Below are 72,089 nucleotides of genomic sequence, written 5' to 3' on the forward strand. Positions count from 1 at the left end.
ACCTTGGACCAATAAAGTGGAGTACGACATGATTTCCCATACAACGCTTCAAATGGTGCCATACCAATACTAGAATGGAAGCTGTTGTTGTACGCGAACTCTATCTACAGTAAACGCTTGTGCCAAGCATCTCCAAACTGTAGAACTGAGGATCTCAACATATCTTCCAAAGTCTAGATAGTTCTCTCTGACTGCCCATCAGTTTGAGGATGATAGGCGGTGCTGTAGAATAATCTCGATCCCAAAGTTTCCCAAAACGCTACCCAAAACTTTGAAGTAAATCAGGGATCCCGGTAAAAAATAATACTAATTGGAACCCCATGGTATTTAAACACTTCAGAGATGAACCGTTCCGCTAACTGACTTAACGAGTAATTTTCACGAACGATTATGAAGTGTGCTAATTTGGTAAGCCGATCAATTATCACCCAGATACCATCATAACCATTTCGAGTATGAGGTAATTTGTACACGAAATCCATTGTAATATCTTCCCATTTCCACTGAGGTATCAGGAGTGGTTGTAGCAATCCAAATGGCTTTTTCCTTTCTGTCTTAACCTGCTGGCAAACTACACAACGACTAACATACTCTGCAATTTCTCTTTTCATACCTAGCCAATAATAGAGGTGTCAAATGGTATGGTACATCTTGGTACTCCCTGGATGCATCGCATAAGCAGAAATTTGCGCTTCATCCAATATGTCTCTCTTTAGTTCCGCAACATTAGGGACTGATAAGCTCATATTTATATATATTTTACATAAAATTCACTTTTCTTTTCTTATTTAGTTCCTTATATTTTTGAGCTATTTACTATGTTTTTGTGTTTTGTGTGATTTATCAAGCAAAGAAAAGAAAAGTAGCACAAGTGAGTTACTAAGTAACAAATTCGTCAAAACTGCCTGTGCAGATTAGCTGACTTTGGAAGCATGTTACGAACAGCTCAGAATGAATGAGAGAATGAGACTTATATGCTTGGAAAGCTACGGATGTCTATTTGTTGGAGCAATTTACTGATTGTTAATATCATTTTTCTAGAAGAAGTTATGGGCATTGTAACACTGAAAGGTTCAGAAAAGGGCTAAGCAGATTTGGCTAATAAAGTGAGAAAGTAAAGGCACTTGTTTTGTGTTTTGCTTTGTCATCAACACTCAGCAGCAAATGGGGTTATGATTGCACTCATTTGGCTTTGGAGCAAGTGGAAATGCACAGCTAGAAGATGAACAAGGCACATGGAAGAAACATGGACATCACACACACAAAGAGAAAGGCATGGCATGGACAGTTTGACATGGGCAGAAAATGGGTGGATTGTTGGCTGAAATAATGAAGAATATGTGTGTGCAAATGCAAAGGAAAAACACACACACATGGGCAAAGGAAACACACACACATGGGTAGAAATGGGTTGATTTGTGGCTGAAATGATGGAGGTCATGTGTGTGCAAATGTAAAGGGAAACATGGACATCACACACCCATACAAACTGCACATGCAAGGAATTGAAGTGGTCATCTCCTTAGCCTATAAATACATCCACCATTCCCCTTCCTAAAGACAATCTTGATCCATCAAAAGAGCTTCATTAACAAACACAATTTCCTTGTAGTGACCTCCATCCATTCATCTAGCCATACTACATCTCACCAATCCATACACTTTCATCTCTTAGCCGTGCAAATCCATTCCATCCATTCATCTAGCCATACTACATCTCACCAATCCAACACTATCATCTCTTAGCCGTGCAAATCCATTCCATCCATATATCCATACACATCCTAGACACTTGTGCTACAACAAGGTGGTGAAAACAAAGGTCCTTGGCGTTTCAAGCTTGGAACTTTGGAGCATTTTAGGTGTACTTCGTTCTTGCTTTCAATGTCTACTTTGTTATTTTCTAATTTTGTTGCAATTATGAGTGGCTAAACCCCTATTTAGTTAGGGGGAAGTTTGAAGCCATGAACATGCTTGAGATTTGAATTGATTTCTTCCAATTGTGATTTGATAAGTTGTGATTGCAATTCAATTATCTATTTTATTCATAACTGATTCTTGTATGTTTATTAAGGATGCATACTTAGTTTTCATGCATGAATTAGATGCTAGAATATAAATGAGTTTCACCTAATCGTTACAAGTTTATATTCATGAGTAGTGAAGGTTGTTTATCACAATCGCGTTAATTGAATTCTTGGCAATTGTATCATGCATTCATAGTTATAATTGCCTCGTCAACACTTATGATTTTCATTGAACGTAATGATCTCTGATTGTATCTCTATTATGCATTCATATAGGGGACTTTTAGAGAATGATTTGGATTGTCGCATGCATTCATCCAATTCAATGAGTAAAGGAAAATTTGAGGGTTAATTTGTGCATCACGGTTAATCTGGGGTGTTGAGCATCATAGTTTATTGAAAAGCAATTGGAAATCGATTCATGTACAAGTGTGTCATGTGTGAAGAACAGACCTCTAACTAATCCATCCATCATTTTATTTCTCAAATTCATTTTATAATCTGCCTAGTTTTATAACTTGCTTGTTTATTTCAAATTCATCCAAATCAAAACCCCCATTTTACTTTCTTGTTCCAAAGTGTTTAAAATCTGTTTTGTTTTTGTTTTAGAGTGTTTTGATTTAAGTCAAAACACTAAATTCGTCCAAAGTTGTGTTAGAGTCAAAATCTGCCCATTTTGTGTTTTTAGGCAGTTTTGAGTGTTTTTAAGTTGTTTTGAGTCTAGTGAACTTGTTTTGAGTCTTTTGAGTCTATTCAAACGTCTTTAACTTTGTTTTTATGTTTTTGAGTTAGTTTAGAGGTTTTAGCAAGCCCTCATAATCCCCGGTTTAGAACGATCCCTACTTGCATTTATACTACAATTTGACAATAAGAGGATTTAATTTGAGTGCTTAACTTTCATCGCATCAGGTACATACATCCGATCACTTTGCATAAGCATGCCGTCAGGATCCTTAATCTAGAGGTCCTTCTTTTTCCCATCTAACACTCCCAGTATCAATTCCTGAGATTCTGTATCGTTCCTCTAGGCTTCGAGAACACGATCCAACAGAATCGGTCTGACCTGAAAATTGGCAATTTGGGCCCCTCGTCGACCCTCTTTCAATGCTACACCAGTGGATCTTAGGTCAGTCAAAAGAGGAATGCGACTAGCATAAAGAGCATTAAGTTGGCCATGAGACTTCTTACTAAGAGCATTAGCTACTGAATTTGCACAACCTGGGCGATACTCAATGGTGCAGTCATAATCACTGAGCAACTCTACCCATCTCCGTTGCCAGAGATTGAGATCTAGCTGAGTGAAGATATACTTAAGGCTCTTATGATCAGTGAAGATCTTACACTTTTCCCCATAAAGATAATGCCTTCAAATTTTCAAAGCAAAGATGATCGCTGCCAACTCGAGATCATGAGTAGGATAGTTCCTCTCATGGGGCTTTAACTGCCACGATGCATATGCAATCACCTTATCATGCTGCATTAACACACATCCAAGACCATTAAGAGATGCATCACTGTAGATCTCGAAGTTCCCACCATCATCAGGAAATGCTAAGACAGGTGCATGAGTGAGAAGGTACTTCAACTGCTGGAAATAGGATTAGTACCTGGAAGTAGATCGATGGTGAACTTCACTTCACGATCTGGGGGTAAGCCAGGTAATTCCTCAAGAAAAACATCGGGAAAGTGCCTAACTACTCCGACGTCCTCCACAGATGCAGTAGTCTATTCCGATAGCACAACATGAGCTAAGTAGCCTTGATAACCTTTACTCAACAGTCATCTCGCCCTCATGGCAGTGATAACTCCGTGCTTTAGACCACCACGTTCACCAATAAATGTGACAGTTGGCATTCCCTGTCGGTGAAAAGTAATAACCTTCTCATAACAATCCAACTTGGCATGATTGTAGTGTAACCAATCCATGCCTAAGATAACGTCAAAATCAACGATATCCAAAGGGACAAGATTAGCTGACATGACTACATCTTCAACAGGGATGGGACATCCTTGATATTCCCAACAAACATAACATATTTCACCCTTAGGCATCGAGAATTCCAACTCGGAGCCGAGTGAAGTAGGATGTGGTTGAGTCGTTTGAGCAAACTTATGGGAAGTAACTGAATGTGTAGTACCAGAATCAATTAAAACTTTAGCAAAATGGCCTTGAACATTCAATGTACCCATGATCAAGTCCGAATTTGCTTGAGCATCCTGAAGGGTGATGTTGTTGACTCTTCCCTGAACTTGCTGCCTGCCTCCACGACCCCTATTTGCTTGAGTCTGATTACCTCAACCCTGATTACCTCGGCCCTGCTGGGGTAGATTTTCCTGTCTTCCTGAACCTCCACTGTTAGACGCTACGTCTAGATTCTGATATTGTCCTCCAGTATACATCTGTGCTCCACCACCCTGATACGGTGTATAGTCTCCCTGAAACTGTGGATAACCTCCTTGAGTCTGCTGATAGCCTCCCTGATAGTAGGGAACCTCAGGTGTGTATTGGTATAGCGTATCTGCTGACGATTACCAGGTGCTGGAAACTGCTGTAAGGGGACTGCAGGTGGTAGATTAGCAGACTGATTCTTCTGATTCTGAGGACAATTATAGGTCATAGGCCTTGTTTGTCCGCAAGTGAAACATCCTCTGCTTCCTCTCTTACACTTACCATAATGACGGGTGTTACACCTGTGACAAAACTGAACACCTGAACTGCTGGAGTTTTCTTGATTCTGAAAACGAGAACCACTAGCAGACCTGCCTCATCTCTGAGGTGTACCAGAGTTAGAACCCCCGCTCAACGATCCAGAGCTGTTTCCACTCATTTTAAAATTATGAGCCCTTCTCTGGCCAAATGACGATAGTCCTCTGTTACTGTACCTCTGGCCATTCCTACCGACATCCTCATCCTCATTGTCAAGAGCATTCTCTGAATTTTCAACCCGAAGCAAGACCTCGAAGAAATCCTGATATGTAGCACAGAGAGTAGTGGTTGCCATAGAACGCCATTTCTTGCAAGTTCCTCTCTTAAACAGACGAAGCATCTCTCGGGGATTAGCAACAATCTCGAGGCAATAACGAGATAAGTTTGTGAACTTTCGATGATACCCAGTAGCTGACATCTTACCCTACCTCAGATCTGAGAACTCATCCTTCTTACGATCCAAATACTCCGGAAGAACAAATCTGGTCTGAAATTTCCGCTTGAAAACATCCCAATTCATAGCATCCTCATCGGATAATGATTTCTTCTCCTGATCCCACCAAGATTCTGCTCCCAAACGAAAGAACTAGGCTGTTGTCTCAATCCATCTCTCTAGGGGAAGATTACCATGCCTATGCATAACTCGAAAGGTCTTCTCAACATGATCGAACCATATCTCTAACTTCTTTGATCCATCATTACCAAAGAAATCATTAATCATCAGGCGAGGTACAATATCCAACGTATTCCTTGAGGTAGGGCGGAGTGAAGATTGAATAGCATTGGTAATAGCCTCACTAAACTGTCCAAAGTCTGTAAAGTTATTCTCAGCTAGAGAACATGGCTCTCTACGAGGTGGCATGGTTCTGACATAAGAAAATAAGGGTTAAAACATACTAGGAAATGCAGGACTGTCTAAACCTATGCTCCGATACCAAGCTGACACACCCCGACCTGGAAAGGTCGAAGCATACTGGCTGTCACCGTGAGGTGACTTAACCATAAGGGTAAGTGATGTAAAAAGTGAATAAATTTAAACTAATTAGAACTAATTATACTAAACGGTGAAAGAGTACGCAATCGTGGGAACAACCCACTATAATTATTCAGAGTGTAATAGACAGTGAGACTACAAAAGAGTAGTCAAAGAAACTAAAGTACACTTATTATATAACGGTGATAAGTTCGTACGTCTAAACAGAAGAGAATGTTAGAACTGCCAAGATTCCTCAAGTGCCACAAAGAGTACAGCTATCTAGGTCCTGGAGGGGCAAAAAACAAAGTTGAGTAGGTCAGCAAAACAATGCTTATACGAAATCCTTTACTTTCAAATATATTAACCCCTCGCTGTAAAACAAGTAGAGTTTCCTTAAAACACACTATATAGGTATGTAAACAATAAATCAATAGCATTATAACCACAATTATGCCAAGTCATGATGTGTTAAATGCCACAGTAATAATCATGTGATAATCAAGTATAGCTAAGTGCTCATCAATCTAGGCTGACACATGAGTTCGAACAAATAATTTCTGACACGAACATGACTGGGTGTAATCAATATGCTTTAGTACTACGATCACGTGAAAGTTGGTGCAGAAGCACAATCACATACAAGTCGGATTGCGTAATGCAATCTACCCGACAGGACTGGCACCTAACTTGGATCTAAGACAAGCGAACGGTACGATGTGAACATACATGTGAAGGACTGGCCTTGGCCCTAGGGCAAGTACTAACACCAAGGTGGAACAAGATGAGCATGTACAAATATGTATGACTGCCATGACAGTAATATCTTAACCATATAGCAGCATTTATCACAATTATATCGCAGTTATCAATTATTTGGCAATATATACGCAAAGTGATGTATTTATGCAATTTTGGAAACTATAAATACGTATAGATATAAAAATAAAATGCCCACTCACAAGTACGTCGCTTGATCGTAACCCTCGAGCCTAGCTTGGCCTTGAACGTCCTCGGGATATGTTTCCCCAATATGTGAAATAACTAAAATAGAATTAATTAAAGAACATATATGGAAACCTAAATAAAACCTCCATAGTTTGCTCAAACCTGGGGTTTATATATACCATCGTGACCTACTCGACGTCACGAACATCCCCAAATTTTTAAAATAATATTTGGACAACTCACGCACCACCACACGCCGTCAAGGGCACGGACCGACGCGCCCCCTCATGCAGGCCGGTGCCTGAAGTCCATCAAGAATATTCCACGGAATATTCCGTTAAATGCTAACATAAGTTAACGACGTTACCTGATGCCGTCAGGAATATTCCGTCAACTCTGATGGAATATTCCGTCTCCTCCTCCGGTTGTCCTTGCCTTCGCTGCCGTCCACTGCCGTCTGCAACTTGATTTTTCGTCGGATTTCTGGAAAAATTTCAAACTCACTATTCTCTTTCATTTCTCAACCATTTTTGACGTACTTTATATGGATTTGAAGCTCGTGAAGAGTATAATCATGTTATACCTGTTTGGAGTCCAAAAAGTGGATGGAGGTCGCTAGAAAAAGCCTCAAAAGTTCTAGCCAAAAGTGAACTCTTCGAAACTCGGTCGTTTCACTTCTAAATTTCTCCCAAATTGTAGTAGGAGCCTCTAGGAGTTGCGTAGAAGCTTCCCCAAGCTTCAAAACTTCCTAACTCGCTCGAAAACACATCGAACTCAGTTTGCCCGAGTTCGACGTTGAAAACTCATCCATTCCAGGTATCAAGAACATGGTTATGTTCGTGAGGATGAGATGAACACGAAAATGAGGTTCTTAGGTTCGATCTGTGAGCTTTGAAGCTCGTTTGAGGGTTTGCAGAGAAGAAGAGAGTTTCAAGAGGGAGAGAGAGAAAAGGAAGAGAGAGAGTCCATTTTTCTTTTTTTTCTGATTGGTGGACAGAAATGAGGGAATGGATGGGATTGGTGGAGTGCACGGGATGGGCTAAATAAAAGCTAGGGATAGGGTTTTGAATTTTGTACAGAAAAGAGTATCGAAAATCTATCCAAACTAGTGTTTTCACACTGATAAAATTTATGTATACTTGTAACAACGTGTACAATTTAAATGCGATTGCAAGAAATAAAATAAAAGCGATATGAATATGTCCACTTCACTTGCCAATAAGGGCATAACCGTCAATACACATACTCGAGGAGAAATTACATAGGAAAATTAGGGACGTGTCGTCACATATACTATATTGTCACATCCAAAACATAAAAAAAAACATTAGAACATTATAAAATATCAAATGTTCAAAAGATTTGCAAAATTAAGGACATTGGAACCTTGCACATTTTTCTTTAATAATTTTTTAATTAATGTACAAGTGTAAAAAATATATAAAAAAATATATAAACACTCGTAATGACAAACTTTACAACTTTTGTGAAAAGCTTAACTTCGAAATTCGACACTATAATCATATAAATCATAGATCAAAATTTAACCATGGATTGTTGTTTACATTTACACTTCATTTTTCTTATCAAATTTTGTTTTTTCGGATTTTCTTTTTTGAAAACATTATCTATTAGAGGATGCAGGAAGATGAACGGTTTGGATCGTTGATATTATGTTCAGAGTTTTACGGTTAGTGAAAATATTGCTTGATGTTTATAAAGTTTCTACAAACTATATGACATCGAATCATATTTCAGTCAATTGTAAATATCGAAACATGATATTAAAGATCTGAACCGTTCATCTTCTTACATCCGCCGGATGATCATATTTTCAAAAAACAAAATTTTAAAAATGAAATTTAGTTAGAAGAATAAAGCGTAAATAACAATTGATGGTTAAATATAAATTTAAGGTTTATGGATTTTTGTGTTGGATTTTGAAGCTGACCCCTTCATGAAAGTTGTAAAACTTGTCACTATGAGTGATTGTATATATATATTTTTTTTTTTGTTTACATTTTTTAGACTTCTACAATAATTATTATTAATTTTATTATTTTTGCCCTCAAATAAAAAACATTATTCATGAGGGTTTGGAGGATTTTAAAAATCTAAACGATAATGTAAGTGTAACCATTATCTACTCGTGGAGAAATATTGATGAATCACGAGTGTTTAAATATTCTTTCACATTTTTCATATTTGTATGTATGTATTCTTAGTTCTTGCCTATACAAATATTATACTAATTTATTTTAATTTTGGACAACATGTTAAGTACAATTTATCCTAGTAATGACAATAAGGAACTCTCATAATAAAAATAAATAATAACTAAAACTTTTTTTTCTATTTTATAACTTATATAGAATAATAATACAAAACTATATATTTAATATAGAATATATTGTATATATTAATATGACTATTGTATTTTATAATAAATCTTTTAGTAATTAAACTTTAAAATTATCAAAATAATTTTTTTCTTAACGGATCAGAACGGTTACCCACGTGTTACCCGCATGTATACCCATTAAGAACCTGATAATGACCCGATTAGTTATCTTGTTGACCCGAAACCTGTTATTTTCATGTCGTGTCATAAACTCCCGGGACTAATTCTAACTCATCAAGTGCAACAATTTGTAAACTACAAGACTAAAATTGTGAAATTTAAACACACTGACTACAATCAAAGTAGCGAAAACCGTGATCTGATCTGCCTTATCCTATAACGGAGACGTGAAAAAGGGACCATTTTTTGTTTCATATCATTCATCAAACAAATTGCAATTTCATATCATTCATTGGACACACTGCAATTACACAAACTCGATTTTGGCACCATTTCACCAGACATGAGAAGCTACAATAAAGTGACAGTCGAGCTGAGCGTTGCCCAGATCTAGCTGAATTAACTGGTCACTTGGATGTTTCAAAATTTTAACACCTCGTTACAAGATAGCTTTCTGTTCTTATTGTGCATCTGGAATTCCTTTGTGTTCCACTTTTCAGGCAATATGCTCTGCCAAACTAAGAATCTTGACATGCTTTTTCTTCCTCAACTCATGCGGGACAGGTCCAAATACTCTAGTCCCGATTGGCTGCCCTTGCTTGTCCACAAGTACCACAGCATTGTCATCAAACTTGACCTCACTCCCATCACAGCGGCCTCGCTGCATGGCAGCACGAACAACCACACCATACACAACCTTTCCCTTTTTCACTTTTCCATTCGGATGGGCCTCCTTTACTGATGCAACAATGGTGTCTCCCAATCTTGCCCCCTTCTTATTTGCCTTCAAAGCTTGTATACACATCACCTTCTTTGCCCCCGAGTTGTCCACGACTTTGAGAACAGTCCTCATCTGTATGAAGGTCCTTTGCTGCTGTAAAAGTGCGCCAAACAAAAACCGACAACTACGAATCAGTCTCATGTCAACACTAAGTAATAAACGAGTCCTCAATTTGAGGTATTTAGCAAAAAATGAAGATAAACACAAGAAACAGTTAGCAGAACTTGGAATTAACTAACAAATGCCTGTGTTCAACAATTGTCCTCAGCAATACCACCAAGACTCTCCATTTAAGCCTGTCAAAACTAGATTTTTTCCTATGAATCTTCCAAACAGCTCAATAAATGGTACCAATCCAACTCTACGAGAAACTCTTAATCCTCTACAACCTCAAATAGTCAAGATTTAAAACCTGTAAAATGTTAGTATTTTACAAGTATAGGTTATAATCTTCAAACAAATATCAGACGAACAAACTGACCTGAGATAAGAAAGTGCTGCTTGCCATCTCATGTGATGCGCTCAATAAGCCAGACAAGTTGTTGCCGAGGCCCCCCAACAATGAACGACCAACTGGATTTGTTTCCAGCAGATTGAATGGATTGCAGTGAGTAAATGGTACGCAAATAATTGCAGAACATAAACCAAAAACGCTTAAACTTAATCCAGGAAAATCAGAAAATTGTGCCACTGCAATATAGCAATATTCTAAGACACGAATTATACAACTCGCACAATGAAACACAAAGACGAAGAATGAAAGAACCACATCTTGAAAAGTGTGGCATCTTTTCAGATGCACGCTCAACTATTTTACATTTGTTATCATGCGAGGTGAAAGCAGCCAATGGATTTAGAATCTAACAGTTGAACAAGAAACAAATGACGTACCCCGTGAACACTTTGAAGCTAAACCTGCTGCCATTCCTCAACACTCAACTTTTACTCTCAACCAAATTGAAAATCTTCTTTTATGCGCTGTTCAGCTGTGTAGAAAATGTTGTTATACAAATCCCCAATATAACTGGAAGCTCAATCGGTTAAGGCCCGGAAAATAAACGCACCAAATTCAAATTGCTTGAAATTAACAAAAACCCATAACCCCAGAAGAAGACGCAACTCAACCATTTCACAAGGAGTGGGAAAGGGGAGTGAGCAGGGTAGTGGCTAATACAACCCCAAATCATGACAACAGATCTGCTAATTCAAAGAAGCCTTGGAGGAATTGGTGCCCCATTTTCTCTAACAAATCAGTCAAACTCAAACCCAATCTGCTATGGAGCCTACCAAGTTCATAGAACCCCAAATCTTCCAATTCTATCTTCCCATTATCCAGTTTAATATTTCAATCTTCCAACAAGAAAAAAATATTGTCGAAATAAGCAGAAATAGAGGTTGAGAGAGAAGCAAATTTACCTTTTGTTGGTGAAGAGTGTTCGAACCAGGTGCGAGGGAGACGAGAGAGCGGCGCCAGAAATTGGAGAGAGTTATGAACGACGCATTAGCTTTAGGAGAGAGAGGGCAGAATTGTCAATGAAAGTTTTGTTAATTGACACAGTTTATCCCGAAAAGCGCTCTTTCGTAAAAGCAAGTCCAGCGTATAAAGGTCCTCCAACTTCCTATTGAATAGCATTAAGTGGACAGTGACTACCTTTTATGAGCAGTAATTATATTTTGCATCTTCGTCCCTAAACTAAATAGTCATGGCAATAATTAATAAAATATTAGTATTTTTTATTTTATAAAATAATAAAAAATAATTTTATTTGTAATTTCATATAAGATTTTTAATTGGTCACGTTGTATTACGTGTCATTAAATAAGAAATTACAACTCAAAGTATTTGAGAAAATATAAAATTGTGATGTAAGTTGGAAGATAATGATAACATATTTATAGAAAAATTAAATCATTTTTTTATAATTTTTAATTTTTTTTTCAGATTTTTTATAAATTTTTTACATTTTTTTATATTTTTAATTAATTTTTTACATTTTTTATTAATTTTTTATATTTTTTAATTAATTTTATATCGTGGTTGACGTCACCCTAGCATCAGCTAGCCCTCAGGCTCTCGGGCCATCGATTCGAGCCGGGCCTCTCATTCGAGCTCCTCCTCAGCCCAATCGCCCACATGGGCTGGAGTAAGGAGCTAAGGCTATTGGGTATGAAATGTCACCGGTCCGTTGGGCTGGAGCTGCTCTATGCTGTCGTGGACTCATAATTTTAAAAGGAAAAAAAAAAACACTTTTTATTTTATTGGGTTAATCTTAGTTTATTATTTTGAAATATTTTGGTTTTCAACATTTGGTATATTAAGTTTTTTTCGTCCAGTCTAGTACATAAAGTCATAATTCTATACCACTTTCATACATCCATTAAGTTTTCCGTTAAATGATGACATGGCATCCACGTGGACAATGATTGTGTGCTACGTGTCAATATCGGCCCACTGGAATATTAAAAAATTAAATTAAAATAAAAAAATTTACCCACCCGTCTCCTACATCACCCCCTTCCATCCCTTCTTTCCTCCAAAACCCCCACCCTGCCTCCCTTCTTTCTGCAACCCACACCCAAATCTCTTACCTCACCTCTGTTAGTAACCCAGATTCTGGGTTTGACCTTAACTTGCAAAAATGGGGGAATATGGAGAGGAAAGGGAAACATAATTGAACTGAGTAAAATATTAATTTTTCATATATGACTGTTGCTCCACTAAAGGGAGAATATAACCAACACTAAAGGCCTCACCGAGTGTGTGAATGCCAACTCAGCACAAAATACAAAAGTTCATCAACTAACTTCACTACAATTTCCCTTATTATAAAAATAAAAAAATAAAAAAAATCCCCAAATTCCTTTACAATTAACCCATTCATTACAATTTCGTCCCATTACTTGTGATCAAGGCAATCACAACAATAGTTGAACATTAGCTAAAACACCTTTCTTGTAAATTCTACTAGATAACACTTCTTTAGGACTAAGCAGAGACAAACCATCTTCCATTACTTGAGGCAATGTTGAATGTAGAATTCCATTGTTGCCCAGCTACTCCTTTAGACAACTTACATGATAGACTGGATGGATTTTTCTATTCACAGGAAACCTCAATTTATAAGCTATCTCACCCACCTTCTCAATCACTTCATAAGAGCCATAGTATCTTAGCTGCAATTTATGAAAACTGTTGGGTGCCAGGGACTGCAACTGGTATGGAACTAAGTTCAAATAAACATAATCTCCAACTACAAACTGCCTTTCACTTCTTCTCTTATCTGCCTGTTCCTTCATTCAGTTTTGAGCTAGTTCCAAATTAGCCTTAAGCACAACTAGGACTTTATCCCTTTCTACCAAGCTTTGTTCCACAGATTCCACATTAGTACTCCTAATCTCATAAGCAGCCATGTGTGGAGGATGGTATCCATACACTAATTCAAAAGGAGTGAATTTTGCAGAGTTGTGGTAAGAAGTGTTAAAGCACCTTTCAGCCCAAGCTAACCATTTAATCTAACTCCTAGGTTGTCCTTCCACAAAACACCTTAAATAAGTATCTAAACACCTGTTCATCACTTCAGTTTGCCCATCACTTTGAGGGTGATATCCATAACTCATGCACAATTTAGAGTTTTGCAATTTGAAGAACTCCCTAAAAAATGCAATAATAAAAATTAGATCTATATCACTAACTATGGTCTGGGGCATTCCATGAGGTTTAAATATGTGATCAATGAACAACTAAGCAACTCCAGAGGCTGTATAAGTATGCGTTAAGGCTACAAAGTGTGAATACTTAGATAACCTATCAACTACAACCATTATCACAAATTTCCCTTTGCATAATGGTAACCTTCCTATGAAGTCCATACTTATATCAGTCCAAACTTTACTAGGAATTGGTAGAGGTTTCAGCAATCCAGGAGGTGAAATGGTCTCATACTTCTGTTGCTGACATTCAGCAATGAATTGCTTGATGTTCTTCTTCATTCCTTGCCAATAAAACATCTTCAACCTGTGATAAGTCTTCACAACTCCTTGATGTCCAGCAACAGAAGTTGAGGGATATTCTACCATGAGTTGATCTCTCCACTCAGATTCAGGGCTAAGAGTAATTCTCTTCTTGTAACGCAAGAAACCATTCTCAATGGTGAACTTTGCAAGTGTAGAACTAAAGCTACCAATATTAACCCCTTCCATGACTTCCCATTTCTTCTTTGCAATCCACTCATCATGTTCATTATACATTCTTAGGTCATCTAACTAACCACCATAAAGGTATGAAATAGAGATACACTCAAGTGAATGATAGGTGGCAAGTTCTTGGAGTTGGGAGGCTCATTGTACTCTTGAGAGGGCATCTGCAACAACATTATCATGCCCAAATTTGTATTGAATTTCATAGTCAAAGCCTAGAAGCTTAGAAATCCACTATTATTGGAAAGTGTGTTAGCCCTTTGGTTCAAGAAATACTTAAGACTATTGTGATATGTCTTAATAATGAAATGCCTTCCTCGGAGATAACTTTATCATTTCTTAACTGCACAGACTATGGCAATTAGTTCTCTCTCATAGGTAGACAATGCTTGATTTCTAGGACCTAGTGATTGACTGGTGAAGGCAATGGGTTTATTGCCTTGTGGTAAAACTGATCCAGTCCCACATCTAGAAGCATCACACTTGATTTCAAAAGGCTTAGAGAAATCAGGAAGTGCTAAGACCTGTGGAGAATCCATAATGTCCTTGAGTTTTTCAAATGCTAATGTAGCTTTACTGTCCCATTAGAAGCTATCTTTTTTGGTAAGATTCTATAATGGCTGACAAATTCCTTCATAGCCAGGAATGAATTTCCTATAGTAGCATGTCAAACCAAGGAAGCCCCTTAATAATTTTAACATTCTTAGGTATAGACCAGTCCTTAATTGCTTACAACTTAGCTGGATCAACTTCAACACTTTCTCTAGATACAATGTGGCCTAGGTATTCAACTCTACTTTGGCCTAGACAACATTTTGACTTCTTGAGGTAGAGTTAATGGTGCTGCAATATCTCAAACACCACTTTCAGGTGTTACAGGTGCTCACTCCAATTCTTACGATAAATCAACAAGTCATCAAAGAAAAATAATACAAATTTCTTAAGATAGGACTTAAAAAGATCATTCATCAAATTCTGGAAGGTTGTTGGAGCATTAGTTAGGCCAAATGGCATAACCAAGAATTCATAATGGCCTTCATGGGTTCTAAAAGCTGTTTTATTTTTCTATATCTGTAGGGTGCATCAATATTTGATGATAACTAGACCTCAAATCCAATTTTGAGAAGTAATTGGCACCAAATAGCTCATCCAATTAGATAATCAATTAAAGGGATAGGGTACGTATCCTTGATTGTAAGGGAATTAAGCTCCCTGTAGTCAATGCACATGCGCCATATCTTTTCCATCTTCTTCACTAGTAACACAAGGAATGAAAAATGATTGTGACTTGGCCTGAAAAACCTTGCAGCTAGTAAATCTTGCACAACTTTTTTAATTTTAGTTTTTTGTAATGGCCCTTAATGATAAGGCCTAATATTAGGAGGTTTGTCTCCAATTACCAAGGGTATATTGTGGTCATGAACACGGGAAAGAGGCAACTGAAAGGGTACCACAAAGATCTCTTCAAAATCACCAAAGAGGTGTTGAAGTTCTTGGAGCTGATTGGCAGCAAGATCATAAGCCTTAATTTTCTTATCCTCTATACAATAAAAAAACAATCCTAAATTGGAATTGTATATTTCCTTATCTAGGTGTTGTAGGGAAACCTCTTGAATCAATGGTTCAATAGGAGGATTGTGCTACAATTTGTACTTCTGTTGGTTCCTGGTAAACTCCATGGTGAGCAATTGAAAGTCCCAAAGCAATGGCTAACTGTGGATAGTCATTGAACTCCGAAGATGTCACACCCCAATCCAAAAATAAGGATGATAATCGAAATAGGCCATGAACAGTATCTTAGTTAAAAAAAATTTGTAACATTACAACAAAAGTATGATGAAACCAGAGCCATCTAAAATTTCATTTAGATCTGTTTATTTAATACATCTTGAGTTTAAAGAGTTCAACTCTTACAACACACTCTTAAGATACTAAGACACTTTATTCTAAGCACAACTAGGAACCAACACACATGATATGGCTATTCATTTAGAGACGAGTCATCATCCTGTTCCTCAATACCGGTACCTATAATAGCTAATAGGGTGTGAGCATTTCATGCCCAGTAGGAACCATATACCCTTCAAGTTCATTTATCACAGTTAATCAAAGTGTCATGCATCAAACAATAAGGTAAAATACAAATGATATGACAAAGAAGTACCTATGAACTCACTTCCTTCTAATCCCGCTACCCTATATTTATGGCATCCAAACCCGCACTTCCCATACCATGCTTATACCACTTGGTTTCAAGCACCATAGAATATAAGTTAACTCTCATTCCTCCCTTAACCCCGAATTTTATTAGTAGTTTCAGTTTCATTAATATGGGCCCTTCCCCCGATGCCCAACTATAATTTCAAGACCTTCCCCTGATGCTTGAACATATATAAGTTTCCAACACTTTGTTTAACCAAAACTTTACACAACCCAACACTTGACTTTGTATCATGTAGCAACCTGAGCATTTCAATTGCACAGTTACAATTGTAAACCTCAACATATTCAATCGAGCAACTTTACATAGCTCAACCATTCACCAAAAGATAATAACATTTAACATAGTCGATATATAAAATACACCGGAGAGGAAACTATCAACCCATAACACAACCATGACAATCAAATGATTCAATTTCATACAAGCATTCCATTACTACTGTATTAGGTATAATTACTAATATCACGAAGATTAAACATGATATAGACCTATCATCGGGAAATAGAGTCCCTACCTCGTGTCCAGCTAACTAGAATACCTCTCTAAGCCTCCGAAGTGTCTGGAGTCACTCCCAGGCCTAAATCACATAGTTAATAATAAAAGTTAGTATAAAACTGAAATGAAGATTCAATTTTAGCCTATCAAAAGTTTACCCAAATATACCCCTTTGTCACAACCTCATGATGAACCAAGTTTAAGTCCCCATACTGTGACCCCATTTTCATCCCTCAAAACTCCATGGAAAAGGATGAAATTACTTGGATTTTAAAGCTTAACAAACCTAGTTCCTAATCTAATTAGAGTTTCTCAAAAGGATTTAAGAGAAGAAAATAATCAAGCTCCAAAGTTGAGTTCACAAACAGTTTTCTACAGTTTTCCAAATTCTTTTCACATTTTCAAATCATATTTTTCCATAGAAGATCTTAACCAAAATTGGTGAAATAAATTGGGCTTTGTTCCTTGTCATGTCTAATAGCTCCAAAGTTGAGTTCACAAACAATTTTTCTGCAGATTTCCAGATTCTTTTCACATTTTCAAAACATATTTTTCCATAAAAGATCTTAACCAAAATCGGTGAAATAAATTGGGCTTTGTTCCTTGTCATGTCTAATTTCAAATGTATAAGAAGACCTTTTAAAAATGTGTAATGGATTTAGAGGAAAACAAGAGCCAAAGTGAGGCTCACAAACTACAGTTTTCTAGAAATCAAAGTTGCAGTAGTAAAAAAATAGAAAACTAACTAATTTGAGCTAACCTTTTGTACCAATTGAAGAACACACCAGGCACACTCTCTGCTCCCCTCTTTTCGTTTCCTACTTTTCCCTCTCCAAAACCTCTCAATGTTCTCCAGTTTTTCTGTGAGAGTTAAAAATACTCTCTAACCCCATCATTACATCTCTGTTTTAGAATGCTTACTCACCCCTCTAGACTACCCACATCACCCCAAAATTTATTAACAAAATTAGATTCTCTTGGTTCCCTATCGTGCGATGGTTGGGAAGAAGAGGAAAAGTTTGGGATGTCTACACGTATATCTCATCCTTTGTCTGTTTTTTTTTTCTTATTTAATATTTAAAAGCTAGAATAACTTTACTCATATAATTTACATATATTTATAGATTTTTTTTTTCCAAGTGTTACAGAAGACTACATCACAGCCACCCAAAAGCAATGAATAGAGGTCCACATGATAGTTATAGCCTCCCAAGTGAAAGAGCAACACATTTACAACAACTCGAGCTCGTAACCCTTCCACCATCTGTGATCATAACCTCAAAAGCTTGGTGGAATGAGCTTGATGACCCAAGTATCTCAACAACTTGGAATCAATGAAGTTATGAGAGCTGCCATAGTCTAACAAGATTTTAATCAATTGCCCATTAACAGTACCAATAACCTTCATAGTTTGAGAAGTTTGTCTACCATTAGTGACATAAAAGGCACATTCACTAAACTCCATATTGAGCAACTCAGGAACTGGTTCATCACAATACTCCTCTTCAGGTTTAACCTTCATCACATCTAATATAAGTAGTTGTTTGAGTCCACACTTATGGCCCTTAACCCATTTATCTGAACACAACCATTATTCTATCCTCTCCCTTTTTTCTGTTGAATTTTAGCTGGAGTTAACTTTTTGATAGAAAAATTGTGGTTGAGGGTACAATGTGGAAATTGGAAACTGCAGTGTGTGGTTTAGCAGAGATAATAGGCTTAGTAGTCACAAGTTTCAATTCAGAGAGCTTAGTATCCAACTGAATAGCAATTGCAATAGCATCATGAACATTTGTAGGTTTAAGAAGCTTAATATCATGTTTCAACTCACGCTTAAGTCCACCCAAGAAGCAACTCTTGAGTAAGATCGGGCCCAAATCAGTGGTTCGATTAGCTAACCTCCTGAATTCAGTAATGTAGTTGTTGAGGAAAGATTAGAGTACACAACTCTAACATAAATGTTGGAGAGACAACACAAGTAAACAAATTACTTGTATTACACACACAAAATATTACAACACAAACTCTCAAGGACACAACTTAGAAGCTATGACACTCACTCACTTTCTAGAGACAAACTCTAGACCACTCACACTCCTCACTAGGACTACTTGCTTTTCTTCTTGGCTATTTGGTTTGCTCTTACTAGTTCTTGATTTCTTGGTTGGTTGGTTGATACAAATGATGTGGATGCCTTCTCCTTTTATAGGCATGGATGGAACCTTGGAGAAGCATGGAAACATCATGCTAGAGATATCTAGATAATTCCACTAACTTCCTAAGCTAGAATTATCTACACTAATCTTGCATATTGGTGGAAACCTCACCATTCTTCTAGACTCTTCCACCAACTTAAGAAACAACCTTCTAGTCCTTTCTACAAATGACTATTTTAACTTGGATAATCTAGCTAACCAACTTTAGTGAATGTTCTAGAATTATTTATTCTAGATTTGTGTAGGTCTTTCAATGAGATGGCGTTGATTTCTTTAACAGTACTCATGTAATGAACCTGTTTGGCGAAGCTTAAATAATGATTCAACACTATCATCGAACTCGGATGGCCAAATGCTTTTGTGAATTCCACCCATCGTGGAGTGGAATGGAGGCAATCCATCCACTTAAACCAATGGAGAGCTTCACCATCAAGGTGAAAAGAAGCAGTCAAGACTCTTTGATTCTCAAGGGTGTTGTAGACGGAGAAAAACTAGTCTACCTTGTATATCCACACCAATAGATCGCCCCCATCCATGAAATGAGGGAAATCCACTATTAGTGCCCAAGGTTGACGAGGGGTTGACCACCATCGGTCCAGTCTGGGCTTCGAGGTAGCTGGATCTGGTCCATATCATGTGGAAAAGGATGATGAGCAACATTCGGAGCGAAGGAGCTTTCACCCTCGCTGTTAAATGCTAGTTCCCAATGAAACTTCTCGAAGTACATCGAAAGGTGATTATCGAGGTGTTCAGGGAGCTAAGCATCAAAGGCAGTGGCAACGACCGGGTTTGTTGACGAGTTCACCATTTTAGCAATGAGGGGGAGACGTTAGCAAATGAAGCCTCCAAGGCAGAGATGTGAGCATCCATGGTGGTGGCACGAGTAGGAGCGGGACGGCAGGGTATGCAAGGAAGGGACCCAAGATCGGTGTGTGATACCAATGTTAGTAACCCATATTCTAGGTTTGACTTTAACCTGCAACAATGGGGGAATATGAAGAGGAAAGGGAAGCACAATTAAACTGAGTAAAAATATTAATTTTCCATATATGACCGTTGCTCCACTAAAAGAAGAATATAACCAACACTAAAGGCCTCATCGAGTGTGTGAATGCCAACTCAGCACAAAATAAAAAAGTTCATTAACTAACTTCACTACAATTTCTCCTATTATAAAAAAGACCCCAAAATTCTTTTACAATAACCCAATGATAGGAGCATATTTATGCAACTTAGTTAGCTTGTTCTCATGCATTTATGTTGTTATTTCTTAGTTAATTATGTATTTTAAGCTATTTTCGTGTGTTTGTAGGTCCATAGGCCTTATAAAGCAATAAGATGCATTTTGGTGCATTTTGGAGCAGTTTTGGGCTTGGAATGAATAGCACATGCATGGAGCAAGGGGGATGGACGAAATTGAAGACTAAAGAGGCTAGGAATGTGTTAAAGAGAAAGAAGAATTAATGTAAAAATGACAAAGAGCTTAGCCACAAAGGGGTGTCACTCCACCATTCACCTTTCCATCATTGCCGTGCACCACCATTGCACTCCCTTTGGATTCCTATGCCGTGCATCATCATCCATGTTCCCTCCATTGACTCATTTGTTGCATCATTCCACTTCCTTTCCTTTGTCTACCATGTGCACAATATCCTTTCACCTCCTTGCACTCATTGATTCACCACTTACTCACCTTTCCACCCATGCCATGCATAATCACCCTTCTCCCCTTCATCATTTCAGATTTCATGCATCATTACATTGAATCATTGCACTCCATCATTTCAGATTTCATGCATCATTATATTGAATCATTGCACTCAATTGCTACACCATTCCTTGTTCCCTCCATCATTTCAAATTTCATGCATCATTATATTGCATCATTGCACTCAATTGCTACACCACTCCATGTTCCCCTCCATTGCCATGCACTTCCTTTATAAAGGGAAGTTTGTGTAACATAAATTTAGTTCATACTTGGTTAGATCATTCACTCCCATTTCAACACAACCTTCATCCAAACACATCCATTCATCCATACAAACAAACCTTCATACACTCACCAACACCTTGTGCCGTAGCAAAGGAAGGGAAGGAAAGTTCTTGGATGTGCTTGCTGTCCAACTTGGATCGTTAGAGCGTTTAGGTGTTTTCTTTCTTTTGTTTCTAATGTTTAAATTCATTTCCTTTCGTTTTGTTGTAAATATGAGTGGCTAAACCCCTCTTGGCTAGGGGTGATTTCAAAGCCATGATTATGTGTGCAATATAATTTGATAAATTCAAGTTATGAACTCTTGAATCGTGAATGCAATTGGCTTAACTATTTGATCGATAACTTATTTGTATTTGTTAATTAAGGGTCGACACTTAATTGGCATGCATAAATCCGTTGCTAGAATATAAGGAAGTTTCACATAATCGTTACAAACTTATATTGACATGTAGTGAAGGTCGCTTATAAACGATCGCGTTAAGTTCAATTCCTAGCATGAGTGACATGATGTCATAGTTGCAAGTGCTTTGTCAATGCTTATGATTTTCATTAAACGTAATGATCTTTGATTGTATCTCTATTATGATGTCATGTAGGGAACTTTGGAAGAATGTTTTGGGTTGTCAAATGATGTCATCCAATCTAATAAAACAAGGAAAATCTGAGAGTTAACTAGTGATGTCACGGTTAATTTGAAGCATTGTCGTTCATAATTCAATGAAGTAGTAACTGGAAATCGAGTTATTTGCATACATGTCATGTGTGGAGAAAAAGCCTCTAGCTATCCCATCCATCATCTTATTTCTCACATTCATTTTACAATCTGTCTAGTTTTTCATACTTATTTGTTTGTTTCAACTTCATCCAAATCAAAACCCCCCTTTTAGTTTCTTGTTTCAAAGTGTTTCAAATCTATTTTAGTTTGTGTTTTTAAGTGTTTTGATTCAAGTAAAAGTCAATTTTCGTCCAAAGTCATTCATAGTGTCTAGTTTAAGTTTATTTGGTTGTTTTAAGCTGTTTTGAGTAATTTAAGTTTGCTTTGAGTCATGTTAAGTGTTTTTAAGTTTAGTTTTATGTTTTTGAGTCAATTTAGAGGTTATCAGCAAGCCTTCCTAATCTCCAATCTAGAACGATCCCACTTATACTTGTACTATAATTGTCGAAAGAGGGTAAAATTTGTGTGTTAAGATAATTTTCGCATCAAGTTTTTGGCGCCGTTGACGGGGATTAGCAACTTTGCTAATCCCTTGTTATTTCTTTTTGTTTATTTTCGTGTCTTTTGTTTTTAGTTACTGACTTTGTTTCTGTTTGTGTTTTTTTGTTTTTTTTGTTTTACTTTTGATATTTGATTTAGTTTTGTTTCCTTGATTTTAGGTACTAGGGAAGTAAGACATGGATTTTGCTACCATTCAAGCTCAATTGGCGGAACTTACTTCTCAATTGTCACAATATGCCGAAAGGACCACAATGCAAAATGTCCCTACATGTGGTGTGTCCTATGGGCAAGGATATCCAACTCAGCAATATTCTTAATTTGCTGCGAATGAAGATGCTTGGGGTTATCAAGGCCATAGCCAATCATGGGACAACATGTTTTCCAACGCTTACAATTCGGATTGGAGAGATTATTCAAATTACATAGAACCTCAACAATTCCAACAAGATGGATATTGGCAGCAAGAAGAGGAGTTCCATTCAAGACCTATGCAGCCATCACAACCTCATATACAATATGCTCAATCAAACTCAGGTTCGTCAATAGATTATAATCGAATTTTTGATGAAATAAATTCATTGGTGCATGGCTCACAAAATCAAACCAAGGAGGCTCAACAAGATGGATATTGGCAGCAATCTGATGAGTTTTATTTAACACCTACGCAGCCACCACAGCTTCCCCTACAACAATTCCAATCAAATTCAAGTATGTCCACGGATAGTGATCAAATTTTTCAATTATTAACCTCTTTGGTGCAGGGGCAGCAAAATCAAAATGAAACAATGCTCAATCAAGCTAAGGATATGAGCAAATTGAAAAATCAACTTGGAGAGATTATGGAGTTCACGGCACAAATTCAAGAGCAAAGTGAACTCTCCAACTTAACTATTGAAAATTTGAAGGAAGATTTTGAAATCCATGATGCTATTACTTTGGGAAGTGTTATGGAGGTTAGAGGTGAACCCAAGACATCCAAACCAAGCCAAAACATGGATGAACAACTGATGCTCGAAGAAGAGGAGAATAACAAGGCCACGATAAGGGAAGAATCACCCTTGCCGCAACCCTATATGCCCTCTATGTCGTCCACTACAACCAAGGTAAGCCTAAATTCAATTCGTCTTGACCCTATTTCATCAAATGTCTTTATTCCTTGTAGGATCAAGCAATCCAAGGAAGAAGAGGGTGAGAAAGGCATCTTCGAAACCTTTCTAAAGAATCAAGAGCAAGAAGTGGATGGGGAATGTCTAGGATTCATCAAAGAAGATACACTTGAGACGAAAAATCCCAAAGAAGTTGGATTTTATGACACAGGACAAGTCATAACTCTCAAAACACCAAATCTGGCCAAATCCTATATCTCTACAACCTTCAAAGATGTGGTGTTCGTAATTGAGTTTGTGTCAGAGCAAGCAAGTAAGCCATCTTCTCCAACTTCGATTTTATTTTATACTAACTTGCTGATTTTGATGATTCAGGCACCTACACTAGAATTTAAACCATTGCCGGATCACATCAAGTATCACCTTCCATTCAAGGATAAATTCCATGCTATGGGCCCTATCTAAGCTTAGAAGGAAGTTTTGTCCGACTGGAAGACGTTAAAGCAAGTGCTTCTTGGGAGGCAACCCATGTATTCAAAAATAAGGAAGATTTTTTAATCGCTCCACAATTGGTTTTGCGTTTCTAAAAGTCTTCCCCTTTCTGCATTTTATTTTACTGTGATTGTCATTTTTATTTGTTGCTTGTTTAATTGTTTTTAGTGTGAGTTTATTTTTGAAACATTGACAGATATGCAAGGTATTTTTACATTCATTTTCATGAAAAAAAAAGAACATTAAGCAGAAAATACAAGAGGAATCCTTCATAAAGGCTGCTTAGGAGAAGTCTCAGTAGTCGGTGGAGCCTCAGCGGTCGGTGGAGCCCCAGAAAGAGGAGGCATCAGAGGTTGATCATTTGGATCTTCATTACGCGGTACATCCCCAGAAGACGAAGGCAAATGCTGTTGGAACAAACCCACAAACCTCTGATGATCAAGTAAAATCTGACCATCAGATTCCTGCATCTGGTCAATCTTTCTCTTCATGTTTGTAGCATAGTTATGTGCGAGCCTGTGCAACTGTTTATTCTCATGGTTGAGCCCTCTAATCTCCTGTTTGAGACTCATCACTTCAGCCACCAATGATTCAACTTGACGGGTTCGAGCAAATAGGCGTTGGGCCATATTAGACACAGAACCTGCACACTGCACACTGAGAGCCAAAGAATCCTTAACAGCCAACTCATCAGACCATTTGGAAAGCAGTCTGTTATCTTTGGGAATGACAAGGTTCCGGGCCACCACTGCAGTGATCATATCATTCTTTATCACTGAATCCCCAACGGTAAGAAGACCAGTAGGGGATATGAAGGATGAGCGCCATATGTTGTCTGGAGAAGGCATGGTTGCCTCTTCACCAAGGTTCAAGTCAAAATGACGGTCGGAGGGGCCAAACATTTTCAAAGGTGTTGAAGAAAGAAGAGGTCGGACAAGTCAAGATAGTAGAAGTGCAAGAAGGGAGTTTCTACAGGAAAAAATTCAAGTGTGCTTTGAAACGTACTGCGCGCCTCTATAAAAACCAGCACTCGACAGGATTTCAGAGATTGAAGAGACGAGCTCAGAAATCGAAGAGTCCAATTAAAAAATCGAAGAGGCGCTAGCTTTCTCAAAAGCTGGGCTTGCTCAGAAACCACGGGCCAATCTTATTTTCCAGATTTGTCCGCACTTGTCACATGCAACCTTTGCACTCGACGAAACTCAGAACTCGAAGAGGCGAGCTCAGAACTCGAAGAGGCAAGCTCAGAAATCGGAGAGGGATCTACTTTTCCAAACGTGTCAGCATCTGTCACATACACACTCAGCTTTGCGGAAATCACGGACAGTTTGTCGAAGCGCTGATTCCAGATATCGAAAAGGCGCTTGCTTTTCCAGACGTGTCAGCGCCTGTCACATGCACACTCAGCCTTGTGGAAATTACGGGTAATCTGTCGAAGATTTCTTATGAAGTAAAAGGCACGTGAAGTTTACTATTAAATCATCCAACGGTTGTCGACAAGAGTGAAAGAATAATACTGGTTATTAATTCCTATAAATGTCAACCTTCACCCTCCATTGCAAGGCAGACATACATAACTTTTCTTCATCTCCGAGAATGCCTTCCCAACGAAGCCTTTCAAGTCACTCAGTGTTCCTTATTCCTTAGGGTACCTCTGCAAACAACTCATCCAAAGCAAAAGTATTTCATATCATGAAGGTTGAAAGCAAGAGTATCTCATATCATGCTTTCTCCCTGTCCTTCTCCTTATTGTTGTTTTCATCTACGGGACAAGGAGAAAGAGAGCAATCAGCCAGCACTTGGTATCAATCTTCCGATCTGGAACCGACTGCCTGGAACCTCTTCCTGATTGCTTACCTAGCCTTGCTCTGGAGTACTCATCTTCAACATCTTATGCTTCTTCTTCGTCTACCACATTTTCCTGGGGAACAGATAAGGGAAGTGAAAATGATACCTCGAAGCATGTGGAGACAATGTGCTAATTCATCCTCAGCTAGGGACAAGGAGAAAGAAATCAAATGGTGGGCACTTGGAAAGATTGAAGAAAGAAACAAACCATCATCTCTACCTCGTGCCTGCCTACCGTGCAGAAGAAACAAGCAAAGAAGAATTCAAACTGCACAATCAAATCAACCCAGCAGAATGAGTCTGATTTGAAACCAAGAAACTCTGATATTCCTCGCTCAGAATTCCAAACCACTTCGAGATCAAAGCTGTGGAAAGTCAACAAGATCATCTATCTCCAAAACCAGATTTGAGTTCTTAAACTCTACTCTGTCTGGTTTTTACTTTGCCATACTTGTCATGTTTATTCATTGTTTGTTTGTTTGCTTGTTTTTATGTGAGTTTATGTTTGAAACATTGAGGACAATGTTTGATTTAAGTGTGGGGGGGGGTAACCAAGTTGTTTTACATGAAATTCGTAGGAGTTTATCACCCATTACTTCTAGTGTTGTTCCTTGCTATTTTTAAGTGTTTTTAAGCTGTTTTGGAGTGATTTTGTGTGTTTTGACATAAAAATCCGAAAACCTCATAAAAATTTGAAAAATTGTTTTGAAAAACCCAAAAAGAGTTGTTTTTGTGTGTTTATTTGTGTCTTAGGGTACCTTCCAACACAATGATGAGGATTTGGTTTTTAATTACATGACTGTTAAAGAGAGTTATAAACATGGATGAAAATTTGATTTACTCTTTGGTGTATGCTTGGTTGTGGTTATAATTTATGAATTCACATGCAATCATAAAGGAAAAATTAGTTTTTGTAACATGCTTAAAGGAAGGAACTCAAATGAACGCTACAACCTTGTGAGACTTGAGCCTAAACGTTTATTTGGAGAGTTAATAATCTGTGCACCATTGTTTTCTAAAGTCATTGCATGATCTCATTATTCTTTGCTTGGTTGCTACTTAGAAGGCGTTTCATCATTTAGTTCCAAATGCTAGAACTCATGCCTATTTCATTCAAAGCATGCTATTGATTTGCATAACACATATTCAAGATGAAGTTGTGTAGTGACCACCAAAGCCAAATTGCCGTGCCCCTATTTCATTATGTGTTTAAGTTTAACCCCATTGAACCCGTTGAACCTTGTTAAGCCTATGTTCTTTGTTAACCCACACTATCCTTATCTAGCCTAGTTTTAGGACCATCCATACCTTTATTCTTGAAGCATAGTAAAGCATGACTTAAAAATGAACTCTTTTTTTTATCAATGTATTGCAGAAAGCAAGTGTGGGGGAAGTGATTCTTGTGTGTGTGTGTGTGCCAAAGTCCTTAATAAGGCACGGGTAGAAAAGAAAAAAAAAAGAGTGAAAAGAAAAAAAGAATTGAAAAGAGTATGAAAAAGAGCCCAAAGTGTTGCATGAATCTTCCCTTTGTATTTAAAAGTTGATTATGCATTCTATAGTGAATTCCAAGTGTCTATTTCATTGCTTTGTTTCCTATCGCTTTAAGAACGTTTGTTATTCATATCCTTTCTTTATTAGCCATTACCCCCAAGCCCTGTTACAACCCTTGATTTCAATCTTGAGTGTTGTGTGTTTCAATTTGTGGAGTTCGAAATTGGTATGAGCATATGGTGTCACTGGTTCTCGCATCTAAGTAGTAGCATTCCATTCATGAGATCATATCTAAACATGCTTAATAACTCCAGAAAATTACTTTCTTTGTTATAACATATGTGAGTCCTAGTCTTTCATGTTTACATCAATCTTCTCACATATACTAGTGTAGGGTGTGTAGTCAGAAAATGTGTGTGAAAATAGAGAGTATCTTGTAAGGAATTGAGCAAATTCTCTAAGGCATGTTACTACATTCAAAACATTGTTTTAATTGGTTAATTGTGAACTAGTAAGTGGTGACTGTAATTAAGTATGTGCTCAAGTGTAAAGATGACCAAAATCTAGGTTGTGTATTGTTTGTTTCGTTTGGCTCGAGGACTAGCAAAAGCTAAGTGTGGAGGAATTTGATAGGAGCATATTTATGCAACTGAGTTAGCTTGTTCTCATGCATTTATGTTGTTATTTCTTAGTTAATTATGTATTTTAAGCTATTTTCGTGTGTTTATAGGTCCATAGGCCTTATAAAGCAATAAGATGCATTTTGGAGCAGTTTTGGGCTTGGAATGAATAGCACATGCATGGAGCAAGGTGGATGGACGAAATTGAAGACTAAAGAGGCTAGGAATGTGTTAAAGAGAAAGAAGAATTAATGTAAAAATGACAAAGAGCTTAGCCACAAAGGGGTGTCACTCCACCATTCACCTTTCCATCATTGTCGTGCACCACCATTGCACTCCCTTTGGATTTCTATGCCTTGCATCATCATCCATGTTCCCTCAATTGACTCATTTGTTGCATCATTCCACTTCCTTTCCTTTGTCTACCATGTGTACAATATCCTTTCACCTCCTTGCACTCATTGATTCACCACTTACTCACCTTTCCACCCATGCCATGCATAATCACCCTTGTCCCTTCCATCATTTCAGATTTCATGCATCATTACATTGAATCATTGCACTCAATTGCTACACCATTCCTTTTTCCCTCCATTTCAGATTTCATGCATCATTACATTGCATCATTGCACTCAATTGCTACACCACTCCATGTTCCCCTCCATTGCCATGCACTTCCTCTATAAAAGGAAGTGTGTGTAACATAAATTTAGTTCATACTTGGTTAGATCATTCACTCCCATTTCAACACAACCTTCATCTAAACACATCCATTCATCCATACAAACAAACCTTCAAACACTCACCAACACCTTGTGTCGTAGCAAAGGAAGGGAAAGAAAGTGCTTGGATGTGCTTGTTGTCCAACTTGGATCATTGGAGCGTTTAGGTATTTTCTTTCTTTTGTTTCTAATGTTTAAATTCATTTCCTTTCGTTTTGTTGTAAATATGAGTGGCTAAACCCCTCTTGGCTAGGGGTGATTTCAAAGCCATGATTATGTGTGCAATATAATTGATAAATTCCAGTTATGAACTCTTGAATCATGAATGCAATTGGCTTAACTATTTGATTGATAACTTATTTGTATTTGTTAATTAAGGGTCGACACTTAATTAGCATGCATAAATCCGTTGCTAGAATATAAGGAAGTTTCACATAATCATTACAAACTTATATTGACATGTAGTGAAGGTCGCTTATAAACGATCGTGTTAAGTTCAATTCCTAGCATGAGTGACATGATGTCATAGTTGCAAGTGTTTTGTCAATGCTTATGATTTTCATTAAACGTAATGATCTTTGATTGTATCTCTATTATGATGTCATGTAGGGAACTTTGGAAGAATGTTTTGGGTTGTCAAATGATGTCATCCAATCTAATAAAACAAGGAAAATCTGAGAGTTAACTAGTGATGTCACGGTTAATTTGAAGCATTATCGTTCATAATTCAATGAAGTAGTAACTGGAAATCGAGTTATTTGCATACATGTCATGTGTGGAGAAAAAGCCTCTAGCTATCCCATCCATCATCTTATTTCTCACATTCACTTTACAATCTGTCTATTTTTTCATACTTGTTTGTTTGTTTCAACTTCATCCAAATCAAAACCCCCCTGTTAGTTTTTTGTTTCAAAGTGTTTCAAATCTATTTTAGTTTGTGTTTTTAAGTGTTTTCATTCAAATAAAAGTCAATTTTCGTCCAAAGTCATTCATAGTGTCTAGTTTAAGTTTATTTGGTTGTTTTAAGCTGTTTTGAGTAATTTAAGTTTGCTTTGAGTCTTGTGAGTCTTGTTAAGTGTTTTTAAGTTTAATTTTATGTTTTTGAGTCAATTTAGAGGTTATTAGCAAGCCCTCCTAATCCCTGGTCCAGAACGATTCCTACTTATACTTGTACTACAATTATCAAAAGAGGGTTAAATTTGTGCGTTAAGATAATTTTCGCATCACCCATTCATTACAATTTCGTCCCATTACACCTGATGGGTGGGTTGAATTATTATCTTTTTATTTTTAATTTTTTTTTAGGGTTAATCTTTGTTTACTACCCTAAAGTTTCGTGACTTTCAACATTGGGTACATGAAGTTTTTTCATCCCAGAGTCATACCTCAAGTCTTAAATTTGGGACAGTTTCATACCTCCGTTAAGTTTTCCGTTAGAACTTCTATTAACTGATGACGTGGCGCCCACGTGGATAATAACTGAGCGCCACGTGTCAATATGGGTCTACTTTAACATTAAAAAATTAAAAAGAAATTAAAATTAAAATTTAAAAAATAAAAAATTTCTGGGCTTCACCCGACCCCCTCCCTCCTTCTCCCTCCCGACTCCCTCCTTCCCTCTTCCTCCCTTCTCTTCTCTGCACCCATCCTCCCCGCACACCCACCCATTCCCCTCCTTCTCCCTCCTTTCTCTCCTCTGCAGTCCACACGGAGCTCTCCCACCCTTCCCTCTGATCCCTAACCCTAACCTCAAAATTCAGAACAAAAAAAAGAAGAAAGAAAACAGTAGATTAAGTACCAAGATCAAGAACCTAGGTGGAGAAGGGCAGCTAAATACCTTATCTTTACGGCGGTTCTGCGAAAATGCATTTTCAGAAACAGCCGTTTCCGTTTCGAAGAATTCTGAATCCGTTTTTTCTACTTTTGATTGACGCGAGCCATCTGCTAGCTGCTCCCTCAGCTTTCAGCTAGTTCTCTCTCATCTTTCTTCTCCTCTGCTACCTGGGTCATCCTCGTCCAAGGTAATTTTATTTTACTTTTTTTGTGATTTTCTCAGGGATTATCTGCTAGGTTTTAATTTGTGCTCTGAAATTTGTGAAATTTATTGGGTTTTCGTAATGGGTTTGCCGAAATTTCTTCGGTCATGTGGAAAATCTATGCAGTAAATTTCTTCATTCGTAATGGGTATCCTGTTTTCTGAAATGAATGTTCTGTTTTGAGGTGTATAAAACACAATGCTTTTTAGTTGCTTACAATGGGTTTGTGAAAATTCCTCTTAGGCATAAGGCCTAGAGGCCCATTGAGAGCCAATTCATAGCGGAGCAAAGCAAAGTCACGGCGGACCTTAGCAAGGAAGGGTGCGAATGCAAGATCCACGACCTCGCGAATTGAAGCCTTGCGCACAGCAACCATGGCAGAAAAAGAAGGTGGGTGGGTGTGCAAATGAGGGAAACCAGGATGCGAGAAGGATGATGCCATTGATAAGATCCAAATCTCTAAGCCTTTAATCCACTTGCAAGTCACAGAGGATAAAGAGGAAGAGGGAAGGAAGAGAAGGGAGGGAGAATAAGGGGAATGGGTCGGTGTGTGGAGAGGATGTGTGCAAAGAAGAGAAGGGAGGGAGAAGGAGGAGAGGGTTGAGAGGAAGGAGGTGGGAGGTGGGAGGTGGGAGGGGGTCGGTTGAAGCCCATAATTTTTTTCTTTTTAAAATTTTAATTTTTAAATTTTTTTTTTAATATTAAAGTGGACCCATATTGACACGTGGCGTTCAGTTATTGTCCACGTGGGCGCCATGTCATCAGTTAATAGAAATTCTAATGGAAAACTTAATGGAGGTATGAAACTGTCCCAAATTTAAAACTTGAGGTATGACTCTAGGATGAAAAAAATTTCATGTACCAAATGTTGAAAACTACGAAACTTTAGGGTAGTAAACAGAGATTAACCCCTTTTTTAAATATTCAAGTGGGCCACATTGACAAGTGACGCCCAATCATTGTCCACATGAGCGCCATGTAATCAATTAACAGAGTTTCTCATAGAAAACTTAACGAATGTTTGAAAGTGTCCCGGAATTAGAACTTTAGGTACCAGACTGGGACGAAAAAAACTTCATATACCAAATATTGAGAACCAAGAAACTTCAGGGTAGTAAACTAAGATTAACCTTATTTTATTTATCAAACATAAAATATGCCCCAATTTTTTTACGAAGTTGCTTTTGAAAAAATTTAAGTAATCTCAAACCAGTCTGATATGAGATTTTTATGCGAGGCACGAGGCTGCTTTGTAGCTTGTAGTAACCATCATTTTAGGAAATTTTTTAGTTGTAACGGAAACACGGATGATATACTACGTGTTTTTATGCAAGTGGTGGAAACTTTTAATTTTTAAGTTATTAACCTTTTAACACACATAACCCACCATTTATATAGGGACACGTAGTGTGCCACTTCGTGTGACGGGAACACTGAAAAATCTCTCCTCATTTTATATGTCAAGTGGAAGCACTATTGGTTTGTTTTAAAGTTTGCAGAGGTTCACACAACTGCACTGTTTGTTGAGGTTAACACGATCTATATGTTTTATAGCTAATTTCTTGTTATATTTTTCTACTGATATTTTCACCTATATCTATATCACTCCTGTCGGACTGACCGATGCTTAAATGATTCTTTAATCCATGCATCTAACTGATGCTTAAATGACGTAGAATTTGGCTGCTTGCTCTCCCACTTGTTTTTTACAACAAAAGCTTGGAGCCAATTTGTTTTTAATTTAATTAATATTGTGTGGGTCCCATAATCCACCAATGGGATAAAATCTTGAATCTGAGGAAAAATATTGTGAGCAAAAATATTTTCTGAGGAATTAACAAAAAAGTGCCTCACCATTTAGAATTCCTTACAAGTTGAAAATCCAAAAGATGAGGTCGTCTCCGGATCTTTTATTTTACAACAGAAGATTTGATTGTGAACAAATACCAGCAAATCTTGAATCTATGGGGGGAATTTCCCGTTGCGAATAATATTGTATCGCAACTTGAACATTACAACAAAATTATATGCAAACGCGCACAATGCAGCTTCTCCAGATTACGCTTTGCGTTTCACTTCTTCTTACCCCGTTGATCAATTCACCGAGCTCCTTGATGTCATATCAGTAGAACGCAAATATTCATTGCCATTGTAATGAATCTAGAGCTTGCTGGTGAATCTGCTTATCTCCAGCTGCCACTACATTATAACCTAGGGAACACACCAAATACCATTATCCATTCAGCTCTAAGAACATAAATAAAAAGGTCGTACCCAGTGCACAAGGCTCCCGCTTTACGCAGGGTCTGGGAGAGGTGAATGTTGGCTAGCCTTACCCCCATTTATGGAGAGGCTGCTCCCAAGTCTCAAACCCGAGACCTACCGCTTATGGGCGAAGGAACTTGCCATCGCACCAAGTGCGACCTCTAAGAACATAAATAAATAAATAAATAAAATGAAGCCGCAGAAATAAGGCGGTATATATAAATAGAGCTGGTGACGCATTATTAGAAGTTAGCATACTTGTTGCCTTTGAATTTGGAGAAGCATCCCAAGAAAGCCGATGTCCCTTCCAATCAGTTATGACTCCGCCAGCACCTTCTATCACAGGTATCAGTGAAAGAAAATCGTATGGCTGACAAAATAGTTGAGATTCTTGTTAGGTAAAAGCAATGAAGTATATCTAACACAATAACATCTTTCACGGATGATGAAAAATCTAGCAAGACTAATGCACGGTTGCAGATTTAGACAGCTCAATGTAACAAAAAAGGCGTTGAAGTGCAGAAAAGAAAGGTGCAGATATCACAAAGGTTAGATACACATCAGAAGAATCTAACAGTCCCTTCTGCTGTACATTATCACACTAATTCAACCCGAGTTCAATAGAATAGCTACCACTCATGTAATCCACCAGGCATCGCCTTTTCATGGCCAAGAGTGTAAATTAGTCATATAAACAGTTTAACAACAAAGAGTTCAGTTTACCTTGAGACCAGACTCAACAACGAGATCCACAAAACCAGAAGCCAGCAGAGCATAAGCATAGCAGTCACAGCCGTACAATGGCACTTTCACCTGCAGACCAGATATGAAACACTTGAATCATTTTATTTCTCTTTTTTATATGAAACACAAATTTTAAAATATTTAAAGATGAAAACACCTGCTGGCAAAAAATGTAAAAATGGATGAGACACCTAGGAGTCAAATTTTCACATTAAATTTCCTCATGTTGAGTTAAATACTAGGAAATTTGGCTTAAAAATCAATTCCAGTGTAATAATGAGCTACCAATGTTGCTCGGGATTGAGTGACAATGAAAAACCCTCTCAAATTACCCCACAAAGCATAGTAACACCACAAAAAGTAAAAGATACTGACAAAGAAAGCCCAAAATAAGCACTGTCCAACTTTGCGCTCCTCTTTTTTCCCTTTCAGGTAATTTTTATTAACTGAGTGTGATTCCTAAGTTTCTTGTATATAAGTGAATCCACCTAACATGTGACAGTATTCTCCCGTCACCTAATTTTAAAACTCTTTTTTTTTATGAACAAACCTTATTTCTAACACGAATAAATGCCTCTTCTGCCTCTGCGCTGAATAGATGTGGGCTTGTAGTGTACCTAATCATGGGAACACGTAAAGTTATATAAAAAAAATTCTCAAAACAAAACTGAAAGAGAAAAGGAAAATTATACATCCCTGGTTCACAGGAATTGGATGCCATAAAGGTCTAGATACCTTTTAGACATGGTTTACTTTTTAAGCAACAATTATTTTGGCTACGAGTTCGAAGGAGAAATTTTGGGAAGATCTTGGAGACTTGGTGCAAGGAATTGCTCAGACGGAGAAGGTATCAGGCAACTATGGAGGTTTTCATGGTGGCCATGGTTTTGGGAAGAGAAACGAGGATGGGGAAGCCATCTTGGATTTTGCAATGGCATATGATCTCTTTGTAGCCAACACCTTTAAGAAGAGAGAAGAACATGTGATCACCTACAAGAGTGGGTCGTCAAAAACACAAATAGATTTTCTTCTAATGAGGAAAGGGGATCATATAACTTGTAAGGATTGCAAAGTTATACCGGGAGAGAATTTGGTTAATCAACATCGCTTATTGGTGATGGATGTACATATCAAAAGAAAGAGAAAAAAGAACAAGACCTGGAAGTGCCCAATGACTAGATGGTGGAATTTAAAAGGAGAAAAACAAGTCATTTTGAAAGAGAAAGTAATCATCCAATGCGTGTGGGATAGAGAGGGGGAAGCTAGCCAAAGGTGGGATTCCATGGCTAGTTGTATCCGAAAAGTAGCAAAAGAAGTATTAGGAGAGTCCATGGGCTTTGCTCCATACCAAAAGGAATCTTGGTGGTGGAATGAGGAGGTACAAACAAAGCTGAAGGCTAAGAAGGAATGTTGTAAAGCCTTATACAAGGATAGGACCGATGAAAATGGTGAAAGGTATAGAATAGCGAAGCCAGAGGCGAAGAAAGCTGTGAGAGATGCTAAGCAAGCGGCTTATGACGATATGTATAAGCGACTAGATACCAAAGAAGGAGAGTTAGATATCTTTAAACTAGCTAGAGCAAGGGAAAAGAAGACAACGGACCTAAACCAAGTGAGTTGCATCAAGGATGACGATGGAAAGGTTCTTGCTACAGAGAACGTGGTCAAAGACAGATTGAGAGGTTATTTTCATAATCTTTTCAATAAAGGACATGAAATGAGTACTTCTTTGGGGGAGTTGAGTAACTCAGAAGAGTGTAGAAACTACTCTTTTTACCACCAAATCAGGAAGGAAGAAGTGGTTGTAGCTTTGAAAAAGATGAAGCATAGAAAAGCAGTGGGCCCAGATGATATACCTATCGAAGTGTGGAAAGTCTTGGGAGAGACGGGTATAGCATGGCTCACGGACCTTTTCAATAAGATTTTGAAAACGAAGAAGATGCCAAATGAGTGTGACGAAAGAACACTTTGGTGCCTATCTACAAGAATAAGGGCGACGTACAAAATTGCATGAACTATAGGGGTATTAAGCTAATAAGTCATACAATGAAGCTCTGGGAGAGAGTTATTGAGCATAGATTGAGGCAAGAGACACAGGTTTTAGACAACCAATTCGGGTTCATGACAGGGCACTCAACCATGAAGGCAACTATCTCTTACGAAGATTGATGAAAAGATATAGAGATAAGAAAAAGAATTTACACATGCTCTTTATAGAGGTCCCAAGAGACATTCTTTGGAGGATTTTAGAGAAGAAAGGAGTACGAGTCGCATATATACAAGCTATAAAGGATGTGTATGATGGAGCAAAGACTGCCGTAAGAACTCATGAAGGACAAACAAAGATTCCCCATAACTGTAGGGTTACATCAAGGCTCATCCTTAAGTCCTTACCTTTTTGCATTGGTAATGGATGAGTTAACGAGACATATTCAAAATGATATTCCTTGGTGTATGCTTTTCGCAGACAATATAGTGTTGATAGATGAAACTCAGGAAGGGGTAAATGCGAAGCTTAACCTTTGGATAGAAGTGTTGGAATCTAAAGGTCTTCGCCTAAGCCGATCAAAGATAGAATATATGGTGTGCAAGTTCAATGCAAATGGAGGCCCAAATGAGTTAAGGGTGAGGATCAAAGATCAGGAAGTACCAAAGAGCGACCGCTTTCGCTACCTAGGATTTATCTTGCAAAAGAACGGAGAATTAGATAAGACCCCAACCATAGAATACAAGCTGGATGGATGAAGTGGAAGAGTGCATCCGGCGTGTTGTGTGATTGTCGTATGCCACTGAAGCTCATGAGAAAATTTTATAGGACGGCAATAAGGCCGACAATGCTATATGACACGAAATGTGGGCGGTGAAGCATCAACACGTACATAAAATGGGTGTAGCTGAGATGAGGATGCTTCGTTGGATGTGTGGGCACACGAGAAAGGATAAGATTAGGAATGAGGATATCCGAGGCAAAGTAGGAGTAGCCAAAATTGAAGGAAAGATGAGAGAAAATCGGTTACGGTGGTTTGGACATGAGCAAAGAAGGCTTACTGACACTGTGGTTAGAAGATGTGACTACGGGACAGAGGTCCAAGGCCGAAGGGGTAGATGAAGACCTAGGAAAACTTTGGAAGAGACTCTAAGAAAAGACTGAGTACTTGGATCTAACGGAGTACATGACACAAAACCGAGCGCAATGGCGTTCTAAGATTCATATAGCGGACCCCACTTAGTGGGAAAAGGCTTTGTTGTTGTTGTTGTTGTAATCATTTTGGCTATGCAATGGATACTCAAAGGAAAAAGGAAGAACCTACAAATAAGCCTGTGCCAGATTTGCACAAGCACGTGTGGACACTACTTGGCCATTCAATGTAGTTTTCCTCCCACTAATCCCAACCCATCTTTCTCTTAAAATTGGCTGATCAATTATGCCAAGAATCTGGAAGAAAAAAAGTAAAAGTTCAATAAGAGAGTATATACGTATAATATTTAACTTTTAGGTAACTTTTAAGTAAAACTAATAGAGAAGTAGCCTGTTCTTATTTCGCATGTTGCAGCAGTTGATTCTTACTGGTTTACCCCGGTGTAGCAGAGCAATGAGAGTACCAAACACAGGTTTTCCTGGGGAAATAAACGGCAGATTTTACCAGAGTAGAATTTGAAAGAAAAAAAATCATGTCATAAGACTCATAAAAATAATCTTCCTTTAAGAGAAACATACCGGTGATAAAGCTCTTTGTCCCGTCTATTGGATCTAAAACCCATACATAATCTGCAAACTTCTCTTTGCATCTCCACCCATTTTCTTCTCCAAAACTGCAATGAAAACTCCATCATATCTTCTCCGATAGCACAAAATCTATATATTCGTGGTTGTACATATAAATTTAACATTGAGATAAAACAAATCTTCTTTTATTTTCCATTGGGTTTAAGGGAAATAGTCAGAGCCATAGGAGAGTGGTAAAGAATAAAAAAGCTAAATGAGATGCCTAAACTCGTCAATCAAATTAAACAATCATAGCTTAGGCGAAACTTGTAACGTTCAATTCTAAAATGAAAACACCAAGCCAAAAAATTGAAAAACCAAAACAATTAGAGATAATATTTCATTTTAGCTTTTTATAGGTAAAATAATGTATCATTTAGAATGTAAATCTAAACACTCTAGAATTTTATGGTCTAGTTCAACTTAAGCACTCCAGTTTCCTCGCGACCAATTGAAATGCAAGGAAAATGATCTAGTTACGTACATAGCATGAGAAGGAAGATTCTCTAATATAATTGAAACCATCGCTTCCTCTGCTGTTTGATCTGCAATTGTTACAGGGCCTGCAGGAAAACAGTCAAGCCGGAAATCAATGGCTAATAAAGTTTCCCTTACTCCACACTGCACACCAATCAATTACTCACTCCGAAAGGTCTTCCGCGCACTAGCTCACTCAGCTTCATCACTTCAACGTTTTCCCAATTATTTTAGAAACCAAAACAGCCCATAACTCAATGCTCAAATTGAAATTTGCTTTTCGTACATTTTCTCAGCAATCAAACATAAAATCACAACAAATGAATCTAGCATTCCTAATATTCTCCAAATTCCCCGTATATCGTCAAATTTTCAAATTTAATCTATTCTCGCCGCTTAGTAATACAGTCTTCACTAAGAGGTTTTAGTTTCGAATCTAACGGATGAAGAGTTGGACACGTTAGTGTAAATAGATCATTGTATCGAAAACAGAGCAGGTATGGTAATACACACTTATAGAAACTTACTGGAATCTTCTTTATCGAGAATGTCAAATTTCTGCCGGAAATATTTCCGAATAACTTCACCGGAGGCCTCGGCAACCTTGTTGGCGACCTGGGCGAAGCGATCAAGCTCGAAATCGTTGGGTGGGAGCGAATCGACGGCGTCAGGGAGGTCGGAGAGGGAGGCCATTGCGAGACGGAGTGGAGGACGGGAGAGAGGGAGGCGGAGGTGCGAGAGTGAGGGCTTGGGAGTAGAGAAACGGAGGGCGGGAGTATTGAGATTGGGAATCGGAATGGGAATCGGAGGGGTTTGGGAGAAGGAGAGGGGTTTGGGAATGTGGGAGAGCATTTGGGGAGACTGATGAGGCTGAAAAGGGACAGAAGAGACGGCGGTGGAGTGGTGGTGGCTGAAGAAACGAGGGACTTGTGACAGAACTCGGAGAAGTCTAATTCAGTTGGGGGCTTTTGGATTTGGTGGTTTAGGGAGTGGAGGTTGACGTGTTTTGTGCACCGTTGGATTGTGAAAGGCCGGCTGGATTGTACCAGTCTCAAATGTGGACCCAGAACCCCAAATCCGGATCCTCGTCGGATCCTTTTGGTGAGGATCCCGGGATCCGTCAATCATGTCCGTTCATCGTACATCATGCGATCAAAAATTATTTTAAATATTTTTATTTAAAATTAAACATTAATCGTACTTAACAAAAACTGATCACACGACGTACAATGAACAGACACGAATCATGGATCCCCAAAATTCTCACCAAAAGGATCTAGAGAGGATCTTGTTGGCTCCACAAGGAGCTTTTGTCTCGGAAGAGGATCCTCTCCGAATCCACTTTGTGGGGATCAAGATCCTCACATCCTAGCCGTTCATCGTACATCGTACATCGTGCAGTTAGTTTTCGTCAGATACTATTTGTGTTTAATTTTAAATTAAAAAAGTCAAATAATTTCTGACCACACGAGACACAATGAATGGCTAAGATGTGAGGATCCTTATGATCCCCACAAAGTGGATCCAGATGGAATTCAAATCCCCTTTGTCTATATCTGAATTTTTGGGTAAAATACAAAAAAAGTACATCAACTATTGGTCGAACCATAATGTCATACTTCATTTTAAAACATTGCAATGTCAATAAGTCAATATCTTATCTTATGAATTTGTTGCAAACCTCTATTAGTTCATCTGTCAATGTCTCCGTTAAATGTTGATGTGGCTTGTACTGGGTCTCATTCCCTCCCGAGATAGAGTTCCAAGTTATTTTTTGAAACATGTGGATCATCTCAAAGGATGAAACGTGTATATTACCAATAAATTTTAAATTATATATTAAAATAAAATAAAATTTTTTTTTTTTCGAAAACTATGCATTTCGATTTGAAACCGAAAGCCTCAATCGTGCAGTTCATTGTGATTCATTCTAGTTCTCAAATCAAAGAAGAATCCTAACCCTAAGTTCCCAAATCACATCACCCGCTCCAAATCGCGATCAATTAGATTAGGAATTCAGCAAAAATCTTAAGTTCATCTCGTTCAATTAGTTTTCCTCTGTTCGTTTGTGTTGGAAGGCGCAATTTCATCCCGGGATCCACTGGCTTCAAATGATAGAAGAATATTTTGAAGGCTTCGAAATAGGGTGGAATGTACGTGAGGATCCCAAGGAAACGACACCAACCTACTGTAAGTACATTTTTAGTTCGTTTTATGCTTTGTTGCTTCCCGTGATTCCCGTTGTTCTGGTTTTGTTGATTCCAAAATCTTTGTTGGTGATGGGTGGGATTTATACTTTGTTTATTCCAAACGCTTACTGATATGTTGGATAATGTGGTCCTTTTAGTAGTTTGTTTATTTTTGTTCATAAAATTTTGGTGCTTTGGTGCTTTGTTTATTCTAATGTTGGATAACGTGGTCCTTTTGGCTTTTTGTTTGTTGAAAATTGCAATTGTTTATGCAGGGTGGCTTGAGTCCTATGGTGTGTTGAATATATTAAATTGCACTAACTAGGGTTTTAACTAGGTTGTTTTCTGTGAATTTCAGTTTCTCAAGAGCAATTCTACTATTGGGGGAAAGTATTGTTTATTAGATGCTTGTAACAAAGTCTTAAAAATGTCATTGTTAGTGGTAGATGATATGGTGGAACCTTTAGGATATAGTGAGATGTTCATGAACTACTTCAACATGGACATTTCTAATGGCATAAAGCCCATTCAAAGAGATAATGATGCACAGACAATGTGCAACTTTGTTCCAAATGTTTGAGTGATAGACATGTACATAGAAGAATTGTCCCACAAGAAGCTCTCACCCAAGAAAAACAGTTCCTTTAGTCTATGGTGTGCACTTGTACAAGTACAATGGTGATAGAGGAATTAAGTGATGAAAAGGATTATGTTAGGTGTCAGCAGTAGATGATATGGTGGAAGCTTTAGGATATAGTAAGATGTTTCATGGACCACTACTATTTGATTCCCAACATGGACATTTCTAATGGTATGAAGCCCATTCAGAGTGATGTCGATGTACAGACAATGCAACTTTGTTCCAAATGTTTGAGTGATAGACATGTACATAGAAGAATTGTCCCCACAAGAAGCTCTCACCCAAGAAAAACAGTTTCTTCATTCTATGGTGTGCACTGGTACAAGTACAGTGGTGATAGAGGAATTAAGTGATGAAGAGGAATATGTTAAGTGCCAGTGGTAGATGATATGGTGGAAGCTTTAGGAAATAGTGACATGTTATGACTATTACTATTTGATTCCCAACATGGACATACGAAGAACTACTACTATTTGATTCCCAACATGGACATTTCTAATCGTATAAAGCCCATTCAGAGTGATGCCAATGTATAGACAATGTGCAACTTTGTTCCTAATGTTTGAGTGATAAGCATGTACATAGAAGAATTGTCCCCACAAGATGCTCTCACCCAAGAAAAACAATTTCTTCAGTTTATGGTGTGCACTGGTACAAGTACAGTAGTGATAGAGGAATTAAGTGATGAAGAGGATTATGTTAGGGAAATTAATTTTAAACCAAAAAAAAGAAAGGGCTTGCGAGCCAATGAAGGACTAAAGGAAGATGTTCAGGAAGGAAGTGTATAAGTTGCTGAGATACGAAGCGATCCAAATACTGAGGTATGAAGTGTTCAAGAAAGTGCTCAGGAAGATGTGCAAGAAGATGGTTTGAATTCTCAACCAATGGAAACATGTGTGACTGAAGAGGAAATGTACAAGTTGCCAAAGATGTTGTAGGAACGTCCCATGTTGAAAAAGACAATCAAGAAAGTGTTGATGAAGATGGTAATACCTTATTTGATGTGCCTATCAATGTTGAAGAAGACAATGAAGAAGATGTTGAAGATGACAATGAATTTGTTGAGAGTTAATATGGGAATGATGAAGATAACCCAAAAGGTTTGTCAAGTTTGATGGGACTGAGTTGTGAGAGTTGCTTTTCTAAGGTCCTCACTTTGAGGACATGTGAGGTTCTTTATTATATGACCCTTCTAATTAATCTTATGATAGATTAAGCCATCAACTTAAATCATTCTTGTTACATGGAAACAAAAATACTAATTAATAAAACAAACAAAAAAAAAAAAGAAAAAAAAAAGAGAAGAATGTTTCACGTCATGTCGAATCTCTTCCATCTGCAAAACCTAGTCTCCTTATTGAATATATAAACCTAGCAAAGCCAATTGCATAAAACCCTAAATAACTTTACACATCCAATTTCATCTAATCTTTTATCAATAATGTTCAAACCAGTTTGTTACAAAGCAACCAATAAATTGAGATTGTGTGGTTTAGACAATCGGGATTCCTTTCTTCTTGAACACGTGAACCATTTTCTCATACAAAAATTTTCAACAGCAGTGAAAATTTTAAAACAAGTCTCTCTCTTCTTTCATATGCAAAAAGGAAAAAAACAAATAGCTCATGATGAGAAAAAGGGAGTGAATGATCAAGAGAGAGAGATATGAAGAGAAGAAGGGGATGTGGAGGAGTGAGACGATATAGGAAGAAGACAGAAGGTTTCATGAGAGATTTTTTTTTTTTTTTTAAAATTAATCACTTTGTAGAATTATTGTGTTTCGCTGTAACAAAGATTATTTAAGTTGATAGCTTAATATATCATAAGATTACTCAAAGGACTCATATGAAAAAGGACCTCACAAGTCCTCAAAATATCAAAATGAGGACTTTACGAGTATAGTTTTGCTGAAGTTGTCCATTATCCTTCTTCTTCATTCTCTCATACTCTATAGCTACAGAGGTCAAGGTCGAATCAGATCTGTGAATTCATATCGTATCAGAGAGAAATCTAAAACAAACTTGAGAATTATTTCGTGACAGAGGCAAAGAGAGTGGTGAGAAAACCCAATAGCCAACCGAAAATAATGGCAAAGACGATCAATGAGATAACCCAACAACCAACCAACGATGATTATAGAGGCAAGCGATTCGAGTGTTTTTCGCGTGACATGGCAAGAGTGATGAAAAACAAACAAAGTGGTTATGCTCAGTATCAGTATGTTACAATATAAGATTTACACTAAAAAGTCAATCTTGGTACTATTCACTTTACCCTTTATTTTGTCCTTATCATTAAAACTCAAAATTTTCAAGTCAGTTTCATTAGTTTTCCTTATAATGGTTTATTTGATATCTGTTCTTTCTATGAATCCGCAACCACAACAAGAAGCATCCCCTTCACAATCTCCTCCAACTCCAAGGCCTCAAGCACCTTCTTGCAGGCACCTCTAAGGCCTCAAGCATCAAAATCAAAAGCTCATTCAAAGCCTCCTATAGGACCTATACCTTCACGGATCAAGGGTGTAATTGTTAAGGGTAAGAGTAAGCCGAAGCATTGAACCATATGGTTGGAGTTGGAGGCTTGAAGGTTTTTCATTTTGCATTGCAATTTGTGTGAACAATTTTTTTTATTTTTATTTTTTCGGGGATTCACCACTCCCTTCTGTCCCTCTCTATCACTCACTCCCCCTCTTTCTCTCTCTATTTTTCTCTACCACTCAATCTCGCCTCTCTCTCTCTCCCTCTCTCCATCTCTTCTCTCTCTCTTACCCCTCTCTGTCGATTCTCTCTTCTCTATTGCCTCTTCAACCTCTTCCCACTTGCATCCACCATAGCCACCACCTCTATCCTTCTTCCTCCGGCCGAGATAAATCGATGGCAACAAATAGCTGTTGGTTTTGGAGGTCGTTGGATCTCAGATTTGAGATCGTCGACGTGACAGCCTCGGTCTATCAGCTCAAGTTGGAGGAAAGAACCGATAAAAAGCAAAAGAGGTCGTCGGGGAAAGGAGGGATGCGGTGGTCAGGAAATTGGTCTGGCACATTTGATTTTTCCTGTTTTGAATTAGTTGAGAAGTTGCATACCAAAGAAAGTTTTGAATTTAAAATTTTTAAATCAAAACATGTGTTTTTAAAAAAAAAATCAAATTTTGATTTATGTTCTCAAGTTAGATACTAAACAAGCCCTTATTTTTTCGGTTTGAACTTTGAAGCCATTTTGATTTGAATGAACTTAAGTTTGATGTTAGTTTTTTTTTTTTTTTTTTTTTTTTTTGCTCTCTCCAAAAGCTACTCACTTTAAAGTTAAGCAATAAAAAGTGTTTGGTAAAACTAAAATATTATGTTTATTTTAAAAGAAAGGACCTATTGACAATAACTTAAAAAAAAAGCCTAATCGTTATTGGATATTTTCAATTCCTGTAATATCCTCATTAGTTTTTTCACGTGATCTAATTTATACTCAACACACATTTTATCCTAGTAGAACAAAGTGACTGCCACCATCTATAATTACAAACAGTAACCTTGCAGCACCACGACCATTACCACCCACCATTATTGTCACCACCACCACCACCAACACCATAACTGCCGTTGCTGCCCACCACCACCACCACACCACCACAATCATAACCACTGTACCACAATCACCACTAAAACCATAATCACCGTCACAACCATAGGTCCATAGGTTCCAGCCGAACGTGCCCAGGTCTAATTAGGTTGTTCTGATTTATACAATGCTTGATTTAGAATGTAGATTATTGTGCAAGTGGCTAGTAATTTGGTGTCATGCACTTAGGCTTCGTTTGGTAGCTCAGACTGTACTGAGTATTTCAGTTGGATAGAATAAATGGTCGTCGGATAGTATTGACTAAATTAATCAGACGTTTGACAATGGAATCAGATTAATTTCTACATTGGATAATACGTCGGATTATAATATTTTTTTAAAGTATTTCATAGAATAATTGTTGTTAAAATGAAAAAAAAAAATGAGAAAAACAGAGAAAAAAAATGAATTAAACATCATTACAGAAAAAATTTTAAAAATAAAAAATAAAAAAGGGATTAAACATCACCATCTTCCCCACGGAGAAATATGTTCTTTGAAACCCAGGCAACCATGACACCAACAACAACAAAAAAACCCAGCTATTACACCAACAGAAAAAAAAAACCCAACCAGCTTTCGATCTTGTTGCCACCTTCAATTTCTTTCAAATTCAGAAACCAATTAAAACCTCCAACTTTGCAAAAGCAACCTCCAAATTATAGAATCGATGGTCACTCGCGCACCAAACAAACTGCAATTTCGTGCTTTACAGGGAAATCGATGTTGCTCTCTCTCTCTCTCTCTCAGCTTCTAATCCATTCAAACTAAAAACCCAGATGAGATTTCTCCCATTCTGGTTTGATCTGCCACTATAAGTGTATGAACAAGAATGGCGTGATGTGGTTTCGATTCAGCACCTCTGGTTTTGTGTTTGTATCTACTAGATGTCGATTGGCAGTGAGGAGGGAGAAAGAGAGAGAGAGAGCAGTAATTCCTTGATTGAGGAGTTTGTGATGCGCAGGAGCGAGCGTTAGTGTGAACCCGACTAATTATACAAACGATTTGGGGAGGATAAGTAGCCGGGTGTAGGGTGTATTAAATTAGCAAAGGCAGACTAATTATCCGATGACCATTTAATCCAATCGGACACCAAACATTGTATTCCGTATTATTAGTACTATCTGGTGCCTTATAAGGTCCCTACACCCTCTTCCCTTTATTACGTGTAGGTCTTCCTAATAAATAGAATTATGTGTATATTATCGTATCATTTATCAGAAAGAAAGTTAGACATCACAGTAAATCGATCAATTTAACTCTATCACCCTTTCTTACAGTATCTACGTGTCACCTTGTAAAACAAAATAAATAATCGTTGTTCTAACCGAAATATCTGAATTGCATATTCTAACCAAAAGATCTGTAAATCTTATGTAAATCTTCAATTCACCACTTTTTTCTCATAATCTTTAATTACGACTGCCCCTCGCTTACCTTGAATATCTTCGTTCTTAATCTCATCCCTACTTGTATGTCTCATAATTGCATCTTCATAATTGCAAATTCTAACCGAAACATCTTTAAATCATCAGTTCACCGATTTTTTCACATCATCTTTAATTGCGGCTACCCCTCCCTTACCTTGGATATCTTGGTTCTTAATCCCAACCCATCTTGTATGTCCATAAACATCCAACGAAACACTCTTCTTCACTACTAATTTTTGCAACGTGTTGATTTTAACACTCATATAAACTACTGAAATTGGAAATAAGCACTTTGCAGCTAGAACAGTTGCAATAGTTCTATATTATACACACAGTACATTAATATTCCAGAATATTACCATCCATACATAAACTAATTAACGCTTTGAAGAACTAATTTAATCAGTGGTGGCTATGATGACCAGGCAACTTGTCCTTGATCTTCTCCAAGATACTTCTCTTCTCAGGTTCGGTTGTCACGGTGGAGAAATTTTTCGTTGTGATAGGAACATGGGTGGTACACCACGTGTTTTTAGGTAAGTGGTGGAAAATTTTATTTTTTAAGTTCTTAACTTTTTAAGACACATATCACACCATTTATATAGCGACACCTAGTGTACCATCTCATGTGACGGTCACACTGAAAAATCTCTCGTGACGGTGGTGGTTCTGACAGCTGTGGTTGCATGTCCATGGCCATGGCCATGTGTGTATGCTTGCTGCTGATCGTCCTTGTGCTTCTCCTCACCAAATTTGTCCTTTATTTTCTCTTTTAGCCCCTTTTTCTTCCTTCTCCCACCTTGCCCATCATCCTCCTCAGACTACAACCAACAAATTAAGACAATTACAAGACATCAACCAAATAAATCAAAGATTAAAAAAAAAACCTTATCACATAGCCAATTAGTACTACGGTCTGATAGTATTTCTCTTCATTTGTAAATAAAAGTCTTAAGTTCGATTTTCGTCAAAGGCGAATGTAAACTACATTATTGCTAGTTCATTGTGAGGCTTAGCCCACTCACCACTCCCTTAAAGGTAAATAATATTGTTTGTTCTGGAAAAAAAAAACTGTTTATAATCATTTTGTTTTTAGTTTTCTCATAGCACTCAAAAGAAACAAGGGTCTAGAAAACAACAAACCGAAAGCGTAAAGAACTTGTGAATAGAGAGAAAAAATAAGATATGTCTTGCACTCGAGCTTGAGCTACCAGAACGACGCAGTTCACTAGCAAGACTGCCATGGGGCTGCTGTTGTCTATGCTCACCGACACCATACCCATGAGATTGATCACTTGTTTGTTTGCCACCAAACATGCCATGCCCTGCTGCAGCTCCAGCACCACCCAGCGCGCCACCATGCTCTCCATACCCTCCATCTCCAGTGGGTCCGGAGGCAAGAACATGCATACCTTCACTGGTGTCTGTTCTGGTTCCGGTTCCTCTCATGGTGGCCACGCCTGTGAGGTGAATAGTGTTTCCAAGCTTGTCTATCAATTTGACAGGGTTTCCATGCTCGTCTGTGATCTACACCGGGTTTCCGTACTCGTCCCTAATTTGAGCCATTTGAATGATTGTTTCAATCTATTGATGTTCGAACACGAACAAATTTGAGGAGGGTTGGTCTTTCTTTAAAGGGAAAATGAATGACGGTGGAGAAAGCTTGCGTAGGGTTTTTGTTGGATGCTAAACACTTCCAAGTGGATCGAGAAGGGATGCAGCAACAACAAATGAAGCTAACGGCTAGTTTTTTAAATTGTAACAGCTAGTTAGTTTTTAGTGATAGTTTTTGACAAGTGTAAAGCTTAGATTAAAAGCTCCAATGAAGGGCAAAGATTAGTTTTGTACTATCAGGTTGTTGTGGTTTTTGTCAACTAGCTCCAATGGAGATAAGGGCTGACTGTACACACCAAAACTCTATTGACACCATATATATATGAGTGCTATGTGCTGCTGCAATGTAAGACTGCATATAGCCGAAATTCCCCTTCCATATTCCTGTGAAAAACATTACCATTCTCCATAACAAAAACCTTTCAAAACAATCATACAAAACATTAACTTTATAAAACACTAACATGGTATTAAAGCTTAGTTCCTAATCTCAAAAATCTAGGCATTGTGGAATCTGTGTTTGGGGTTGTTCAGGTAGAGGCTGAAACCCTAGGTGTCAATACAAGTCGAAGATGAAAGGATCTGGGAGTGGCGATCTTAAAGCTCCAATCTTTGATGGAGAAAACTACGACTATTGGAGGATCCGGATGACAACCATCTTCAAGTCGTATGATCTCTGGGAAATGGTTCAACATGGATATGAACTACCATAAATGGAGATTGATGCTCTAGAAGAGGATCTTACAGAGAAGCAGATAGTTACACTGAAGGAGAATAGGATGAATGATGCTAGAGCGTTGGGAATCATTCAAGGGGCTGTCTCAGACTTCATATTTCCCAAGATAGCAAATGAAGAAACTGCTAAAGCTGTTTGGGATACTCTACAACAAGAATACAGAGGATATGTGAAGGTACAGAAAGTAAAACTCCAGTCTCTTAGACGTGATTTTGAATATACACGCATGAGAGAAGATGAGCCACTTAAAGACTATTTTTCTAGGCTGTTTGATGTTGTGACTCAATTGAAAACTTATGGAGAAGAACTGCCTAATGAAAGAATAGTGCAAAAGCTTCTAATTAGTTTGACTAAGCCTTATGACTCTATTGTGAGTGTGATAGAAGAAACCAAGGATACTGATACACTCAGTGTGCAAGATGTGATGGCTTCTTTGAGAGCTTTTGACCAAAGGCTCGAAAGGCATGCTGATGGGACAACTGAGAAGGCTTTCCAGTCACTTAACATAGGGTCTTCTAGTCATTCTAATCAACATCAAAACAGACCGAGGAAAGATTGGAAAGGAAAAAATAAGAAATGTGAAGGAAGACCAAGTGGGGAGAACAGACACAACAGTGGAAACAACAGTGGTGGTGGTAAAATCAAACCATTGTGCAAATACTGTGATAAAGCACACTTTGGTGAATGTTGGTTCAAGGGAAAACCAAAATGTCACAAATGCAATAGATTTGGTCACCTGCAGAAAGATTACAGACCAAATACTACTCAGCAAGTGAACATTGCAAATCAAGTACAAGATGAAACAAATGTCTTTTGTGCTTTTAGCGCCAGTGTTGTAAAAGATAGTGAAGTTTGGTATATAGACAGTGGGTGCAGTAATCATATGACTGCCTACGAGTCTTTATTGACAGACACTGACATTACATACACTGGAAAAGTAAAGATGGGAAATGGCAATACTGTGGAAGCAACTGGCAGGGGCACTCTCATCATAGAAACCAAGAGAGGAAGAAGACACATTAAGGAAGTCATGTTGGTACCTAGTCTGGAGGAAAACCTTTTAAGTGTTGGACAGATGATGAAACATGGTTATTTCTTGCAGTTTGGAGATACTATGGTTAAGATATATGATGATAGAACTCTGTCGAATCTGGTTGTGAAAGTTCAAATGAAAAACAGAAGCTTCCCATTATTGCTAAAGTGCTTGGAAGAAGTGGCAATGAAGGCAAACACAATTGACTCAGGGAGATTATGGCATAAAAGATTTGGACACTTGAATGTGCAGAGTCTGAAAAACCTGCAGAAACATGAAATGGTGCAAGGTTTGCCCCAACTGGATGAAATGAATGAAGTTTGTGAAGGCTGTGCATTTGGGAAACAATACAGGGACAATTTTGAAATTGGAAAGGCTTGGAGAGCTGCAAAACCACTAGAACTAATTCACACTAATGTGTGTGGTCCAATGAAGAATGCATCCATCAGTGGGAACAAGTATTTCTTGACTTTCATAGATGACTACTCAAGAATGTGTTGGGTATGTTTTATGAGATTCAAATAAGAAGTCTTTAATATTTTCAAGAAGTTTAAAGCACTGGTGGAGCTGCAAAGTGGGTATCAAATCAAGAAGATAAGGAGTGATAGGGGAGGTGAGTATACCTCACTGGAGTTCAATGCTTTCTGTGAGGAATTGGGTCTAGAAAGGCAACTCACTGTAGCATACACTCTTCAACAAAATGGCACTGCAGAGAGAAAGAACAGAACTATAGTGGAGATGGCAAAGTCAATGCTGCATGAAAACAAAATGCCCTATTCATTTTGGGAGAAGCTGTGAACACTGCTGTATATATCTTGAACAGATGCCCCACCAAGGCTTTGGAGAAACAAACACCATTTCAAGTGTTCAGTGTAAGAAAGCCTGGAGTCAAGCATTTGAAAGTTTTTGGCTCTGTGTGTTATGCATTTGTGCCATCACAACTCAGACATAAATTACAAGAATCCAGCAATAAGTGCATCTTTGTTGGATATGGTACAAATGAGAAAGGCTATAGATTGTACAACTTGAAAACTCAGAAAATCAATCTCTTAAGAGGTGTGATTTTTTATGAAGAAACATTGTGGAATTGGGAAACAAAAGCAGTGGAAGAAGACAAAGTATCACTGCAAATTGGTGTTACTGAGCAAAGAATTGCACAGAATGAAGTGGTGCAACTCATGAATCTGAAGAAAGAAGCATACAAAGCTCTCAGATTTCACCATTTCAAACTCCTCAAAGTTCACAGAACTCAAGTGCAAGTTCAATGTCTCAACAGGAAGAGCAACAAAGCTTAAGCTCTAGCTCGGGATCAACACCAATTAAGATGAGAAGCTTGGATGAAATCTATGCTGCTTGCAATTTTTGTGTTACTGAACCAGAAACTTTTGAAGAAACTGAAAGTGACAAGGCATGGCAGATAGCAATGAAAGATGAAATCTCAATGATAGAGAAAAATGGAACTTGGATCCTAGTTCATAGGCCAAGTGATAAACCTGTGATTAGTGTGAAGTGGGTCTATAAAACCAAGTTGAACTTGGATGGATCAGTACAAAAGAACAAGGCTAGATTGGTGGCCAAAGGCTACTTCCAAAAGCCTGGAATTGACTTTAATGAGACATTTGCACCTGTGGCTAGACTAGATACAATTAGAACTCTAATCGCATTAGCAGCACAGAAGGGTTGGCAGCTATACCAGTTAGATGTTAAGTCTACATTCCTAAATGGTGTGCTAGAGGAAGAGGTTTATGTGGACCAGCCACAAGGTTTTGAAGTCAAAGGGTCCGAGAGCAAGGTGTATAGACTAAAGAAGGCACTTTATGGCCTGAAACAGGCACCAAGAGCATGGTATAGTGAGATTGATGCACATTTCACTATGTGTGGATTCAAGAAAAGCCTCAATAAAGCAACACTCTACATCAAGGTTGAAAACAAGTCAGAAATTCTCATTATGTCTATCTATGTGGATGATGTGGTCTTTACTGGAAACAGTAAGAAAATGGTGGATGAATTTAGAAATGAAATGATGAGAAAATATGAGATGATAGACTTGGGGTTACTTCACCACTTTCTTGGAATGAGGGTGATCCAAAGATCAAGTTGCATTTTTATTCATCAGATGAAATATGCACAGACACTACTTGACAAGTTTGGTCTCAAGGGATGCAAACCAGTAAGCACTCCCTTAATTGCAAATGAAAAGCTCAGAAGTGAAGATGGAAGTGAACTGGTGGATGCAAGTCTCTACAGAAAAATAGTTGGCAGCTTGCTATATCTCATAACAACAAGACCGGACATCATGTATGCTGCAGGCCTACTATCAAGATTCATGCACAATTCTACCAAAACACATTTGGGAACTGCTAAAAGGGTTCTTAGGTATGTGCAAGGGACAATCGATTTTGGAATCAAGTATGAGAAATGTCAGACAGCTATATTGGTCGATTTCTGTGATAGTGATTAGGGAGGCAGTGAAGATGACATGAAAAGCACATCGGGGTATGCATTTACATTTGGCTCTGGTATGTTCTCGTGGGCCTCTGTCAAGCAACAAAATGTTGCGTATCAACAGCTGAAGCTGAATATGTAAGTGCTGCAGAAGTAACATCTCAAGCAATCTGGTTGAGATTTGTTCTCAAAGATTTTGGGGAATTGCAGGTTGAACTGACTAAGCTAATGTGTGATAATACTTCAGCAATAGCAATGACAAAGAATCCAGTATTTCATCAGAAAACACGACACATCAAGAGGAAGTATCATTTTATTAGAGATGCGATACAAGAGAATGTTATTGAACTAATGTACTGCAGAACTGAAGATCAGGTAGCAGACATCTTTACAAAAGCACTACCAAAAGAAAGGTTCACTTACCTCAAAAGCCTACTTGGAGTCAACACCAGGAAGAGTTTAGAGGGGAGTGTTGGATGCTAAACACTTCCAGGTGGATCGAGAAGGGATGCAGCAACAACAAATGAAGCTAACGACTAGTTTTTTAAATTGTAACGGCTAGTTAGTTTTTAGTGATAGTTTTTTACAAGTGTAAAGCTTAAATTAAAAGCTCCAATGAAGGTTAAGATTAGCTTTGTACTATCAGGTTGTTGTGGTTTTTGTCAGCTAGCTCCAATGGAGATAAGGGCTGACTGTACACACCAAAACCCTACTGACACCATATATATATGAGTGCTATGTGCTGCTGCAATGTAAGACTGCATATAGCCGAAATTCCCCTTCCATATTCCTGTGAAAAACATTTCCATTCTCCATAACAAAAACCTTTCAAAACAATCATACAAAACATTAACTTTATAAAACACTAACAGTTTTGCATGTCACAGTGCGTTGCATGTGTTATGACATATGCAGACAACGTACACAAATAGCACCGCCACGTTTGATGAAGGTTCCACGTGTTAAGTGGGGGAGGTGACATATGCTTATAGATGATTGTGAGTTCTGGATTGGGATTGACATGAATCAGATCTCTTGTGGGACAGAAAAACGATCAGTTATATATCCGCTTGAATTCATGATTTTCAATCTTTTTAATTTGGGGTATCTAAATAACTAGAATGCAAGTGGGCATACATTTGTTTAGAGTGATCTTATGCCCCTCCACTATTTCTATTTCCCCCTCTATTAATATAAATTGGTTGTGAGTCGAGACTGATTAGTGATGGCGTGGTTCGGTTTAATTTGACTTGACTTCAAAAATGTAATTGGAACAAAATTAGCATTCAACAATTTAGTTGAGTGGGATTTTATCAAATTAATCAAAATTGATCCAAGCCAAATCATTGTTAGTTGCTTTTGTTCAGTCAGTTTAAGCCTATTTTAGTTCACCGATAAAAAAGTCTAATATATTTGAAGAGTTTTAAGCTTTTAAAGATTCATATATATTACACCGATAAAAAGTGTTGGGAGACTTTTAGGTTGAGGTGGACTTGGGCTTCAAAGAACGTCCTTTTGTCTCCCTTAGTTTGGATTCGTACCAAATTCCGGGATATCTCGAAAGAGATAGCTTGTCTTAAAAAATACCCTGGTAACATCAACGACTCAAAGATGACATGATTGATCAAGATAATGACTTACTCAAGTCAAGCGTTGTGTGGAAGCTAGAAGATTATCAGTTTACATGAGAGCGAAGGGATTTGCATAGTTGCATAGCATTCTTGGCTGGATAATCTAGGCTTTTCTAAGGTGATAGCAAGGCTTCTAATGGTTTGAGATGTTTGATGGAAGGCTGTGGGGATTGCTAAGGTTGCATAAGTGGTGATGCTTGAGGCTTGAAGTATGCTTCTGGACTAAATGGAACTCTTTAGGCTTATTTCTTTGGTGGTTCTCTCCTTCGCGTTCTATCCTATCTCTCCCTATATTCTACTTGTGTGTTCTAACTCCCATCCTCTGTTCAGTGTTACCTATCGTCTTTATGTAAGTGAAGGGCTATTCTCTAAGTTCCAAGAGAATCTTCCTTTGTGGCTTGGTCTTCCCCTTCTTTCTCCCTAGGCCTCATATTATTCCCTTTTTGGTGTAAGATAGCTGCATTATTGAGACTTGCAGTTTGCTTCTTCCTAAGACGCGCCTTTCCCAAGGCGGTTTTCTGCATGCGCTAATTCTGGTAATGCGCCTCACGGCTTTCGCGCGTTGATTGTCTGTGCAGGTTGGGAAGGGAAAGTCAGCATTAAATGATTGACTTGCTGTGCTTAACATACATTCAATGCAAGAATCTAGTTTAGTTCTAACTAAGGGAGTTGGCTTGCTAGGGAAAGGGATAAACTAGGCTAATTCTCTCTCAATGATTCTTCCGTGAAATACAAATGGTATGTGCTTGGATTTTTGGCCCCCCAAGCAACCTAAAGTCTTCCATGACCTCGATTCCACGTATACCCGATAACATTCCGTAACCATCCATACCACAATCCACTTGACAAGCCCTGAATATGTGACTTGGGCTTAGCATGACAATAATTAACATGAGGAAGCACGGCATGATGAATAGGTATAAGCATGGCGTTAGTATCTGGCTTAATCACCGTGTAATGGCATGTTTGTAAATATATTCCTCTTCGATCCCTTGCCTTGGCATGTATTTGGGCTTGAATGTAGGCTTTGCACGACAATTGGGCCTTGAGACTTGGTTGGATTGGTGTGTGACCTTTCTAGGCCCCAACAAACAGAAAAAAAATCCAATATATTATAGGGAAATACCTAGAAATAGGACAATTCCTTAATTTTGGGACAAAAATAGGACATTTCGAATATGCACATGACATGCACAAAAATCAGACAGAAATAGAATTTTTCCTACACCTTAAAATGATTTAATTGCCCTCGTATATAAATGAGTTATTTCCTCTCATTTTCTTATTTCTCTCTCTCTACTCTTTCTCTCCCTCATTCTTTCTTCTCTCACTTCCTCCCTCATACACCCCCCTCTTCCTTTCTCATTGTGCACACGGTGTGTAGTTGTCCCAACCAGCACCGTCTAAATCGAAGCCACCATAATTTCATCTTGTCCTCACGAGTCCAAAACACCTAGCATTGTCACGAATCTCATATTCAATTGTTGGGATCGAAACTTAAGCAGACCACGAGTTTTCCGGTCATTTTCTGGCAGCACAGCAAAAAATCGAGGCTCGAGGCCACTACCACTAGACTCGCATCGAGGGTGGGCACAAAGCCTAATCATTAAATGTTGTTGTTTTGTTGGATTAATTTTTTCAGGATTTGCTCATTGTAGTACACGACATGCACATGATATGCTTATAGATTTGAGCCAACTAAAAAACCCAGAGCTTACAGCCCTCTCTTTGGAATCAGAAAAATGACGTCATCACATGTCCGTATACACTATATGCACACCACATGCACATGATATACACAAAACTAGAAATCGAGCAATGAGTTGCTTTTGCCTTAATAAGAAACTCTAACAGCCACCTATTGGTATAGTGGATACAACTAAAAAATAATTGTTACATATGTAAGGTTACAGTGGTAGTTTGAAAAGTCTTGTTACGTATATCAATCACCGCTTAATCGTGCATGTGGAAAACATGATGTTGTCGTTATTTCATGGACATGCATGATCCTTAACGTCCTCTAAGCTTTTTCTTAATTTTGTTTTTTCGTCGAAGCCAACTAGGTTGTGGTCATACTCGCTAAATTCCAGGGCACTACATATGTGCATCATAACTAGTGAACATTCCCGCTTCTCATATTGAGATGTAGCTGTGCACACCATATGCACACCACATGCACATTGTGGAAAAATTTTCACAAATTTCTACAATTGAACACTTGAACTAGAAATTGTTCCATCCTAGTTTTGTAGCACGTCAAAACTTGAAATTTATTCCCCAACCCATAGGCCCCAACATGAAAGACAAACCCTAATTTAACTTGTAAGTATTTTGTTCGTCTTACAAACAACCTGTTTCACTACAAGAAACCATAGCTTTTGTGACGACCAACATTAGTCACATAAATATGAAAAATAGTCACATTTGACTATATGTGACGAAATTTCAACATCATAATTAGCGTCACCTATAGTTTAAGTGACGAATATTGGAGTCGCCACATATTTTCCTTTTACGTGATGCTTCTTCCGCCACTTATTATTCTAATATGTGACGCAATTAGCATTACAAAATACAAAATTCAGTGACCTATGTTTTTCATCTCATATCAGACTTATAAGTGACACTTTTTGGGTCACTCAATATGATCCCATAATTATATAATTACACTAAGTGATGCTAAAATCATCGCATATTCTTTTGATGGGTGAAGCGGCTTATGTCACATATGTTATAATCAAATAACTATTTAGGAATAATATTTGAGGAATCCATTACTTATTCGTGTTTCGTAATCTAGAATTGCAACTCATAACAATTATAAGGTAATACTTCCCATTTTCATTAATCAACAATTAAACCACATAAGTTTGAATATGTTCAACAACTATACATCCAACAAAATAACATAAACATCCCAAAATCAATCTAACCCATGGTGACCTATCTTAATAATAGCAATTTGTTAAGAAGGGTACCAAAGCCTATACATGGACCATTTAAGGTACTAACTAACAAAAGAAAAGTCTAAGACACATTGAGGTGCTAACAAAAAGGTCTACCATGTGCATACTTAACTAATAACAAAAGACATAACTATCGAAATCATTCTTCTTCCGATTAATGTTCTTCCAGTTCAGGATAAACATTTTCACTAGATGAGTTATTACCATCAGATTCCTTCGAGTTGTTGCTGCTTTGCCCTTGACTTGCAGTAAAAAAAGCCATAATTGTTTATGCCAAGGTTTCATCATCATTTTGTAAATCCAACCGAGCTCTCAATTGTTCATTTTCCTGTTGCAATTTGAGGAAACCATATGATAGAATCTTGATCTGATCTCTTATATCAGTTAACTCAGAACTTGAAGCCATAAAAGAAACACAACTAAAGGTATTCGTACGAGGGAAAAGACCTACACCGTTAACAAATTTTCCCTTCCTTCCAAGGTCTTAGCCATGATTCCAAATTCATCTTCCAATGGTACTTGTATGGAATCAAATATAGTACCCTCAGGCGCTTCTTAGATTAGCTTCTCCTTAACTTCATCCTTATTTTTCTTCATGTTATCCTTTCATATTAAAATACAAACAAATAAGTTTCTTTTGTTTCAAACAAATCAGCCACAATATGCTTAAGAAAATACCACTTAAATGAAGGGAAAATATGAGATTTATGTGGGATTTCTAGTGACTAGCATGCATATACAATTCAATATTTATATATGAAAGCAACGGAAGCATGTTATCACATAATATCAAAGCTATAGTCATGCAAATCCCCTTCAAGATGCATAGGTTTATATAAGATGCATCAAAACATTTTAGTGAAGAACAAAGTGTAGGTTTAGTTTTATACCTCTTGATCTAGACTTTAGACCAAGGATGGACCACCTCAAAGCCCTTTGTTCCTTGAACTCCTTGAGCCTAGCCTCCCACCTTGCCTCCTCAACTTTGTTAGAATGAGTGCTCCTTGGTTCTCCTTTAGTCTCCAAAGTAGAAGACCTCTAAAGATCCACACCCACTAGTGTAGTGAGATGGATGGAGGAATAACCAAAAGGGAGAGAAGATGATTAGCTAAATCTCCCTTATGGTGGTTGGCCTTGTGTGGTTTTAGAGAGAGAGATGTTTTCTTCCTTTTGTGAAAAACAACACACAAAACCCTAATGAATTTTTCACTATAAAGTTCCTTTTATAATACAAAGAAACAAGTCAACAACTTGACTTCCTCTCTCTCCCCCTTTCCCTTTATTTGGCCGGCCCCCTTTAGTGTTGTTTGGGCTTTGGGCTTTTATTATTTCAAGTCATCCTATGCTTAAATAAAAGCCCAATGGGTTTGGGCTTAATGGGCCCCTATTAACCCAAACTTTTCTTTAAGCCAAAAACGATCTTTTATCGCTTTTATGATTTCTTTAGACTTTCTAATTAATCACAACACTTAATTAATCCAATTAATTATTTCCATCATCCATTAGTTACTCACTACAAGAGTGTATCGGTGTACAATCATTTTAGGTTCTAATTAGCAAGGCAGTGAGGTGATTGGCACCAATCCAATTGATTATATTTTTAATCCAATCACTTAGTGAATTAAAACTTACTTTTAATTCACCTTCTTCTTTCACGACTACATTTAATCATCTAGAAGAACTCACAAGCCATGAGTGACATCTAACCATATATCATGGCTACCCAAGCTAATGTAGAATTTGTTCGGAGAACCTATTCAGTTGGAATTACAATGTAATTCGATCCTTCTCTAATACAATACTCTCAATCACATTATTAGGGTATGGATATATTATGTCAAACCCCTAATGTGATTATTCCATGTTATATGATTCAATTGAGTCGTACAAGAACGCTTTCCTTTATTACGCTCGATACTTCGGCCGAAGATTCCCGAATCATATCTTAGAGTATTCTTCCTCTCATAACGAGGATTAGAGATCCCTTGTTGCGCATTTACTTGCCTCCATGGCTAAGTGGCTTAACCCCAACTATGCCGTGGACACCCACGAATGGAGTGACTTTGACATAATCAAAGATCAAAGACCTAACCACAAGACAACTACGATGCCTCAGGTCAAAGGACTACTTACATTATTCCAACTATTAGAGTTACTTGCTTGACATGTGAGTAGACCTCCATGCAAGTACTCTCGTTCGATTGTGTTCAGTGAACTCATTCCCTTAATGAGCACCTACATACCTGTCTTAGTGTCACTACACGAATGGGATGAGACTTTCCATCCTTCCAATTGAAGGGGACATAGTATGTACTGGTCTTTGCATTGTCAGTGTCCCTCTGACAATCATATGACCAGGAACGGTTTTGGACATGATGGTTATGTGAAGAAGGTCTTTGTAGTCTAACATCATTAGATTACTTCTTCCATCGATCCATTGTCCATGGATTCATTATTTAGGACATATATCGTTTATTGAGATAGTCCTAATTAGTATCTATGCCTTTTGATGTATAAGAGTCATCTATACACACATTCATTGTCCTGAAAGGTTTCTTCCAAAGATTGACTTTCAGGGCATATTTCCAACAATCTCCCACTTGCACTAAAGTCTATCACTAGTGTATCTTATACATACTAGTTGAGAGAGCTTATGCTCGTAGGTTAACTTGGTTATGTATTAATCCTTTTTATTTAAAAGGATTCACTTATCAAATGTTTCCAAAACATTTGATGATGTCTCTTTCTTGTGTTCGAATACTTTGATGAGACCTTGATTCCATGGCTTGAGCTATCGCCCCATTACGTCGTAGTGTCCTACTAACGACCTTATGGTTTGGATTCAATCATTGGTTCTAAAAGAACCCCTTCCATTCTAAACACCCTTTGAAGCAGTTTCTAAAACAATATATCGTCATATATTTCGTTTGTATACTTTATACAAACTTTGCTCCAACCTTGAGACCATTGTAGTACAATACTTACAATACATTCATATGATTAGTACTTCATCCATTATGAAGTTCCATTTGTTAAAATGGCTTATTTTCACTTTGGTTTATAACCTAAGTGAACGCACACTTCCAGAGTCCCACTCTGATGTTCCTTTCTTAAAGGCAATAATACTCTATCAGTTGCTTTGGTTCTGATATTGGGATACAGTAATATCTTAAAGTGACAACCCCTGTGGTTCTTCACTTTTGGATATCTACTCACAAGTCCATACATGTGTCCCTTTTGTGATTTTGTGACACATTCATTATAAGGGTTACGAAAGTGATTTTCTATCATATAGGAAAATTCTTTCTTAAATCTTCAACATTTGAGATTTAATTTCCCCATTTAACATCCTTGAGATAGCCTTGCTATATCAATAAGTCCAATTTCAAGTCTATACTTCAAAATTGACCGTGTCATGTTTTGTCAATTTTCGAGTAACATCTATGTTCTATCAAGTCTATCAAATTGACTTTATTCATATCTTGTTGCTCAAATTATGACATCACTCCCACTGGCCTTGTTGTAACTTAGCATTCATTCAAAAACTTAACAATTATATTTTCTTGATTTGAATGCATATTGCTCCCACTAACTTGTCTTGGATCTATTGACAATCATTAAGATCCATTAGCTTATTGATGATGTCTCAACTATTTTGAGACTATCAACAACTCTAGCTAACACAAGTTATTTAAACGAATCATACACAAAAGAATTCCTTCTCAAGTAATTCCTTTTGAAATGTGTGACTTGCTTTGTCAAGTCTATTCATTTAAATTATATGGTGTCATACACCATACTACAAGTTTTAGTCATACTAAGACCTTAATGTAGTCATATAAGAATTATCCAAGTCTTTAGTGGAAGCATGGCTCCTACTAAGGATATAGAAACTCAACCATTCCTTCTAGGTGGTTGATATAATTCTTTATCAAAACTACATAGAGCGTTATAGTTACATAAGATGTCGAATTTGGATTGTCTTGTTGTTAAACTATATGTTGTGACTCATTTTGAAACTATTCCCTTTTGTTTCATCAAATTTGTCCATGGGCTTTGTTATTAGCTTGTTCTCATAAAAGAGAATGATGGACAACTCCCAACATATAACCATTTTATGTTAGGTTGACGAAACCAACATTCAAAGACTATTCTTCAGAATGTTACACAACATAGAATTTACATTTGAAGAGCTTGAGTCCTTTAACAATTAAAATTACAAACTCTTAATAATAGTCAAGTACTATTATTCTTTAGACAACTATAAACCAATCATATTTAAGTTTATATCCATTTTCACACCTCCCACTATTTCTCATGACTTTAATGAGAAATCACTTCATACATTCAAAATGTATAAACGTGGAGTATACGGGTAGAGGACATTGTGTAGTAGCTTTAAAACCTTTCAAGCTTGTTTGTTTCAATCTTCATTAAGTTAATGTCTCGTTATTAAGTGACTAAAGTCTTTAAACATTTTATAGATTTAGACACTTCTTTCTTGGTTTAATCACTAACACAATTGACATTTTAAAACAATTTAAAGAATGCCCAATTAGTTGTTCAAAACTACTAATTGAATCAAGAGTGATCTTGATTATTGTGGTTTAAGTGATAATCATATAAGAAACGTTTTTCTTATTACTTATATCATTATAATGTGATCTTCCTTTTCTTTAAGAAAGGAATATCTAGACCTTTGTCAATTCATATAGAACTCATAGGTAGACAATTGGAACCAAATCTAAAGATTCATTGTATCCTTTTATGTCCTACATGTGAGATCTATCCATAATTGATAAGTCTAAAGTTTGGTTATCACATTACAATAAGTGATATAAATCTTGTATCTCAACTAGGATACAACAAGACAATATTCAATTCATAACACTACTTTAAGGAAATAATATATTAGAAGGCATTCATCACATTACATTGATATGATAATTCAAACATTCATAATGTTTAATACAAAAAGAATTAGCTCTATACATTTAGAGACTAATTATATACCTTCATTTAGGCACCAATAGTGGTCTTCCATCATATGAAGCCACATTATAAGTTCTTAACAAAATAAGAAAGTTTAAAGACTATCTTTAAGTGCCTAACAAACTTCCTAAGTAGTTAGCAAAAATATGGTGGCCGAACCCTTCTCCAACCTTTTCCTTGCTTGTTCATCTTCTACTTGGCTCCTCCACCTATATACAATTATATAAGTGATTAGCTCTTTATATCAAATATAAATATTTAGAAGATCTAACAATTAGAATTGAAGATAAGAACATAAACCATACCTTGTGGTTTGTCCTTTAGAGTTGCAAGGTATAACCTGCAATTCCTCTTCCAATGCCCCTCCTTTCCACATTGGTGGCAAGTCCCTTTGGGCTCCTTTGCCTTCTTTTTCCTCACTCCTCCTTGCGGCTTAGGAGTGGGTGACTTCTTCTCCTTCCCTTTACCTTTGCCTTGCGGCTTGGCCTTGGAAGAGGATGGCTTGTTGTAGGCTACTGCAGCAGTCCCTACAACGTTCTCTTTCTTCATAGTCTTCTCAGCTGTTACTAACATGTTTAGTAACTCAGAGAGAGTGCTATCCATCTTGTTCATATTGCAGTTCATAACGAACTGCGAGAACGAATCAGAAAGAGAAGCCAAGATGAAGAAATAATATGTCAAACATAAAATTAAAACCCATATGCATAAAATCCAAAAGGACACATCAAATATAAACCTTTGGCTCTTGATACCACTTGAAGGGAAAATATGAGATTTATGTGGGATTTCTAGTGACTAGCATGCATATACAATTCAAAATTTATATATGAAAGCAACGGAAGCATGTTATCACATAATATCAAAGCTATAGTCATGCAAATCCCCTTCAAGATGCATAGGTTTATATAAGATGCATCAAAACATTTTAGTGAAGAACAAAGTGTAGGTTTAGTTTTATACCTCTTGATCTAGACTTTAGACCAAGGATGGACCACCTCAAAGCCCTTTGTTCCTTGAACTCCATGAGCCTAGCCTCCCACCTTGCCTCCTCCACTTTGTTAGAATGAGTGCTCCTTGGTTCTCCTTTAGTCTCCAAAGTAGAAGACCTCTAAAGATCCACACCCACTAGTGTAGTGAGATGGATGGAGGAATAACCAAAAAGGAGAGAAGATGATTAGCTAAATCTCCCTTATGGTGGTTGGCCTTGTGTGGTTTTAGAGAGAGAGATGTTTTCTTCCTTTTGTGAAAAACAACACACAAAACCCTAATGAATTTTTCACTATAAAGTTCCTTTTATAATACAAAGAAACAAGTCAACAACTTGACTTCCTCTCTCTCTCCCTTTCCCTTTATTTGGCCGGCCCCCTTTAGTGTTGTTTGGGCTTTGGGCTTTGGGCTTTTATTATTTCAAGTCATCCTATGCTTAAATAAAAGCCCAATGGGTTTGGGCTTAATGGGCCCATATTAACCCAAACTTTTCTTTAAGCCAAAAACGATCTTTTATCGCTTTTATGATTTCTTTAGACTTTCTAATTAATCACAACACTTAATTAATCCAATTAATTATTTCCATCATCCATTAGTTACTCACTACAAGAGTGTATCGGTGTACAATCATTTTAGGTTCTAATTAGCAAGGCAGTGAGGTGATTGGCACCAATCCAATTGATTATATTTAATCCAATCACTTAGTGAATTAAAACTTACTTTTAATTCACCTTCTTCTTTCACGACTACATTTAATCATCTAGAAGAACTCACAAGCCATGAGTGACATCTAACCATATATCATGGCTACCCAAGCTAATGTAGAATTTGTTCGGAGAACCTATTCAGTTGGAATTACAATGTAATTCGATCCTTCTCTAATACAATACTCTCAATCACATTATTAGGGTATGAATATATTATGTCAAACCCCTAATGTGATTATTCCATGTTATATGATTCAATTGAGTCGTACAGGAACGCTTTCCTTTATTACGCTCGATACTTCGGCCGAAGATTCCCGAATCATATCTTAGAGTATTCTTCCTCTCATAACGAGGATTAGAGATCCCTTGTTGCGCATTTACTTGCCTCCATGGCTAAGTGGCTTAACCCTAACTATGCCGTGGACACCCGCGAATGGAGTGACTTTGACATAATCAAAGATCAAGGACCTAACCACAAGACAACTACGATGCCTCAGGTCAAAGGACTACTTACATTATTCCAACCATTAGAGTTACTTGCTTGACATGTGAGTAGACCTCCATGCAAGTACTCTCGTTCGATTGTGTTCAGTGAACTCATTCCCTTAATGAGCACCTACATACCTGTCTTAGTGTCACTACACGAATGGGATGAGACTTTCCATCCTTCCAATTGAAGGGGACATAATATGTACTGGTTTTTGCATTGTCAGTGTCCCTCTGACAATCATATGACCAGGAACCTTTTTGGACATGATGGTTATGTGAAGAAGGTCTTTGTAGTCTAACATCATTAGATTACTTCTTCCATCGATCCATTGTCCATGGATTCATTATTTAGGACATATATCGTTTATTGAGATAGTCCTAATTAGTATCTTTGCCTTTTGATGTATAAGAGTCATCTATACACACATTCATTGTCCTGAAAGGTTTCTTCCAAAGATTGACTTTCAGGGCATATTTCCAACATTAAATACTTGGATGTGATCCTGAACTGATGTAGAAGAAAACCATTGGGTATAAACTGTCTTTACATATGATTTTGTAGTTTATGCTTCAATGTGTTTTACATACGATTAGGCAACATACAACGTATAACCTTTAAAGTAGTTTATGTTTGAATGTATGTTAGGTATAACCTTTCAGCTTCTAGCTAGTTATATTAAGTTTTTTTTTTTCAATTCAATCTTGCATGTTCACTTTATTTTTGTTTCCTAAGTTGTATCATGTCAAATTTGATTTTTTTAACCTTCATCTCCTTTAAAATGACATAAATGACAAGTCCGTGAATGACTTACATATTTGTCCTGGGCAACATCATTTATCCACTGACTGTTCTTGTCTTTATGGAGAGCCCCCCAATTGTCAATCACAGATAATGGATTTCCTTTCTGCTCAATAATGCAGAAACATACATTAGAATAGGTAAATTCCATAATGAGTATAATAAGTAATTTAATTTTATTACCATCTGGGCCTTTCTAGCATGTTGGATAAATGGTCTTGCCCCTCCTTTGTGGTGATACTTCTGTTTCTTCCTATTATCAACATTTTGCTTTTAAAGCTCCTACATTACACGTTTGGTACATGACATACAAAAGAAGATTTAGTTAGCTATACATGTGTACAATTTGGAAAGTTTCAAGCTCTCAAATTTGTCATATATAACGTCATGTATTTCAGTTGTACATATTCATTCACCTTAGATGGCTATCTCACCTCACCTTCTATATTCTCTCGGTCAACAATGTTAGAAACATCACAAGCTAAGGAGAGAGAAACATATAAACACCAAGCTTAAGGAAATTGAATGGAAGATACTATTTCTTCTACCAAGGGCATTAGGCTAACACAGTTAGTCAAATGACTATATGATAACAATTTTCAAACATTAAATTTTAACTACAAATTACCTAAGTGTCAAGAAGTAACCATCAACAAACTTCAGATTTTAACTCAAAATTACCTAAGTGTAAAGAAGTAACAATCAATTTAACCACAAGGTGAAATTCATTAATGCATGTTAGGATATTTTTATTTCAAATATGGCTATCGAAACTATTAGACGATATGGGGTGACTGATGCTACATATAACTGATGTTGCATACATATGGGGGTGACTGATTATTAGATGATATGAGGTGACTGATGCTGCATATATGGGGTGATTGATGCTGCATATTGACTAATTATTAGACGATATAGGGTGACTGATGCTACATATGGATATTAGACGATATGGGGTGACTGATGCTGCCAAATTTTATGTTTCCTCTTTCCATGGGATTCTCTATTAAGTCTAATACCTTAATTTGAGGAAGTTTGACATCTAGATGAAAGGTTAGAGGTTCTGACTATAAAAATGGAATTTGTAGAACATGACAAGAAGTCTTCATGTTGAAAGAATTGGTTTCTAACTTGGATACTAGAAAAGATTGTATAGAATACATACAAAAAGAGTGAGTATTGTAAACATTATCACAAAACCAATCCCAATGACTCTTTGGTCTCCCATTCCATATCATATCATTTGGAAGCTTAGCTCGTCCTCTTACAGGTGTTCCACATGACAAGTAGTGTAGATGCAACCGATGCCTAAACTAAGAGTACAACTTTGCCATCTTAGTGTCAACATATTCAATAATCTTCGGATGGGATATGTCCACAACAAAAAATACCTATTGTTAAACATAAATATATGCAAGTGAGTGCTTGAAATTACAATGAATAAATTGAATTAAATTCAAAACTCACAAGCAACTTCTCTTGCAGTTTCTTCTTTTCTGAAGCTGGGACCTTAAACCATCTCTCATAGCAAACCGGTGAATAAGTCCTGTTTGTACCATACTTGACCAATCCCGAAACTACTGAGCACCGGTCAACGTTATACCGTCAAGGACCCAAAAGAGTTTCCCTTCAACTAGGAGGCCAATCACAGCGCGACACGTGTTGACATCATAAGCCAAACATAGCGCGACACGTGTCAACATCAGAAGTCAACCACAACACGACACGTGTCAATGTCAGAATGAAACTAGAAACTCTCTTCTATAAATAGAGATCATTCTCTCACAATATTTCCTAATGTCATTTGTACTAAATCATTCACTAGTACTCACTAAAGGAGAGCTTGAACCAATGTACTTGTGCAAACTCTTCACAATTAATGAGAACTCTTCTACTCCGTGGACGTAGCCAATCTGGGTGAACCACGTACATCTTGTGTTTGCTTCCCTATCCCTATCCATTTACTACTTAACCACACTAGTGACTGGAGCAATCTAGCGAAGGTCACAAACTTAACACTTTCTGTTGTACCAAAGTCCTCACTGATTTTGTGCATCAACATTTGGCGCTGTCTGTGGGAACGACACTTATTCCCACTCTTTTCAGCTTTGGTAAGCTGGTTTCCACCATTTGTACACTCTCTTTTGACCAGGTATCCCTCTCTAACATGGGGAGCGAAGGAAGCCACAGCACACAGAATGACACCCCTCTTGCACCTGGTGCGAAGCAACAAAAGAAGGAAGGAAAGAGGGTTGCTCCTCAAGCTAAAGTCAATGAGTTAGAAGGTCAGAACAACAAGATAGCAATGAAGAATGAGGACCTCTAGGAGCAGTATGAGAAGCTCTTTGAGACGCTCCACGAAACTAGGCGTACTCAAACACGCGAGCTTGTTGCCCCTGTGGACATCAACCATCATCTGGGTGCCCCCCAACACGGAGGGTCACCTCCCTTCGACATGGGTATCCCTGATGAGGAGCGAACTAATCATCAAAACATTGATCAACATGAGACTTCTCTCAACCCAGATGCTTCGACCCGAAGTAGAAGAAATGGAGGAAGACACCTCATTGCAGAAGGGTTAGAAAATTCGAAAGCCGTTTATCATGACTGCCGAGACTTCCTAAAACAACGTCGAGATAATCCCCTCCACATATGCTCGAAGATCAATGACCCAAGGGTTTCTGAAAGACTCGGTCCCCTCCCACGACCCAAGCCAGCTGCCAATCTAGGGAAAGAACAACAGATCCTAAAGGGACATGAAGGTACGGGGGACTCTGAGGTATTCGGACAGACTAACCCTAGAAGTCAGTACGGTGAGTCCAAGAAAAAACCACACGCCCTTGCTCAAACTTTCCTACTTCCAAGAGGCGATGAAGACTTACGAAAGAAAAATCCAGTGGTACATGACTCTACTCAGGACCTCCTTGTCCTACAGCTCATTAAGGAAGTAAACAAGTTGAAGGCCGAACGTCAGGCCCAGATACTTGGGTGGAACCAACCCAGGCCTAGCCCTCTTACAAGAAGGATCCTCGACAACCCTCTTCAAGCGAAGACAAAAAACAAGCTTGGTTTACAACTTTATACTGGAAGGGAGGACCTAATTGAACACCTTAACCTCTTTGATTCCACCATGGCATATTGGATACACACCAATAAAGAGCGATGTCTTCTCTTCCCCTCCACCCTCTCTAGCGGAGCTCTAAACTGGTATTGCCGTCTTCCACCTAAGACAGTAGACTCATTTGAGGAATTGAGGAAACTGTTTCTCTCTTAACACATCTTCCAGACCGATCACTTGCATTCTGCAGATGACTTGTACACTATTCGCCAAAAGCCGGACGAGTCACTACGAGAGTATGCAGATTGCTTCAGCCATGAGTAATCTCGCTACACTGAGGCGGATGATAAGACCGCTCTTAAGGCCTACATGATTGTTTCTTCAAGTACATGATCAATGCCAACACTTGGAAGACTTACTCTGAGGTGATGGCACAGGCTTACAACCACGCTTCCGCCGAAGCAAGGACATACCAAGGGAACCCCCATATGGTTAACCCCTATCAACAAATGGGAAGTGGAAGTTAAGTTCTACCAAGTGAAGATATATTGGCAATTCAGACACCCATTGCATCATTTCCTGCCTCATTTAGCTACTCGCTAAGTCACCAAACGTATCTGTCTCTTGGTAAGAGGAATGATTTTTACTCTCAGTAAGCCCATTACAACAAGAGGGATAAAAGTTCGTATCAAGACAACCAGGGGTGAACGTACCATCGACTATTATGACTATAGGGCCAAGCCTCACTCATTCAAAGTGGAGGACTAGGTACTGAAGGAAATACTATTATAAGAAGGCATACACATTACAAATGTTTTGACTCTCAACCGCTAAAGATCTTTTGTCACACAAGCCATTAGGCAAATATTTAAAGAAGAGGGAATTCAGACAACTTCTTCTGAGTCTTTTGCGTTCCTAGCACTGGAACACTTGGTCTACGCTGACCTACCTTTATACTCTAACTCAGATCTTCAACATGCGTACTTTGACACAAAGTATGTGATACTAAGTGTTACAACCAACATGGTTCACATATAAAAAACATGGATCCCTTCATGCATAGTAAAACATTTATAAGCGTCATTCATATCAATCAACATAAAAATTATACATTCCAACACATTCATACATAAACATCATACATTCCAACACATTCATACATAAACATCATACATTCTAACACATCCATACATAAGCCAACTGTGCTTCGAAAAGGTTCAACATACTTTGTGTCTTCGACACTTGCTATAATGTGCCTCGACACCTTGCCCTTATTCTTACCAACTAGGTGATGAAATGTAAAGAATGAACTCATCTTCATGCCACCAACCAGGTGATGAAATGTACAACCTGTACTCTCATTCATGCCACCAACCAGGTGATGAAATGTACAACCCGTACTCTAATATCATTTGGCAACTTGCCACTCATGCCACCAACCAGGTGATGAAATGTACAACCCGTACTCTCCTTCATGCCACCAACCAGGTGATGAAATGTACAACTTGTACTTTAATATCATTTGGCAACTTGCCATTCATGCCACCAACCAGGTGAAGAAAGAACTCATCTTCGTGCCACCAACTAGGTGATGAAATGTACAACCCGTACTCTTATTTATGCCACCAACCAAGTTATGAAATGTACAACCCGTACTTTAATATCATTTGGCAACTTGCCACTCATGCCACCAACCAGGTGAAGAAGGAACTCATCTTCATGCCACCAACCAGGTGATGAAATGTACAACGTGTACTCTCATTCATGCCACCAACCAGGTGATGAAATGTACAACCAGTACTCTAATATCATTTGGCAACTTGCCATTCATGCCACCAACCAGGTAGAAGGAACTCATCTTCATGCCACCAACCAGGTGATGAAATGTACAACCCGTACTCTAATATCATTTGGCAACTTGCCATTCATGCCACCAACCAGGTGAAGAAGGAACTCATCCTCGTGCCACTAACCAGGTGATGAAATGTTATTAAAGAACTCACCTTCGTACCACCAACCAATTGATGAAAGCAACTCACCATTCATTCCACCTACCAGAAGACGAGTGGTACAACTTGTACAAGTGAACTCCTAGCATTCACAAATAATCAAAAACCCTCAAGCTTGACAACTCAACTAGGGGAGCACTTATGGCCAACAAGAGTTATAGTCACAACAAAGTCTTATTGCAAGCCAATAATAACTTCAGTGCATGGCGTATAAAGATCAAGCTATTCAGCCCTCTTGCATCTGCTTCAGACATTTCCCTTCTGTAACAATGCAAACACTACAACTCGTAGAAAGCTTCACACTCTTGATCAAGACAATGTGAAGCAAAACCAATTTATGATGCCAACAAGAGCTTCATCAAAGGAGTTCAACCACAATTCTCAAAAGTTTCACACACTCTTGATTAAGATAGTGTGAAGCAAAACCAATTTATGGTGCCAACAAAAGCTTCATCAAAGAAGTTCAACCACAATTCTCAAAAGCTGCACACACTTTTGATCAAGACAGTGTGAGGCAAAACCAATTTATGGTGCCAACAAGAGCTTCATCAATGGCGGGCAACCATAATTCTCAGAAGCTTCACACACTCTTGATCAAGACAGTGTGAAGCAAAACCAATTTATGGTGCCAACAAAAGCTTCATCAAAAGAGTTCAACTACAAATTCTCAAAAGCTTCACACTATCTTGATTAAGATAATGTGAAGCAAAATCAATTCATGGTACCCAACAAAAGCTTCAACTTCAAAGCTTCACCTACAAAGCTTCAACTCCAAAGTTTCACCTACAAAAGCTTCAACACAAAAACTTGACCTACAAAGCTTCAACTCCAAAGCTTCACTTACAAAGCTTCTACACAAAAGCTTCACCCATAAAAGCTTCATCAACAAAAGCTTCACCACAAAAGCTTCACCAAAAAAAGCTTCATCAATGGTGGATAACTACAAATTCTCAAAAGCTTCACACTATCTTGATCAAGATAGTGTGAAGCAAAATCAATTCATGGTACCCAACGAAAGCTTCAACTCCAAAGCTTCACCTACAAAAGCTTCAACACAAAAGCTTCACCCATAAAAGCTTCACCAACAAAAGCTTCAACTCTAAAGCTTCACCAACAAAAGCTTCATCAATGGAGGACAACTACAAATTCTCAAAAGCTTCACACTATCTTGATCAAGATAGTGTGAAGAAAATCAATTCATGGTACCCAACAAAAGCTTCAACTCCAAAGCTTCACCTACAAAGCTTCAACTCCAAAGCTTCACCTACAAAAGCTTCAACACAAAAGCTTCACCCACAAAAGCTTCAACACAAAAGCTTCAACTCCAAAGCTTGACCTACAAAAGCTTCACCCTCAAAAGCTTCACCGACAAAAGCTTCACCGACAAAAGCTTGACCCACAAAAGCTTCACCTACAAAAGCTTGATCCACAAAAGCTTGACCCACAAAAGCTTGACCCAAAAAAGCTTGACCTACAAAAGCTTGACCCACAAAAGCTTACAAAAGCTTCACCTACAAAAGCTTGACCCACAAAAGCTTGACCCACAAAAGCTTGACCCACAAAAGCTTCAACTACAAAAGCTTCATCCACAAAAGCTTCACCCAGAAAAGCTTGACCCAAAAAAGCTTGACCTGCAAAAGCTTGACCCACAAAAGCTTCACCTACAAAAGCTTCACACTATCTTGATCAAGATAGTGTGAAGCAAAATCAATTCATGGTGCCCAACAAAGCTTCAACCTCAAAGCTTAACCTACAGAGCTTCAACACCAAAGCTTTAAAATATATATATATATATATATATATATTTTTTTTTTTTTTTCGAAAATTCGAAATTTCAAAAATTCAGAAATTCGAAAATTCAAAAATTAGGAAATTCAAAAATTTGAAAATTCAAAAATTTGAAAATTAAAAAAAAAATCGAAAAAAAAAATTTCGAAAAAAAAATAAAATTCGTAGGCCTCCTTTTCTTTGGGCCTAACAACTTTCATAACAAATATATATGAAGAAAGAGTTTTGGGCTATCACTTAAAAAGGAAATGCCTCATTCTTCAACTCCCTCGACTGGAGACTTGGGAGACTCCTACCATATACTACTGCACCTTGATACTCGGAAGTCTCACGACCACTCAGTGACTTGGATTTTTCAAGTCTCCAAATGAGAAGTTTTCCTCACTCGGGAAATTAAGGGAGCACTACCTCAACCTACATGCTTCACTCACAAAGCTTCAACATACAAGCTTCAACAAAAGGAAAAATTTAAAGAACTTAGTGAAGAAGGCCTTGGTGTATTTAACACAATATGTTGAAATGAAGCAAAGCTTGTTTATTGATATCTCCGATAAGTTACAAATATGTACATATACATGAATCAAAATAAACAAACAAGAGGGAGCCTTCATAAAGGTTGCTCAGGAGAAGTCTCAACAGTTGGCAGAGCCCCAGAAAGAGGAGGCACCATAGGGTGATTATTCGGACCCTCAGTACTAGGCAGAACCCCAGAAGGAGGAGGCACCGAAGGTTGATCATTTGGAGCTTCATTACACGGTACAGCCCCAGAAGACGAAGGCAATAAATGCCTTTGGAACAAACCCACAAATCTCTGATGATCAAGTAAAGTCTGACCATCAGATTCCTGCAACTGGTCGAGCTTCCTCTTCATGTTTGTAGCATAGTCATGTGCGAGCTTGTGCAACTATTTATTCTCATGCTTGAGCCCTCTGATCTCCTGTTTGAGACTTATCACTTCAGCCGCCAATGATTCAACTTGGTGGGTTCGAGCAAATAGGCGTTGGGCCATATTAGACACAGAACCTGCACACTGAACACTGAGAGCCAGAGAATCCTTAACAGCCAACTCATCAGACCGTTTGGAAAGTAGT

At 37.8% G+C, this 72,089-nt stretch overlaps 2 protein-coding genes, 1 long non-coding RNA gene and 1 pseudogene across 6 annotated transcripts; 1 reads left to right on the plus strand and 3 right to left on the minus strand.

The window, feature by feature from the left end:
• Positions 1 to 9,404: 9,404 nt before the first annotated feature.
• Positions 9,405 to 11,538, minus strand: LOC126624638 (50S ribosomal protein HLP, mitochondrial-like). 3 transcript variants are annotated; one of them, XM_050293717.1, is made up of 4 exons: positions 11,374 to 11,538; positions 10,849 to 10,943; positions 10,439 to 10,530; positions 9,405 to 10,047 (listed from the first exon to the last, which is right to left on the minus strand). In XM_050293717.1, exons 2-4 carry the CDS (start codon positions 10,880 to 10,882, stop codon positions 9,673 to 9,675), a joined length of 501 nt encoding a protein of 166 aa, XP_050149674.1. In that variant the 5' UTR covers positions 10,883 to 10,943; positions 11,374 to 11,538; the 3' UTR covers positions 9,405 to 9,672. The 3 variants fall into 3 exon arrangements, with proteins under 3 accessions (XP_050149674.1, XP_050149673.1, XP_050149676.1); XM_050293716.1 differs by having other exon boundaries at positions 9,405 to 10,050; XM_050293719.1 differs by lacking the exon at positions 10,849 to 10,943 and having other exon boundaries at positions 9,405 to 10,050; positions 11,374 to 11,536.
• An 18,631-nt stretch (positions 11,539 to 30,169) lies between these two features.
• LOC126621472 (uncharacterized) lies at positions 30,170 to 31,439 on the plus strand. Its single transcript, XR_007622988.1, has 2 exons — positions 30,170 to 30,601; positions 30,860 to 31,439. It is a non-coding gene; the product is annotated as an uncharacterized LOC126621472 (long non-coding RNA).
• A 984-nt stretch (positions 31,440 to 32,423) lies between these two features.
• On the minus strand, positions 32,424 to 38,860 carry LOC126623914 (bifunctional phosphatase IMPL2, chloroplastic-like). 2 transcript variants are annotated; one of them, XM_050292886.1, is made up of 9 exons: positions 38,396 to 38,860; positions 37,876 to 37,954; positions 37,344 to 37,438; positions 37,194 to 37,243; positions 36,937 to 37,061; positions 34,176 to 34,242; positions 33,605 to 33,694; positions 33,140 to 33,251; positions 32,424 to 32,827 (listed from the first exon to the last, which is right to left on the minus strand). In XM_050292886.1, the coding sequence occupies exons 1-9, from the start codon at positions 38,718 to 38,720 to the stop codon at positions 32,757 to 32,759; spliced, it is 1,014 nt and encodes a 337-aa protein (XP_050148843.1). In that variant the 5' UTR covers positions 38,721 to 38,860; the 3' UTR covers positions 32,424 to 32,756. The 2 variants fall into 2 exon arrangements, with proteins under 2 accessions (XP_050148843.1, XP_050148844.1); XM_050292887.1 differs by lacking the exons at positions 34,176 to 34,242; positions 36,937 to 37,061.
• Positions 38,861 to 46,143: 7,283 nt separating this feature from the next.
• LOC126623915 (late embryogenesis abundant protein-like) lies at positions 46,144 to 47,307 on the minus strand (annotated as a pseudogene).
• Between the last annotated feature and the right edge of the window lie 24,782 nt (positions 47,308 to 72,089).

The sequence above is a fragment of the Malus sylvestris genome, chromosome 5 (genome assembly GCF_916048215.2).
Source record: "Malus sylvestris chromosome 5, drMalSylv7.2, whole genome shotgun sequence".
Taxonomy (NCBI): domain Eukaryota; kingdom Viridiplantae; phylum Streptophyta; class Magnoliopsida; order Rosales; family Rosaceae; genus Malus; species Malus sylvestris.

What these genes read in the sequence shown, in the direction of transcription:
- LOC126624638 (XM_050293716.1), bottom strand. Translation starts at nt 10,882, where the DNA reads ATGGCAGCAGGTTTAGCTTCAAAGTGTTCACGGG. An exon ending in AGCTTCAAAGTGTTCACGGG is followed by an intron (nt 10,531 to 10,848) that starts GTACGTCATTTG and finishes AAACAAATCCAG; the next exon opens with TTGGTCGTTCATTGTTGGGG. An exon ending in GCAGCACTTTCTTATCTCAG is followed by an intron (nt 10,051 to 10,438) that starts GTCAGTTTGTTC and finishes GCACTTTTACAG; the next exon opens with CAGCAAAGGACCTTCATACA.
- LOC126623914 (XM_050292886.1), bottom strand. Translation starts at nt 38,720, where the DNA reads ATGCTCTCCCACATTCCCAAACCCCTCTCCTTCTCCCAAACCCCTCCG. An exon ending in AATCTGGCACAGGCTTATTT is followed by an intron (nt 34,243 to 36,936) that starts GTAGGTTCTTCC and finishes TCCCATGATTAG; the next exon opens with GTACACTACAAGCCCACATC. An exon ending in TTATTCGTGTTAGAAATAAG is followed by an intron (nt 33,695 to 34,175) that starts GTTTGTTCATAA and finishes TCTGGTCTGCAG; the next exon opens with GTGAAAGTGCCATTGTACGG.